This window comes from Diadema antillarum, unplaced genomic scaffold (genome assembly GCF_040938485.1).
Source record: "Diadema antillarum isolate AM-2024a unplaced genomic scaffold, OU_Dant_1.0 seq00000819_RagTag, whole genome shotgun sequence".
Lineage (NCBI taxonomy): Eukaryota > Metazoa > Echinodermata > Echinoidea > Diadematoida > Diadematidae > Diadema > Diadema antillarum.
The window spans coordinates 1,949,968-2,002,684 of NW_027271696.1; the positions used below are offsets into that span (position 1 = coordinate 1,949,968).

Below are 52,717 nucleotides of genomic sequence, written 5' to 3' on the forward strand. Positions count from 1 at the left end.
GAAAAACCTGACTGAATAGACTGGTCTATTTCTGTGACGGGTTAATTCATCTTCTCTTATCCAATATGTTCATCATTATCATCATTACTAATACTGTTATCATCTTTATCATAATGATGATGATGATGATGATGATGATGATGATATTAGTAATGATAATGGCAATTATTATCACCATTTTGATTACCTTTATAATCCTTATTATTTTCACCATTATTTTTAAACTTTTTATTATTGTCATTATTCTATTTCGTTTTTTCTTTATTTGACACTTAAAGCAACCGCCGGAATACAAATTTCTGGATAGCCAGAGGATATTACACGGTTTATATTTTGTCAATGAAATAAGCAACCCGATGATAAGCAAAATTTTATCCTAAGGTTTGCAATGGACAATAATGGCAAGAAAGTATCACTTCACTTGGCGGGATCTGCTAAATATGTCGTAATGGCCTGAAATGACTCTGACTATGGCAGCAAATCCGTTTGACAGACTTTTAAAGTTACCCTATTTATTATATTACAAGAAATGCTCACCTGAGCATACTCTTCCTTTAAAGATTTCGGAGACAGCAGTATTGTAGCATGTAACACTTCCAGGCGATCATTATCAGTTATCCATGATATCCCGCCGATCATCGCAGTGCGGGCTGAAGCAGACTGGCACAAGACAGATCTTAGTTCTTCCTACTTAACATGTCAATGCAAGTTTGAAGCGTATAAACACTTTAATGTTTGAGTCATTGTGGTATAGTTATACAGATCTGATGTTAGCTACAAGATGCAATTACAGGCTCAGATGCTGATTAGTTGAGGCAATTGTGATGAAGAGAAGTGGCCCACGTTGATTGCAATAAGAACTAACATTTTATTAACAGATCAAAAATGCATCGCATTGAGACTGATGAAAATCATGCAGCCGGTAAAACACTAACTAGGCGCGACAGTTACGAAAGTATACGTGTTACTCTGTGTGTCCTTTGTGCTTCTGATGTGTATCTGTATTCTGTTATATACTGCTCAGCAATACCCACCTAAAGATTTTTAAAAAAGGTACGAGGGGAGAGTATTTGGAACTTAGAATGACACATATATTATCAATAATCGTCGAAACAAATTTCGGATATATAATGCGTTTGCGAGAAAGAGAGGAAGGATTATTCATGGTTGTCATCGTTAGCAATAAGAGTGGAGATGACAATTTGATAGGATGCATTCGATGTTTCATATTGCAATCAATAAAACTGCCAATGCATTATGCATCTTAAGTTACGATCGAGACCCCCTATAATACATTTGAATCTGCATCCTTGTCAGCTGATCTAACTACAGGTCCATCAAGAAGAAAACAACCATCAAAATCATCAAGAATAGTGTTCGTTACAAATCCTCAACAAGGCGGACTCTGCCACACTTGCGGCACAACAGCATCTCGCTTAATAATTGTGCCCATGCACACGTAGTCGTTTTCTTCAGCAAATTGTGTTTTTTTTTTCGGCGCCAACTTTATTGTCATGTCCTGGGATGCTACACCAACATGAGGTTGACTTTCTTTGTTCACATCTTTACTCGCAGCTGTAAATAATTGTTTGTGAATTTCGTCAATAAATTACCACATCGTATATCTGTTGTATACAAGCCGAAACACGGCCTCGCCTAGTCGCATCATTGAGTCGTACGCAATTTTCAACAATGTTAAATTCTCATTAACTATCTGCTCCTATTGTTATCAAACTATCTAGCCTCGTAACCTCTATCGATTGAGTCAAAAGTAATGTGAACACACACACATAAACAGACGTATTATGTAGATATATGTATATATATTGAGTACGTTGTCCACGTGTTGGTGTGATAATATCATCAAAAATAACACTGAAACCAAGTTTATGCTGTATTCTATTCACCAACATTTTTTTTTTTCGGCACACAAATTTTCGAGCGATTCTCTCTTTCTCAAGTGTTCTTGATATTGAAAGAGTAATAACAATTATATATATATATATATATATATATATATATATATATATATACATATATATATATATATATATATATATATATATATATATATATATGAGATTCAAACCTAAAATGGCATTAAAACGCTTTATCCTGGCAAGGAAAGTGTCTTGTTTCAAAAACATGCGCTTTCCTTGCCAGGATAAAGCGTTTTAATACCATTTTAGGTTTGAATCTCATGTATATATATATATATATATATATATATATATATATATATACACATTTATATATATATATATATATATGAGTATGTTATATCATATATCAGTTTCAGGAAGAAACAAGGATTAAGGTAAAGCACAATATTAGAGGAATCTTGTTTCTTCGATGAGCTCATTACATTTGAGAGAGAGAGGGTAAATGGTATATTGAATAGACGTATCGTGTACGGCATTTAAAACACGCGACATGACAGTGAATATCCCATGATGGAAGACGTATTCAGTTTCGGACAGAGTAACAAAAGATAATATTCACTTTTTGTTATTTCTCAGCAGCTTTCTCTTCTACGCCGGAATACATTCTCATCCCTGTATTCGAATTTTTAGAAAGCTTGTAAGCTTGTGGTCATTGTGAGAGGTGATTTTCATCTGAATTATTTTGTGCATTTCAGGTTTATATCTTTGTTTGTATTGATACATTTCCCTCTCTAATCCCAAGCCGTTACCTATAAACCTGACATTTATTTGCACAGATGAGGTAATCATAGTCAACCACTACGGCATCTAATAATAATAATAATAATAATGATAATAATGATAATAATAATAATGATAATAATAATAACAATAATAATAATAATAATAATAATAATAATAATAAAAATAATAATAATAATGATAATAATGATAACAATAATAATAACAATAAGGTCTTATTTACCCAGGGTAGCCTCTTCAGTGTTGCCACTGCTCTACCCGAGGGCCCTGCCATTATCATTACCCTAGCGTTGCCAGGTACCCATTTATACACCTGGGTCGAGAGGGACATGGTGGGTAAAAGCATCTTGTCCAAGGACGTAAGCACTGGGCGGGATTCGAACTCGGGTCCTCCAATTGGGAGTGGGGAGTCTTATCCACTGTGCCACACCGCCCCCATCTATATTGCGCATGGCAATAAATGAACATTGTGTCTAGAGTTTCAAAGTGTCTCCCTCAAACTGAAAAAGAAAGCAACAAAAGCAACAGGTCGCTTCTAAATAGATTATATAGTCCATTTCAATTCATTTACTCCTTAGAAAATCATGAAGTTTACAAAATTTGTATTAAAAAACATACATGATATCAAGTATTATAGTGGCGGAATCATGAGAAGTACAAAAATAGGCTTACTGAAAGGGATCCTTTTAGGCAAAAAAAAATCATAATGAAAATACATGAATTCATAATTTTGCAATTACGTTGAAACAAACATAAGTTAGACACAGTACAATACAAAAAAATACAATACAATACAAAAACAGTGAATTTATATCAAAAGACAAATTTAGCAATAATCAACATGCGGTAAGATTGAAGTACAATATATAGTACATTTCATGATCAATTTTGTGGAAGGTATCATAATTTATGCAAATCAGCCATATTTTTTGATGGGTAATGGCTGTTTGATCAATAATATGGTGATTCCAAGATAGTCTGTCATCTATAGTAACTCTGATTTCTTTTTTACTTAAAACTCTATCAGTTTTGTTATCCTCAAAATGTAATCGAGTATCAACGCCGTTCTGAAAACTTGAAGGATATAAGCATGACAAATGTAAAGAAACGGTGAATTTGAAAGTGTCGGGCATTAGAGCATGGCTATAGTTCTTGATGTGACCTATCGTCGTAAAAGCTTGCGGATGATTATGGTATATTATAGTTAGAAATTATTTATTAACAAATTTACAGGTAAGCTGCGTGCTAGAGTTCAGGGTTTGAACACGTCAGGCATATTTTTACGAGTCAGTTGCTCACGTCAGGTATATTTTTATTTTTAGGAGTCAGTCCATCTTGTCTTTATAGTGTTAAGAATATCATGTTATGCGGTGTGTGTGTGTGTGTGTGTGTGTGTGTGTCTGTGTTTTTTGCAAGTAGGGAGCCTTTGGAAATTGAACAAGAGTTCAGGAAATGCTCCGGTTTATATGAACTTTTTGCTTTTTTGTCATAATTCATCGTCGAAATATCCCTGACAGCAGGTCATGCTTAAGTTTTGGCCCAGCTCAGGTCAGCTAACTCTGCGAAATTAGTGATAGACCAAGACCAATATCATACTGACGTCCGTCTTGCGGAATCGCAGGTTGTCATCGAGAAATGATAAGTATGCAGTCTTGTTCTGCTTAAGCCAGGGCTATACCGATCAAGAGTTAAGACTTAAAGAAAAAACCGCCACGAATACTGCATGTTATCATTATGATGAAGCCGAAAAGGACAAACTCAAGTGCTATATACAGTAAGATAGCGTATCAGCTACACGTCCTGTGGAATCGTATACTATAGCTATATCAGTCACGTAACGAATCTTACTCCTGAAAGAGTTTGATCGAAAGACCTAAATTTTGCGGAGTCGTGAAGAATATTAAGGTGACTATACAGGAGAAGGAGGAGGAGGAGGGGTCATGTTGTGGAGGCTGAACACCTCAGCTCAGCTGAGGGTATAGGAGTCTTATCATCGTCAACGACATCATAGTGGTTCAGGAGGTGGAGATGACGTTCTACGTCCACGACTATTCTGTCATTCTGTGAACACGTCGATGTGCGCCACCAGTAATGGTGGGATGAAAAGAGAAAATCTTTGCAGTCTTGGCGGGGTGGATTCGCCTGCAGATCTGTTGAACAAACCGAAAATTAGCTTCGCTGTGCTCAAGAGTTTACTCATTGGCATCCATACACTGGTTCATCTATGCCATATCTCTCTGTGGGTGGAAGAATCGAAAGTTAACCCACAGTAGACTGTGAAAGGGATCAGAAGGAATATTATGTTGATCGTTTTTTAAACCTAAAATCGCTAATCACCTTATCTTTATTTTCTGTGTACTTAACTTATGTAATGAAAAATGTGACGAAGTAACGAAGTTTCTGTTTTGTTTATTTCTTTTTCTTTGAGATATTTGACTACATGGAAGCACCGTAGCCCAAAACAATTATATAATGATGTACGTTTGATATATATATATATATATATATATATATATATATATATATATATATATACGTACATTTACGTTTCATGTGAGTTGTATTCATAGAATTGGATGCATCACATGCTTTCCTGTTCTATTTCCTATCATTTCCAACTTTGTGATTTCGTCATTTCTCGTAGGTATAACAGGGCAAATCATAACCATTTTCTTAAAACGTAACTGCTGTGATTATTTTTTTTCTGAAATATCATTAACTTTGTGACTTCCGTTCTGTGTTTGTTCTAAATATTCATTAAATCCAGCACACCTCGATACAGACATTAGAGATGGGAGTCTATAGCACTTACCAACCATTCAAGTTAGACGGGTTGGAGAGCTTCGCATTTGCTCACTGTCTGAATCCAGTATATCTTAATCAAAGCGCGTCGTTTTCCCATGTCATGCAAGAGAAAGGCTGCCAATGAGGAAGAGATAGATGGATAGATAGATAGATAGATAGATAGATAGATAGATAGATAGACAAAGAGCGGAAGAGAAAGAGAGAAAGAGAGAGAGAAAGGGAGGGAGAGAGAGCTGAACAGACATCAACCGTCAAACTTGCAGGCCGCTTCCCGTCTTTTGAATTCCAAACGCGCGCGACCCATCAAGAGTTAAGAGTTTCTTCGAGACCTGAATAAATTAGTCTGAAGAGCCAGTGCTGGCGGTGATACACCAGCTTCTCCGTCCCATTCAGTTCTTAAAGACGTCTTAATAGCCGCCAGGTACTGCTTAAAGAATCCACTAAAATACAAGTCCCCCAGCTCGAACGGATAGTTGCCCGTATAACAGGCGTTTAATGAGGCCAAGAGTCCCGTTTTTATTTCCCCCACTGTTTTCTTGCCTCGCTCTTTTTGGAAAGGGAGACAAAATAAATCGGAAATAAACAACGAGGCACTAAAACCGCTTGTGGGCTGCCACTGCATCACGCTGTTTGAAAAGAGTCGACTCTAATTCATCTGTCAAAACTGAAAGTAAGCCATCAAGCAGAAACGCTGGAATTGATATATTTAGATGATGGCATGATCGCTAGCCTGAGCTGCCCCTGAGGGAGACCGGCGGCCATCTTGAGCGATAACAAGACTTCTTCGCGCGCTCCGATCGACTGAGAGCAGGAGCGGCTCTTGTCTCCCTCTTTCGGCTCCCCATTTCCCCTTTCTCCGTGATGCTGCTTAAGTTTTCGCTGCTCCAGATAAAGACAAGGGGAGGCCTTGAAACTTCTTCGTTCTGGAAATACCTTAAGATGCATGGGGGTGGGGGAGGAGGGGTCGATCAAGTAAAAAAAAAAAAGCAGGGGAGAGCTATCGAGGCTGTTCAGCTCCATTAAGTGAATGTCAGACAAAACGGTTTTACTAATCTATTGACATGAGCAAAGCATTTATTCAAGCCCCCGAGTAAATGGGTTCCACCGGGCTGGAATTCGATCCGTAGCGGAACAGCGGCGAACTCCAGGTTGCCACTCTCCATCTCTCTCCCCACCCCGCTTGCTCTCTCTGCAGTCGGTTTCTGAGAACATCTATACAAGGATGAGCGAGGGAGTCGGCATGGTGAACTGGAGGAGAGGCTAAAAGGGTTATAGGGAGTCAGTTTGGTGTGATGAGGATGGACGGTAGTCGCAAGGATGAGGGGATGGAGGAGAGAGGTGGGGGTAGACGTGTTTTTAGGAGGAGGGACAGCGCTTGGGGGACATTGTCATGAGAATGGGTATACAATGTATGTGATAGCAGAGGATCGTTGTGAATGCAGAAGGTCGTAAATGTATGCTTTTGTGTGAGTGTCTGTAGAAGGGGTCATCTTGATGGGACCCCCTCAAGGTGTCAAGGGAGGGGATACAACTGTCACGATGTGTGTCTTGGATGTATGATGATGATGATGTGTGTGCGTGTGTGTGTGTGTGTGTGTGTGTGTGTGCGCGTATGTGTGCGTGTGTGTGAGTGCGTGCGTATTATTGTATATATATATATCCATATATATATATATATATATATATATATATATATATATATATATATAGTGTGTGTGTGTGCGTGAGTGTGTTTGCGTATAATCCGTTTTAGGTGGATATGGGTTTAATATAAGTGTGAAAGAAGGAGATGATTGTATACTATTGTAGACGATGTTTTGTGTGCTTGTGAGTGCTAAGTGTGAATGTGAGTGTACATTGGCATCATAATTATACAGGGTCCGCATGCATGCAGCCTTGGGCGTGACTTACAGGAATTGAGATGGAGGGGACTCAGTAAATGTGACCATGTAATTAACACTGCAGGATAAGTTTATAATCCTATGTTCCAACTGCATCCACAAAGTTGCATCACGGCATTCTCTTTTATCAGTCCTGCCCAGTTTGCTCGGCACTTCATTTTGTGTATTGAACCCCTCATCGGTATCATGTCACGTTTTACCTGAAATGTGGGGAAAAAAGTAAAACTGAACGTGAAATGATTGGTCTCTTAATTTAGATAAAGAGAAAAAGCTGTATACGGATGCCTTCCCCCACCAATGCAGAAGGAGGGATGTGTGATGAAAGTGGATGTTGAATTGCGGTGAGGAGGAGGGTACGTGGATGGATGAGAGTGGGAAGGGGTACGACAACCACGACAGCGTTGTGTTGGACACATTGGAGGGATATGCATAATTTGCCTGCAGAAGTGGACAAACCGTGGAAAAAGTGAAATGGGTGCTTTTTGGGAGTTTTCGTAGCTGAGATAAACGAAACATAGAAAAGAAACATTAATTCTGCAGTTCCACTCTATAAGTGCAATTAAGTTTAGTCTATATTAAAAGAGTGAAAAGAAAAAAGAAAAATAATACTATCCGTTTCATCAAAATCAAATGCAAAATCAGAAAATATCGTTTTTAAGTTTTGTATGCATTTTAACGTTTATCAGCGATATTGATCGCAAAAGAAATGCAAATTAGAAGATATAACAATATTTAAACTGCAAGATTTGTAACTGATTTGTACACAACGGAACGCACAATGAAGAGCATATAATGGTCTTGGTAACAACTTGGAATTAGTGCAGCGCAGTGACCCCTAAATGTTATCTTTTCTCAGTTACTGGAACACGACAACGATGTGATACAAGTTTGTTTTTCTCCATGATTTCGCTTGAGAAAACAACAACAACAACAACAACAACAACAACAACAACAACAACAGCAACAACAAAACCAAGAAAATTCAGTGCAGATGCTGTACAGGTCAGTGGTGAAGTTGAAGTGCTTTAAGCTCTGCATGTGCGGGTGCCTTGTCAAAAACACAATGAACAATAAAGGAGGATATAAAATTGCAATGGCGCCAGTTATTTTTTATTTCGAAACGAGTAACTGCCGACAAAATTATGCTGAATTGTCCATCTTAAATGTGTTGCAAACTGTTTTGTTAAAACCCGCCTCGTACCATTAATGAATAAATGGCTGATTTCCATGTATCTAAATACATACTAGTAATTATTTTGATGTTGAGATGACAGTGATTTGAAGTTCAATCGCAATCAATCATGAAGTTTTGCATCAATTCACTCCCACACCCTCAATTGTTTCCTACTTTATCACAGGGAGTTCATCTCCAGTTTATCCCCTTGAACATCTATACGAGCACTCGGGGTTCTCTTTCTCGTGTAACGTTTTATTTTAATGCACTATCCGTTCTCTCTTGGCGAAAATATCCAAATAACGTTAAGGAGGGACAAAGCATTCAGCGTATTTTTGAATCCAGTGGTGTAACGAACTTTCACTCATCAACAAGAAATGAAATATGCGTGATTTTATGTTATGTATATCTCCACATATTTTGTATATTTCCGGACATGATGGACTCCTTTTCAGAGCGCCTGAAGCTCGTCATTGTGCGATCGGAAGAAAGAGAGAGAGAGAGAGAGAGATGGGGTATATTATGGCAAACCGCAACAACGCGTTTTAAACAGCTACAACGAGCATTAATCAACTCATCATATCTACGCTTAACTATCTGCTTTTACAGTTTTACGACATCATGATCGACTAATCAGGCCATTCAATTCATAATTTTGGCAATTGCGCTGTCTGGAGAAATCCACGAGGCATCGTCTTGGCGCTATTCAGACATAATTTGGATTTAATTGTGTTTACAATGCTATAAACCACTGCGATATCATGGATATAGGATGGGAAACATTATATCTTTCGTTCGCTCAACACAAATTCACATGGTCCTTGTCCCAATTTTGAATAATACTCACTAACCAGGACTAATCAGATTGAACTAAATATTAGTTTTGTGGAGGCAGTGCACCAGGAAATGATATTTTTGGATAAAAAAAGTGGATAACACTCCTTGTTGTGTTCTTTTCTTCATGACAATACGGTAATAGCCCACCCTGATTAAACTTGTTTTCTCGTTTTTATCTCTTATTTCACTGATGCAGCGTCTAGATCTGTACAATTAAGATGTAACATGAGATATAAGCAGTGGCATGATTATGATTTTTCTCCCTTTAAGCACTTTGAAGGCTTTACTAGTATATTGATCTAAATTATTTTTATGTTAACCAAATATAAGCCACTTTAAAATATGATAACATCAGAAGCAAAAGATAATCCACTAGAAATGAAAACATCAATGGCACGCTACTAGTAATGCGTCGTAGACAGGTGATAATAATGAGCCCTCTGAATGTAGTTAGTTAACTGTAGAGATTTTAAGCGCTGCCCATTTTGTCTCACTGTTTTAAATCAGGAAGGTGAGTCACCTCCCTGTTTAAATTTTGTTTTTTTTTTCACATTATGTTGAAAAGGAGTTAAATGTTATTTATTAAATCCGCGAAATAATAAATGTGATGACCGTATGTAAATATGATATAGACATTGCATAAACATGTTTTGGTGCTAATTGGAATAAGACACAAGAATGTATACCAAATTATTCAATTTATTTGTATGTTTGTATTTGACTTCATTGTATGCGATCATATTAGACAGTGGTTCGTCTCGTATATCAATGAGTCATTTGTTGGATGGACAGCAATTATAGGAGTGCTCAAATAGCTGGCATTGTTATAAGCATGTGGCTAATCTTATGTAGAGTAAGAATCTCAGCATCTCCAACGTCACTCTGCAGTTGATGTGAACATTATCAATAATGTACTGACTTTTTTATTTATCACCAGTTTGTTTTAACTTATAGCAAGTTTCAACCAAAACCGGATTCTATTTCTTTAAACATCCTTCAAGTGAAATTCAAATTTACAATTCCACTTTAAAGTGACTTTAATTGATGCAGTAAACGTCATTATGTCTCAATTCTCCCATTGTTTTTGCATTAAAATTTTATATTTTTCGTCAACATTTCCCCAACACACATATAACCACGTTTTGGTTGTAAAGTCGACACATTCGAAGAGAAAACAAACGTATTATACACAATGTTCCTTGGAATGCAACCTTTCGGTTCTGTAAAGGGGGATTTTGGAAAGAGGAATACGTTCTCTTGAGCTGGCTTAACATAACTTTGAATCTTCGTAAGCTTGCATCAGCTGGTTGCTCTTGATCACAACAGTGAGGAGAATACAAACTAGCATGTGTCAAGGATAGTGTGGATGTGACATTGCAGAATGAAATGGACACCTATTCCATGGGGATGGGCAAACAATGGTGTATTTGCTGAAATTTGAAGTCAAATTGCCACCATTAAAATTGCGACCGTACCCAGTTTCGATCAAGGGCAACCTCATAAACGACATATTTTTTTTTTCTATTGCGCCTCTGGGTTCTCTCTTATCTCACGGGTGAATATTGAAAAAGAATATGACTTGCATTTAAGAAATGGAAAGTGTCTTTTTCTGTCGTACCCAACAGCAAATCAAAACACTCGTTTGGTCGATCGCAATGACGCACACTGTTAGTTTACTCGCGTCAATGGACATAACATGGATACCCTAACAGTTAATTCTCTCGACTTATCTCCCTTCCGTTAACTTGGTATTACTCATTTCTGAAACAAATCAAGACTCTTTCATTACATCCTTCATGGAATATTAAACAAATAACAGAAGCACGAATAACAATATTTCATCTTGCCCTCTATCTTTCCCCTTCTCCCTTTCCATCTTTGAATATAGGCACCCTATCTACGTGTAATATGATATACATAGATGCACAAATATCAATCATGAAAATACTTATCTAATTACTTTGTATTCCCAGTGATATTTTGCTTTACAGTATAGTTTATACCCAAGAATTACTTGCTGTTTTTTTTTATTCTGAAGCAAACGTCTAATACAGATGTTCCTTAGGAAATCCTTTGCTTATTATAACACAGAGAAATAGTCACACCATCGTAATGAAACAAACTATTTTTTTTTTTTTACAAATGCGTAAAACGAAGGCGGCTTGTGAAGCATACACGCCTTCTCGCAATCATCATCGTTATGTGAGGAAGACGAACCGGGGGGGGGGGGGGGGGGGGGTCGGGGAAGAAGTTGTTTCGAATGACATTGGAGTCACGTCACCTGAATGATACTTTGGAGACTTCCCACTGAACGCTACGTCAGAAGTCATGTCGCCTTTTGGGTGAGTATTATACCTTTTATTCCAACCTCTTTTTGTTTTCCTGATTGAAAAAAGAAAACTCTTATGGATGTTCATTAGTTCTTTTATCATTGATTTTGTGGTCTTAGAGTCACATAGATATGAGATAGATGTGCACCATATTTCTAAGAGAGAGAGAGAGAGGGGAGGGGAATGGGCGGGAGAGAGAGAGAGAGAGAAACAAATGCAGACTCTAAAGTGACTTCAATGGAAACTGCATATACTGTAGGATAACATACTTGGATCCTCAGATCGACTTCCCAACGTGAATTTATGATAGATTATTCCACGTCCATTATACTTGTTCTTATCATTTTTCCATCGCACATATTATGTAGAGGTAAATCTGCTCGAAGCAGAAGTTTGAATGAAGTTTGAAATAATCTACCATCATAAATTCACGTTGGGAAGTCGATCTAAGGATTCAAGTGTATTGTTACCCCTTTATTCAGTTTCAATCATTTGAAGTCAGATGGAACTAGACTCTGAATCAATCATTTCGATGTCAATTCTTTGTGTCATCCTCCATCCATGGTGGAAGTAGCTCCATGATCTATCATCAAACTTTGCCTTCTACAAGGCAGTCATAATGATAGCCTTGGTCACGTAACCAATGACGCCCCTCGAGTGGAACCCTTCAGCCGTTTACCACCCGAGCGACGTTGGATGAGGGCTCCCAGTGGAAGCGATGCCCAAAAAATGCCTTCAACGAGGTGACATTCTCTGACTTCCAGCATGTCATCGACTTCGCTTTCTTTGGTTGGCAGCGTAAGGTTCAGACACCGTCAAAGCAAATGTGTCGGACTATATACAGACATTATATAACGATGGACGTAGTAGTAGTAGTAGTAGTAGTAGTAGTAGTAGTAGTAGTAGTAGTAGTAGTAGTAGTAGTAGTAGTAGTAGTAGTAATAGTCTTAGCCCCTTCAGTATCAACATTGTTCTCCAAGAATCTTGATATTATTATAGAGCACCATCAGAAATACCAGGTAGCTACCATACTGCCCCCTAGATTATCCTGTTTAACAAATCCAAAAATCCCATCTACCTGGATGGGGATGTCATACTATCAAATTGACTATGGACAAGAGGAAGAATCACTCTTTGTTTTGCTTTACTTTGTTTCGTTTTGTTTTTGGAGCGCCCAAATCCACATCGTCAACTTACGGCCAATATTTAACTGTGTGGTATTACCATGGCGGACATATTCTAGAAAACATTTTGCGTATACATTGATCAAGTCATGCAGCCGGTATTTGGATACGTTTCAAGTTAACGAGTGAATAAGGAAAGAAAAAGGGACAAACAAAAAAGGACGGAATAGATAGATAATATAGAGACAGACAAACAGACTGATTGACAAATAGGAAAGTAGAAGGGATAGATAGGCAGAAAGAAAGAACTTAGGTAGATATATGGTTAGATAGATAAATACTATCATAGAGATAGATAGACAGATAGATAGATGGATAGATAGATAGATAGATAGATAGATAGAAAGAAATATAGAAGATAGATAGATAGATAGATAGATAGATAGATAGATAGACAGATAGATAGATAGATATAGATAGATAGACAGATAGATAGATAGATAGATAGATAGATATATAGATAGATAGATAGATAGATAGATAGATAGATAGATAGATAGATAGATAGTTGGATGGGGAATGCGAGAGGGAATAATGCGGTGAGGCAGACTCTTCCACTCTCCGCTGGGGGACATTTAAGTGTCCACGTACGTGTGGTAAAACACCTCAACAGATCAATCCAAATATACTCTGCACCCATTTCGATGACTTTCGTGTTGACTTTGCTCCAAAGGGGGTCAAAAACATCCGCACATCAGTGCCCTGTGATTTTCCCTTAAATGGTACCGGAATGGGACACGATCGAGGGACATGCCAGCCACTTAAAAACCTTTCGTCCCCCATGGAACCAATGTGATGGAGAAGATATTGAAAAAGGGAGATGTCACGAGGAAAAAAGAATGGATAAAAGTCTCTGCAATGAATAAGAACTGAGGACTTTGAATGAAATGGACTTACAATGAATTAGTTACCGTACGTGCAGCCTTTTGTTGAAACCACTACTTGTGGAGGACTTATAATTCCATACACCATTTTGCCTGTAATGATACTAAGACTTAAATTTGATTATCTACTTTGATTGTTATGCCGTCACCATCATCAGAATAACATCTAGTTAAGTATTATCTTTTATACCTTAATCATTCATGGGAGGGATAAAAGGGCCGAATGAAACACTAAGTGCGCAGCTCAAATCATACTTTATACTATCAAATTTCTTCAAGCCTTATTGTTTTGAGAATCCCCGTTTTTTAAGTCAAAGTAGCGTTATTTCAAGTTTTTCGAAGTTACATTACCCTGCCGACTGACGTGTACCTCACTCCTCCCATCCCTGGTTTGTTGCGTAGCAACCAGTAAGAAACCACCACTTCACCTCTTCCAATTTATCCTCCCACTGTTATGTTGTATCATTCTGTCACAACGATGTGAAATAACATGAAGGGTCTGATTGCAAAACGAGCGATCCGCATTCTTTTTAAGTTGAGATACTTGAGACGAAAGCTGAAAAAAAGAAGAAAACATAATAAGAAATGTTTTTATCATAACTTTAGGAATATGCCTTGTTATGTTACAAGTGAGGTATCACTGGAAATCTTGCTCTATCTGATGATGGACTAAGGCCTACTTTGAAGCGTTTAATAAAGGCGCTTAGCCCATTTTGCGATCAAACCTTTGTTATCATGGAGACATGTACAAAGTAAGACTATCATCTGAACTTCCACCCCACCCCCACAGGTCTCACACCTGTAATCAAAACGGACCCTCAGGAGCTTTCTGAGGTCATCGTTTCAGAGATATTATATTAACTGTATAAAAAAATTAAGATCGTCACCGTAATAATACCTATAAAGTATCATAGTAATCTGTGTATAGGCCCTATTAAAGGAACTCTGCAATAAGTTTCAACTATATGTGTTCTGGTATTTTTTGCTTATTTAAATCACATGTATTTAAGATATAACCAAATTTGTCTCGGCGTCGACCGACATAATCTCTGTATTGTTTTGTTTCTTTCAAAGATGTCAAGCCATAGTCTGCCTACGAGGGAACTAACACTACACCGCCTCCCCTTGGAAATCGGAGGAAGGAATTTAAACAAATCGGTTTGCCTGTGTACTACACAGCGACAAAGTGAATTATTCGTGAATTTTTATATTTTGATACGTTTCGTAACACCATTCTATCATGAATGTAATGGGAGACTATATCATTATGATTAGTATGTACGCTTGCAAGACCGTCAGACTGATTCGCATTTTCTAATGGGACGCCCTCTTCGGCATCTGATTATATTGCTGCCTTTCCCTTTTCTCTTCGGTCATATTGTCGCGTTTTTACCCTCCCTCACCTCCCCTTCCCTTTCTTTCTGTGAGATTCAAGTCAATGTCTGTGATGTATTCAAATCACCAAAAGGTTTCTCTTCTCTTTTTTTTGGGGGGGGGGGGGGGTGGGAGCTGTTCAACTTGTGAATTCACTGCTTCCATCATTAGAAGCTGACTCGTGTTCATGACGATCAGTATCAAACAGAGGGGAATAAAAAACGGAGAACTTTGCAAGATTTCAAAATAATGACTCGGTGTCTCGTTTCACCTGACCCACCGTATGGACCCAGAGGAGGGCTATTAGGGGAGTTTTACTGCCGATGATCGGGCCTCAAAGGCGTCATTACCAAGCAATGAGGAGGGTGCCCGTCACGAATAATTGGCTCCCTCCACGCTTTGACACTAACCGTCGAACTTGAAACAAACACGTGATACGCGATATTGAAGCGAAGCTCGTCGTTAACTGCGCTTTTTGTTTGTTTTTATCGCTCTTCTGTTTGATATGCGCATATTTGTCAGGGACAGGTAATTGAGCGTTAGATGTGTTTGTAAGATGTATAAGGGCTCATCTCAAAGGAGCAAGTATGTTTAGGATCTATAACAAAAACGATTCTCAAGCGACATGTTACAAACACTTGTGGACGACACTCAATAACATAAAGATTTTATTACGACACACTCATTTACGTGCCTCTATAAGCAACCAATATCATATTATGCCTCTTCATCCAAATCCTTTACAGCTGAAACCTAATAGATGGGTCTTCCAAGTTGGTTGAGTACAATCTTGGCTCTGTTGGATATGTCTCTGGGGTGTCCCCGAGTCGTCCTATTATGACACCGGGAGAATAAAGAAAATGTTGCTGTTTTATCGTTATTGTGAGGGCGCTTATCCGTCTGTTTCGAGTCACAAGCAGAGAGGCATACATTCTCTGGATAGAGGGTGACTGACTTTCGAATCGGTTCATGTCATCATCATAAATCTGTCACGAGCTCACTATCACTCCAGATCCATCGAAAGACATTCTTCCACGTCAATCGAAGACGTGCTTACATTTTGTCTCCCTCTTTTTAATGCTCTTTATCAAGATGATTTTCAAAATGTGTTTGCTGTTTCGGGAAATAGACACAAAGCCTCCCAACTTTCATCCTTGATCCTGTTGAACCACATAAATCTGAGAATTTTTGGCCAAAACCAAACAGAAGAGTTTCGATTCGCTGTTGAGACGTACGTACTTAGCCTATAGTTAGAATATGCTCTCGGAATAGTATTCTCCTGTAGCAGTATATTCCTAAACATTATTATGATTAATACTTACGGCGTCGTTTTGTCTTGAAGAGGGGGGGGGGGGATGGGGGGATGAAGACATTGAATTACCTTGGTTGTGCAGCTGAGCATGCACTGTATCAGACAAGAGAAATGCGTCCGTGGTGACGATGATGGTGATGACCATAAAGTACAGTAACATTGTTGATGATGGGGTGAAATTGTACCAGCTTTAAAACTCCTGTTCTTCTTAGACCGCTGATATCACATTTGTCTCGCCAGTGACAGCTCAAACTTTCCAGTGGTATGGAAACTAGAATCTACATCACCTTACTCGAAATATTTCATCTAAAAGAAAGAAAAAAAAACTTTAGAGATTCCTGTGCGCGAACGTGTGGATATGTGCTTGGGTGTGGGTGTGAATATGTGTTTGATATTGTGTATGTGTGTGTGTGTTTTCTAGTAGAAACAGTTGGTCACGTTGCAATATTTTTGCTGCCTTCACAATTAGTAAAAATTGTTCACAGTTAATGAAACCTTAATGCCTATAATAGTAATACTGTCTTCTTCATCCAAGATAGCCTCGTCAGTGTTGCCATAGCCCTACCAGAGGACCCTGTCATTATAATTACCCTAGCGTTGCCAGGTACGGTTTATACACTTGGATCGTGAGAGACACTGTGGGGAAAAAAACATCGGGGTCATCACACGAGACCGAAACCCGCACGAGTCATACAGCCCAAGAGTTCGACATACACTGACATAGCAGAAAGGCCCATGAGTCATACAACCCACGAGTCGCACAGCCCATGAGTTCGACACTAAGCAAAAAAGGCCCTCGACTTCGACACTTAATAGGTAAAAACGACTCACGAGTTCGACATTACATCAAGGCGTTTAATGTGTCGGTCTCTTTGGCCTTGTTGATTAGTGTCGAACTCGTAGGCCTTGTTGGCCTGTAGTGTCGGACTCATGAGCCTTATTTGTTTAGTGTCGAACTCGTGGGCTGTTCGACTCATGGGCTGTATGATTCGGGTGCACGTCACGAATTCGACACCCACGAATCATTCTGTCCACACTAAGCAAACTGAACAAGGCCCACCAGTTCGACACTAGGCAAACAAGGCGCACAAGACCAACACGTTAAGCCCCGTGATGTAATGTCGAATTTGCTTAGTGTCGGACTCACAGGCCTTATGTACCTATACTGTCAAACTCATTGGCTGTATGACTCGTGGGCTGCGTGATTCGTGGATTTTTTTTTTCAGTGTCGAACTCGTGGGCCGCATGACTCGTGGGTGCCGGTCTCGTGGGATGACCCCTTATTATTCGTGGGTGTCGAACTCGTGACGTGCACCAAAACACCTTGTCACAGGACGTTAGCACTGGAAGGGATACGAACTCTGGTCCTCCGATTGAAAGTCAAGACTCTTATCCACTATGCCACAGTTCTCCTGTAATGATGTTGAATTTGATGACAACAATAATGATGATGGCGATGATAATGATCATGACTTTGATCATGATGATATAACGACAGTAAAGCTAATATTGCTGACAATATCAATACCGATGATCATGACAATAGTGATAATAAAAATACCGCTAATTATCTAACACTATTGACGGTAGTCCCCTCTTACTGTCTCGTCTAATGCCTGATTGACTTCTGTCGAAGTTTGACTAGGAAATCAGAGCTATCTTTCTTTATCTAACTATATCTATCTTTCATTCATTCTCTCTTTCTTTGTATCTTTCTGTCTGTCTCTATTTCAATATTGTCTATCACCTATCTATCTATCTATCTATCTATCTATCTATCTATCTATCTAAATTCATCTTTCATTTTTTCTTTCTATCTATCTATCTGTTCATCCATCTGCCTATTTGTCTCTTGGTCTGCTCTTCTTTTATGTTCTTTCTACTCCGTCCTATATCTATTTGTCATCTTTTTCTTTTCTTTCCATTTTCTTTCTGTCTTTCTCTCTATATCGTACACAGTGTTCGCGCTCACGTTATACCATTTTGCGAGGATTTTTATAATGATAATAGGGAATTATCTCTTCATTGTGTTTTCCAACTTCCTACTGTTCCTCTCTTCCTTATTTTTCTTCTTCGTTTCATCTCTCACGCCAAGACAGTCTACATCGGATTTCATTGGTTATCGCTTCGCCCCATTCGTTGGTAAACGCCTTCATAAAAAATTCTAAGCTGTGCATCTGACACGGTTGCTAGCCATGTCTTTGTAATTGTCTTCTCCTTCATGTGGCATTATTTTGGGTGAGGGAAAGGACTATGCTTTGCTCTTCTTTGGTCTGAATTCTCCGCTGGTTTTATAGATGATGAAATTGGGGGGCAAAAGAACGCCGTGAGTTCGAAGTCTTCATCCTTTGTGTGCGGCACTTTTTTACAGCCCTTTTCTGTTTGCTCTAGCCTCTCACGGAGGACTATTTACCGACACAGAGGACTATCCATTGGGCAATAGTCGTAGTTACTCTCATCGCCTGCGCGACTTGCCGCGTGAGGACAGAGCGATCGTCAAATCCATTAACCACTTGAACGACTGAAGATGGCCGCATCCGGCGACAGGAGCGCGAAGAGAGAACGTGCGCGACCGTAGACATAATCTTAGGCCTGGAGCAGCGAAAAGGGAGTCTTCGCTCGCCGCCTCCTAGCATCATTCGGATGCGCGCAAGGTTCATATCGCGTCTATAGCAGGACGGTGGTAGCCTCATATCTCGTACAATCTATTACCACTGGCGGCTGGTCAGAGAGTGTGCTTTTTTTACTCCAAACACTTGAAAGAAAAATATTTTGATAGCAAATACTATCAGTAATGGTATGGCCAGAGTGATGTTGAACTTTCACTCGTAAGTTTATCGCGAAGTCATCAACGTCTATAACTTTATCTTAGGCACGTTTTCATCCAGGGTTTCCATGCACATGATGTGGGAATTTCTAAATGCATCATTTATATTTTATAGTATAATCATTATGTACTCTTTCTTTTTTTTCTTTTTTGAAGGGGAGCACATTTAATTTCATGCATCTTACATTCATATATTTTTTTAAATCAAAATTTTTCTCGCCATGTGTGATCATTTTCGTTTTATATATTTTATCTATGTTGATGCCCTCTTTATGTTTTTTTTTTGTAGTCTATTCAACACCTCGTTATTCAATGTTGTGTGTGTGTGTGTGTGTGTGTGTGTGTGTGTGTGTGTGTGTGTGTGTGTGTGTGGTTAGGACAACATTAAACAAAATTGTCTCGTTTTTTTCTGCCTTTTTGGCGACTATGTTTGGCAGTTTCTTCAACTGAACAAGACTTTACTCGTTTGATTTCTTTCTTTCTAAAAATCTACATTCACAAGGAAGCCATTCATTTCCCGTCAGTTGTATGACCCAAAATCACCAACACCACCAACAACAACAACATCAGAAATAGTAACAGCACCAAATACAAAGAAAAATCAACCACTTCAACAAAAAAAATGCAGATGACGTGGATATGGGGATTAAATAACAAGTGTTTGAATGTCCGAGTTGGGGGATGGTGGGAATTGTTACACTTTGCACGATCCAGTGGTGACGTGTCTTGAATTAATCGATAGCTATCAACGGAGGCGTCAATCAGAAACGGAATTATAATGCGCGCTCGCTCCCCGCGTACGGACTCTGAGATCGGCGGGCCGCGGCCGGTGCAACAGTAATAGTATAGTAGTCACGTCAAGTTCGGTCACACAAAGCGTTGCGAAAATTACCCAGACTGCAGCTTGAATTGCTGATTGTGAACACGAAAGGCATGGGATGAAAATAATATCACTCTCTTCCTGGCCATCTCTATAGAAACGAGAAGAGATCATGGGTGTGTGGATGATGAAGGAGGGCAGGGAGGAGGGGAGGGGGTGCAATAAGATGAACCTTGGAGCTTTGCGTCTACAAGTGTATATAGCTCATTTGATTTTGACTATAGTATTCATCATACAATATACCAATGTAACGGAGACACGTGACTCCAAGCAGTGATCACTCTGACACGTGTGGACACTATGTTACGTTGCCGTTTAGCATTATCTGCATTGAAAGTGACACAATTTGTGAGCTGACTTAAAGGAAATAATTTCTTTATGCTGCATATCAATGATATTAATTTGTCTGTTGTCTCCAATGGTGTGCACGTCTTTATTTTGACAATAGTTGCGTCACAACGTGCCGTCGCTTTTCACTGTAATAGGAGTCAGTGTTCAAGCCAGAATCCTATTCCTCATTTTAACCATACCATAACCTTTCTATCAAGTTAGTCTTGTGTTAGTTCGGATGACAGTACTGATGGATGTAGTCATAACTAGTATTCGAGAAACTACCGCTGTCGGTGCACGATAATCGTTTTTAACACGAGAGGTTCATTGGAAATCCTCTACGAAACGACATCTCTTCTGTTACAAATAATATGCAAACCACTTTGTGGGACACAGAAAGCAATGAATATTTAGCTGCACTTTATCGAAGCGGTCGAGGACTTGAATTATGTGTGTTTTCATTTCGTATAGCAGAGCAGGCTTTTAAAAACGCAAAGGTTCTAATGATATCATAAAACATTACCAAGTTCTCTTTTAAAGTTAATTTCAAACAAAATCTTCTTTTGGTATGTGGCAACAACCTTCGCATAACCCCAAATAGACATTATTTTGTGCCTTGTATGATTTATGGCACGACTCGAGCAGAGGACGTAACTGACAAAATTAAAGAATTAAAGTCATCATAAAGTTATGAAAACATATTGATTTCATCGTCCTTCTGGGCAACATTAAAAGAAAGTATAGTAATTATCATGACAATGTGGTGCAGATGCTGCTGCTGCTGATGATAATGACAATAATGATGAAACATTAAATATGATAATAATGATGATCGCCAGTATTATCACCTTAATAGCCGTAATCATAACGCTAACAATAAATGACATGAAATTGCCTAGTTAGACCTGAATAGAAAAAGCGGGGCATTATTACGATCATATTTGCCCTGGCGAATTCACTCGTCGACAACTTCAGAACACGCGCTCGTAAAGTAAAAGTTGGTGTGAGTGGTTTCAACGATAGCTTCAAACATGACGCTGTATAGGTTTCTAAACCACTATCCCCTGCGAGGCTCACGGGATATCGTGTCTACGACTAGCTCAGCCCTCCAAAAAAGAAATACAGAAGAGGAAAAAAATCCAAACTCCGACTCGAAACCTTTTAGCGGCGTCAGGGCGCACTTGTGAACGCAAGCTTTACTCAGCTTGCCAAAACGTTTTCGTAAACACCCCGATCGAGTTCTTTCTCCGCCCAACAATCGGCCGTCCGTACTTAATCTCTGAACAAGTGCGTTCTCCGATCCGCGTCTTCCTCTCCCGCCATCGCCAGCCTTGTCTATTCATGAGCGGCTACGCGCCCGGATCATGTGATGTGATGTGGGCCCCGGATGAGCTTGCTGCCTTATAGCATAACACACACACTATATACACACACATACACACACACACACACACACCAACAAAACAAAACAAAACAAAACAAAACGAAACAAAACAACAATGTTCCACAAAACACACGCACACACACTCACACACACATACAAAAATAATAACAACAACCACAAAACGCACGCACACGCACACACACATATGGATTTAATCTGAATACGTGCATCCACTCACAGGCACACACACAAATGAAAAAAAAAATGACTCTGTGAGAATGTGAAACAGTATTTCAGAGACTGAGGTGGCGCCGCCTGAAACACTTGACAGCCATCTGCTACCACCTATAATATATCAATTATTATCTCCATGTGAAAGTGTTTGCACAGTGTTTACGATGCACATAATATGATAGTAAATAACCCGGAGGCATCATACGAAGCAGTGTATTCATAGCGAAACAGGAGATGAAAACCCTCATTTTTTATATCCACACTCTTTTTTTGTTTATCGTTGACATTAAGGAGATTGAGGCGAACGAACAAGCTCGTTTCAGAGTAAACAGTGTTATTTCGAAATGTGACTATGGTGACAGACCCCTGATTTTGACAGCCATTTTGTAATAGCTATACAACAGAAGTGCATCGCTAATTCAAGATACATACCGGTGGTGAAATAATATTCCGAAACGAAATTTTAAAAAAGGCGGGTCTTGAGCAGCATGGTAAAAAAAAAAAACCGACAACAGCAATACTCGATTGTCGTCATATCACTAGACAAAAAAGTACAACAACAATAATCAGCTTTTACCAATATAGTGTACAACTCAGACAAAGAAAAAATAAAACATCTAAACTGAAAATTAGGACATACTGCTATAGATAGTGTAATGCTTTTGGGAAATGCAGGCTATGAACAAGATCCGAACTTTTCAGATTCCTTATTCTGCAACAGCTACTGCTCAGAATAACATGGATGCAACATTCCTTCAACAGCAGGGGGGGGGGGGAAGTCTGTTTGATAGTGCTTTCTTTTCTCTGGTTTATCCGTCTATATGAGTCTGCTTAAGTTGTGTCTCCTCACTTATAATGTCGCCAAGACTTACACTCCTTATCTCTCTTTCTCTCATGTTCCTCCTCTGAAGTTCTGCACAGTTCTAGTGTCGCATCGTTTTGTAGTTGATGGAAAGAATGTTTTTGAATCCCTTACAGGTTTAATAGTTGCTTCATTCTGTGTGCGCGTGTGTATGTGTGTATGTGTGCATGTGTGTGTCTGATTTCTTTTGCTTCTTGTCGTTAAAAAGCATCGTTCGAGCCTGAGACTCATAAAGGCCAGACATTGAAATTCCCCGATGTACACATAATAGCGTGTTATGATCACCAAAAGGCGCCGCGAGCCAACGCCATGTTTCGTTAGGCGCGAGGCGCAAACTCCAGTAGTGACATTGGTGTCTCGCTTTACGAGCTCTCATTTAAAAGCACTTAGGTTATGAAATGGCCGCTAAAATGCATTTAATAGTCATTCGACGCCCCGTCCGATAGTTGCATTTCGCTGCATAGGATGACTAAGTTGGTGCATCTCATGCAAGTTTGGTTTTTGGCTATCAAACGAGCCTCATTTTTTCCTCTCCTCTGTCCCTTCTATATCGCTCTCGGTCTCTTCATTGGCTTCCTTGTTCTTATGCCGTACCTCTATTACGGAGGCGTCGTGCAGCGCTCGTGGCGCTGCTCTTGGACTTAATGCATGTGGAGTGGGGCCGGATTTCCCGTCCGCTGCGCCAGCCGCCAGTGCGCGTCAGTTCCTCGGCGGAACCAAGCGGGAACCGCGGCCACTCTAGAGCCCTCGACGGAGATCAAATTAACAGGGAGCAGGCGATGTCTTCTGACTCGAGCCTGTGGGATGCTTTACATCCACTGGGATCAAATTCCCCACAGCGGTGAGGTAGAATGCAAGCCGACTATCTGCCTTGTATGTTTGGTGGAAGAAACCGCCGAGATGTGTTGCTGAAGTGAAGAAAATGGCAGAAGGGTATATAGCTATCCGTGTAAGTTTCTTGCGAACACTTTGGGTAGAGAGTAACAACGACTAGAATAACTGCTGAACCGCATCCAATTTACCACTCTAACCGAGCATATAGCTCACTGCAAATTGCCTTCACTCTCAGACGATTACTTGTTTACGAGAAAGCTTTATAGTACGAAAGTTCTCAACGATTCGGAAGAACCAACATCAGCGATTTCTCAAAGCTATTCATCTTTAAAAATACTCATGGATGGGCAAAGTCTCCCAAATAAATTATTATATTTCCTCCAATAATTGAAAAATGTACAAAATGACGCGAAACAAAATAATGAGTGTATATAAAAACAAACATAAGTTCCATTAACATTGGAGAAACAAAATGCTGATATTTTCATTCCAACGTGATAAAGCGGCTGAAAATGATATAATCAAAGTATATATCAATATGATTGCGTATGAACCGATCAGGCTTTTTTTATATATGAGTATTGCGTTGATGACATGATAATCTCCTCCAAAGAAATGATATTCTCTTCATCCTCTTTTCTAATGCGTGATTAGGATTACCAATATCATCAATACTGTTTATTTTTATATATAAGCCAGTTCGTAGTTCCACTCTGCGCTCAAGCAGAAAAGGTCATTACTCTGGGAACAGGCATACTGACTTTTAGATTCACTGAGATTAACATCTGTGATATTCATAAAGATCATTTATATTGTCATCCTTGCATAAATGGTGCCGACTGCCAGCACATCTACCTGACAGCGAGAAAGAATATGTTATTAAAGTATAATATTTGGCAATAATGATAGAATGTTTTGTTACTAAATTCAATGCAACTATTAAAGCGTTCTGGTCATCCAGTTGGTCTGTGCAAGTTCATTTTGACGATGTTACGCCGGGCAAAGCTATGTATTATGTCGCTTTGGAAACGACTAAAAAGCCTAGCCAACTGAGAAAAAAAAAAGAAAGGTCATTCGGAAAACGTGCCTGTAAGTTTCTCACGAACTAGTATGTTCCAGTCTCTTAATCACCATCTTAAAGGGTCTGGTCACACATTACGCAAAGACAGGTTACCGACCTCCAGCAACCAAACATTACTGGCGATCATCGACAACCAATCGGCGACCAACCCCAACATTTTGATCGGTGACTGGTTGCCGACCGGATGGCCAGCGCCTTTCGAAAGTTTTCCAAATACACTGTTACAAGAAACCTGATGATGAATAGGCAACTGCTCGCAGAAAGGTTGCAAATGGTCGGCAACTGGTCGGCCACTGGTCGGCGACTTTATGAAGACCACTAGAAATCGGTCGCCGATTGGTTACTGAATCGTTCGGCAACAATTGTTAAGATCGCTCTCTCTCTCTCCCTCGGTCTCAGAAGCACAAGATGGCTTGGTCATGTGAATAAGGCTGCCGTCTGTGATCTAAGCCGTCCCTTTCCCTTTGCTAACAATCCCTTAGGCATGTTTTAGTATTGCAGGGATCGCTTTGTGTCGTCAGGAAACGGTGCATGAATGAACGTGGACTGCAGCAAACACCAGTACTTGGCACGTGGACGCGGCAAGTTTGCGCAGACACGTCATATCAATAGGAAAAGTTTTTTTGTTTCTTTTAGTAGTAATTGTTATAATCTGGTCGGCGACCACTTTTGCAAAATGATTGGCAATAATGTTTTACTAGTCGGTATATTTGGTCGGCAACTGGGTGACGACAAGGAAACCTCATGCCAAAGACCAGAAATTACTAAAAATCAGTCGTAATGAAGAGGTTGGCGACCAGTCGGCGACCCGTTGCCGACTTTTTCACGACCAGTTAGAGACCAGAAGAACCCTTTTACCAACTAGTTTGGTCGGCAAAAGTTTCCGATGCAGCAGCGAAAACCTGTAGCTAACCAATACAGTTCGCCGACTGCTGACAACCATTTGCCGCTTAAAAAAAATAAAGAAAAAAGGAAACAAAAACAAAACAAAAGCAAAAACACGCATACACACACACACACACACACACAAACTTCTTGGTACAGTGTAGCTGTGACAAGCCAACTACCGGACCCGTTACGTCAGAAAGCCGTATACTATACATAGTTAGTGACCAGTCTTATTCGCTTATGTGTGACCAGGGCGTTAAAAATTACAGGGTAAAGTTAAACACAAGTCGACAATGACGCGGTGATGACCCTCATACGTCATTTTCTTCCTTCTGACCGGCATTACATGGTAACTGAACCCGGGAAGGGGGGGGGGGGGGGTAGGGACTGGGGATGTTGGACTGCTTCCCCTCCCCCTTTGGCTTAAAAAAATAACCACAAGAAGAACCCAAGACTTTCAGTGGGTTCCTATCTCCCTGAGAGTCTTCCGATCGAACATCGACCGGGGGGGGGGGGGGGGAGGGGGGAGGGGGAGGGGGAGTGGGGGGGGGGGGGAAGGGAACGGGAAGCATTGACATTACCCCCCCCCCCCACACACACACACACACACACACACACTCGCACAAAATATTCCTACAATCCCTGCAATCTGCATTTTGATACTTACCCGCTTCTCGTCTATGGCTGTTATAGGCCGAATTTAACACTTCCCTTTTAAATCTGCCTTCTGCCAAGGAGGCATATCTCTATTCATCAATGTTTATTTGTCTGTCTATTTATCTGTGAGCAATATTACGCTATAAAGGTTATATGAACGGATTTTGATGAAAGTTTCAGAATTGCTCCGTTGTGTTTAAAAGGAACAGGTGATTAGTCTTTGGTTGTGATCTGGAGCGCGATTCGGATCTAGGTTTTGTTTTGTTTGTTTATTTGTTTGTTTTGGTATGTGTGTGTGTGTGTGTGTGTGTGTGTGTGTGTGTGTGTGTGTGTGTGTGTGTGTGTGTGTGTGTGTGTGTGTGTGTGTGTGTGTGTGTGTTTTGTTGTTGTTGTTTTGAGGGATTTATGCACAATTCGATGTCATCAGTTGTCCTCTGTGGCCCGACCCTTTTAACAATGAGTATTAATTTTGCAGGTATACAGTAAACAGCTGCCCTGCAGGCGATAGGCTCCCTTCAATAATTATGTGGTCTTCTTTGTCTAGGGTATATCATAGCCTCTTCGGTGTTGACACCGTTCTACCACCTGAGCCGGGCATTGCCATTATTATATGCCCTAGCGTTGCCAGTTAGGCCTACCCATAATACAGCTGGATCGAGAAGGACGTACATGGTGGGGTAGAAACATCTTGTCCAAGGACGGTGAGTGGATTCAAACTCGGGACCTCCGACTGAAAGAGGATACATTATCATCCTCTATGCCACAGTGCCCCAAGAAAGACCCTTATAGGCCTACAGTTATCTAGCTGTTGCTTCCAAGCAAGAATGGGATAATCATCCAATAAAGATTTGCTAAGATTTGTATCTAGTTGCTGTTCTGGAAATCTCTTAAGACGTATGTTTATATATTCTTTTCTTTTCCATTTACGTACGTAGCAATAGCAGTTATGTCAAGTAATCTTTCTTAGCACATGTGATTTTTTTTTTTAAAATCTAATCTCCATGGAACCACTGATAAATTAATAGTTTAACGTACACATGCTATCACTTTGTATATCAAACTATGGAGGTACCACACTCAAACGCTTTCAGCCTAAAATAGTAGGAACGGTGTACACGATGCGCACCTGTTCTCTGTATCGGTATGCCTACATGATTGTAATCTAACTCGTTCATTCCCATTTATATCAATTTTTATGATTGCAGCAGAGTGTCAGTAATACTTGGATATCACCTTCGAACACTCGCCCCCCCCCCCCCCATTTGACAAGTATTTTTGATGGTTTGGTCTTAGTAACACCTTTGAAATGTCTTTCGTTTGATAATGCATTTCTCGTCTGCCTATCAGATATCGCAACAATTTTTTGTATGAAGCGTATTTGAAGATATTAGCAATACAAAAAATTTCAATAATGCGAAATCATTTAAGCTTGCCTTTCACATGTTTATCGACGGATCATTTCCTGTTTGTGTGTAAATGTTGGGGTTTCCTTATGGCAAAATCGTGAAGAGGATAAAAATAGAGTGAAACCGATGCAAACAATAGAGGCAATGACTTGCGGGGCGGGGGTGGAGAGGAGACAATAAAATTGTGAAATTGTATGTATACAGATAAGATCAATAGAGGGCGGTGATGCCATTTAATAACACCCTAAAGCTACATGACTACTTTGCGGCAAATCTTCATACGAACTTTAAATGGCAAATGGATCCTAAGTGTCATGATTAGGCCATGCTACCATGCATAATAACATTACACTTGCCTTGTGATATATGAGCTCTGTTGTCATTTGTGACCGAGACAGGACACAATAACACCCCCCCACTCACACACACACACACACACACACACACACACACACACACACACACACACTCACACACACACACACACACACATACTCGCATACACACAAACATACGAAACGACACACTGAAATTATTTAACCTTAAATTTCCTAGTGCTGGGACAGAGGGTAGGCGTAAGCCGTGTTCATAGTCTATGAAGTTGAAACACACAAAATACGTGAGAATCCAGAACGAACTCATTTGTATTTTTCTACTTTAAGGACACCATAACTTCAGCGATCACGACACGCACAACGGCCGTTCGCATTGAGGTTTTGTACGTACAGTGTGTACCTAGGTACATGCAATAACACACAGACCCAGCTAGCCGGCCATGGAAACGAGTGTAAACAACATGGAAAGGTACGTTGATGCAGACTGTCTTACATTTTTGTGAGTCTAGTTTTCACAAGTACTAGCTGTAAATGCGATATTCACTGCCACTGTGGTATTGCCAACCGTATTATACAGGTATTTTGACTAAAAACCGGTTGTATCAAACAAGCTGCTTTCGAACACGGCACTCACTCCCACCCCGGTCGCAAAGCAAAGCCCTTTGATTGTGTTAGAAGAGTATTACGTAGTCCCATTCGCTTAGAAATGTGTAACTTCAAAGGTGAGTACATACACGTATATACCAAGTCTAGGCCTATCAGTAATCACTATGCATTTACTATGGGAGCCAAAAATGAAGCCCCGCCAGCCCCCTCACCCCCCCCCCCCCAATACCCCACTTGCCGCTATGCTTGCATTTGTGCATAAGCTGACAAGGTCAGTAGTGTAGAGTTACATTACAAAATTGGTGGGGACATTGCAATGTAGAAATTCTCTCTCTCTCTCTAGTCACGTAGCATACAGATATGCAGGTGTGGTTCTGATGAGAGAACGCCATTGTCTGCGGTCAGCGGCAGCTCTGGTAGCCTCTGTAATGCTTGCTCCAGTCACCTATTTGATGTCATCAAGCCAGCTTGCTGCAGGTCTTCCTTTTTTACGTTTTCCCTCAACCATTCCTTGGATGATTGTTTTCTGAAGGCAGTGATGTCTGGTAGCATGGCCAAAATATGTCAATTTTCTGGCCACAATATCAGCCTGTAGTTTCTTTTCCACTCCAAGCTCCTCTAGCACCCATGTATTTGTTCTTCTTTCTTTCCATGGTATCCTCAGTATCCTACGATAGCACCACATCTCAAACGAATCCAGTCTCTTCTTGTCTGCTGACTTCATTGTCCAGGATTCTGAGCCATATGATGCCACGGCAAAGGCTGTAGATCTTAGTAGCCGGACCTTGAGGGAGGAAGGGAGTTTACTTTTCCAAAGCTTTGTCATACTTTGTACCACATTCCGGGCCATTGCTAGTCTTCGTTTAATCTCCTGTGAGCAGTCCCCTTTGGTGTTTATGATGGAACCCAGGAACTCGAAGCTTTCCACCTCTTCAATGACATCACCATCTAGAGAAAAGACACCATCTGCAAAACTCTGTTCTCCATCTACAACCATGATCTTAGTCTTTCTGGTATTCAGCATTAGCCCCCTCTCTTCACTTGCTATTTTTACTGCTCTGAGTAGATCCATCAATTCTCTTCTGTTGTTGCAAACCAGGGTGGTGTCATCCGCATACCTGAGATTTGTTACCCGTTGGCCACCTATTGTCACTCCACCAAGGAAATCTCCCAGGGCATCTCTCATAATCCGTTCAGCATAGATGTTGAAAAGCTGGGGCGATAGTATGCATCCCTGTCTGACACCTCTACCAATCTTGAACCATTCTGTGTCACCTCTGCTTGTTCGTACTGTAGACTCTTGATCTTCATACAGCTTGCTGATGAGCTTCACTATATGGCTAGGAAAACCCATTTCTCTCATAGTGTTCCATAATTTTGTATGACAGACACAATCAAAGGCTTTGCTGTAATCTATAAAGCACAGGTAGAGTGGTACAGAGTGTCCTCGGCAATTCTCAATGATGTTTCTGATGTTGATGATATGGTCTCTCGTGCCTCTTCCTGCTCTAAAACCAGCCTGCTCTTCAGCTATCTCATTTTCCATCTGCCGTTTCATTCTGTTGTTGATGATCTTGAGTAGTATTTTGCTGGCATGGCTTATCAAGCTAATGGTGCGATGGTTTGAGCACTCCTTTACATTTCCTTTTTTAGGTATCGGGATAAAGACCGCTCTTCCCCAGTCCTCGGGCCATTCTACATTCCTCCAGATTTTGTCACAGAGTTTCCACATGATGTTTATGCCTTCCTCACCAGAGGCTTTCCATAACTCGCCTGGGATATCATCCCAGCCTGGTGATTTCCCGTTCCTAATTTCTCTCATTGCTTGGCGCACTTCCTCCAATAACGGGGGTGGTTCTAACTCTTGCTCCCCTAGGTTGCTGTTGGTGGATTCCACCTGGGTCTTCTGCTCGTAGAGCTCATTGCAGTACTCGGCCCATCTGTTCTTTATGTTTGTGCTCTCTGTTAGGGTGGTACCATTTCTATCATTGATGACATCTGACCTTGCTGATGGTTTTTTAGTAACTTCTTTGACCAGAGCATACACCCTCTTAGAATCACTTCCTGCTCTCTCCATCTCCTCACATTTTCTCTCAACGAAAGCACGTTGATCAGCTCTAACTGCTTTTGACACTTCTTTGTGTTGTCTTCGCCACTCAGCCATATCCCCTCTCTTCCTAGCATCCTGTCTCTTGTCAACAAGTTCTAATGTTGTTCTAGATAACCATGGTTGCTTCTTCTTCTTCTTCTTTGGGATGATCTCCTTAGCTGTGCTTAACACTGCTTCTTTCATTCCTTCCCATAGTTCATTGGGAGACAGCTCTTCGTCATTAATCTGAAGAAGTGCCTGAAATCTATTGCTCACACTAACAGTGTACTGTTCTGGTATGTTGTCTACATCAAACCTTAATGATGGTGTGTCTTTCTTTTTTACTTTGAGCTTTAGTTTCAGCTGTGCAACCAGAAGCTGGTGGTCACTCCCACAGTCTGCACCTGGTCTTGTCCGAACACTGAGCAGTGAAGAGCGCCATCTTCTTTTAACGAGGATATAGTCAATCTGGTTTCTTACATTGTCCCCGGGACTCTTCCATGTCCATAGTCTTCGGGGGTGCTGCTGGAAGAAAGTGTTTCCAATAATCAGGTCATTAGTTTGGCAGAAATCTTCCAAAGAAATTCTACTGCTAGACAATCTCTAGAAAATATTGGAGGCTTTCCCCAGTATTTTACAAGGAAAAGAATTGAGCAATATTTATGTAATGCAATGCAAATGTATTAAGGTGATTTCCCACTCCATTGTTCAGCAGGACCATGGATGAAACATAAACACGCTGGTTTTCAAGTTGGGACCAATCATGGAGACTGAGAGGCTCTCCCGCCCCCTCTTGTTTCCCTGTGCCGACCGCGTCAAGGTACCCCAAGTTGGCTCCGATGAAACACGGGTCAGGAGCCAGTTCTCTTTCCTGTCACAGAGCTTGCCTCCGACGCGCACCCAGGATGTCCAGGGCAAACTCCAAGAGGACTACATCAAGAAGATCAGTACGGACATGCTCTTCAGTGAGGCAGTGATCCGCAAGCATGCAGCTCACACATTGCCGTACAACAAAGCCGACTTGAAAGAAGCCTTTGATGCCAGTGGTGTTGTGAAGAAAAAGCCCATCAGAAAGATTGGCATCATCGGGCGTCACAACCAGAGGGGATCGGAGAAGAAGCACGCACCGTGTCACATCACCACTGTGTCCGAGCACAGACTCAAGCCGCTGCAACGTAAAAAGAAGAAGATAATACCGGACAGGGATGATGAGATTGTCTCTGAGGTTGGAACCGTGCTGAAGGGAAAAGAGACCTTCCTGACACAGGCTCCCCAGGCCGATGAAGATGAGAACAATGAGGAGATTGAGGCAGTCTGGCACCAGGGGCCCAAGATGAGACCCAAGGAATCGGAGAACTGGGACTCCCATGTCCTGATGAATCTGAGCAAGGCCACAGCGAGGTGGATTGTCAACGAACGCACACCGCAGGGCCCTCAGAAGGACCGTCTGGCGAAGCTCCTGAATGAAACATACGGCGAGTCCTCGCAAGATGACACCTTGATACGGGATGATGTTAGCTTGAGTGAGCCAGGAACTACCGATCCCGAGCATAGGGCTGCCTCAAGGACCTCCAAGCAGCGCTCCTCGGCTGAGGTGGCCAGGGGTCGTGCGTCCAAGGAGCAGGAAGGAGAGAAGGATGAGCAAGAAGAGGAAGAAGTCGATATGAATTCAAAACCCTTGGCGTCATTCTACCGTCTGCCAGGGGGTGGGGGTAAAGCTCAACGACATCTTGCTATTGATGCCCTAGGTGAGTAATCTGATGGATCTTAGCTAGAAGAAGAACAAAGTACACATCACATCAATTACATTGCAATGTTGCTGATATTGACTGCATATTTTACCATTTTGTATTCTTAAGTTCAGGACATCATAATATGTTTGCCAATATAATGCCAAATTTCATTTTCTAAGAGAACATTTCTTTTTAAACCCTAACATAGCACAAACATCAAAATTTGAATGAGTCTTGTTCAGAGGAGGATACCCTCTAAAGATTTTGATCAAACTGAAGCAAGTTCGTTTTTGCTTAAATACAATGTATGTGTTCTTTTAGAGAAAGCATCAGAGGAGTTAATCTTTGCAGAGAAATATCTAGTATTGTTTAAGCTACAAAATACAAGCTAAAGGGAGAATGAGTCGAGACTCTTCTTGCACTGTGAGCAATATTATGTCATAAACAATGTATGTGAATGGAAGCTAACATATCTTGTTTCTAGCATTCATAGAGCAAGGGTGAGATTTACCTAATTGGATTTCTCATTTCTTCACATGTGCAGGTGCAATCAACTCAACGGCCAAGGACATACAGGTATTTCGTCGAAAACCGAAGCCACCTCCGACCCTCAAAGACGTGATGAACCCGGCCATAGGAGACAAGATGCTAGATACGCAAAACCAATATCAGCAGGAGTGGCTGTTGGGTATGTTTCTCCATATAATGCTGGTTACGTTGAGTTGAGGGTATTTTCATATATGTACAGTACTAGTGAATAGCAATTTTTTAACTGTGTCACACTTCAGACATAGCTTCTTCAAATTTTGACTTTAAACATAATACATTTGGAATGTTCTCACATCTCTAAGTTTCATGGAACAGTGAGGCATGCTTGGTGTACAACAGGGAAATTTTGTGTAACTGCAAGCCCATAATTGTATGAAAGTATTCCCTGGCTTTCTTTCCAAACTGTGTTGAAAATGTAATCTTTTTCTTTTTCCTTGCTCCTTCCTTCCTACCCAAACCCAAACTGATAATGAAAGGTGCCAAGGTGATCCACCAACCTGGCACGAATAAGCTCAGTCTGGATTCGGGGAATGTTTACCAGCTCTCCACCCAGGCAAGCTTCCCACAGGACCCCCAGCTGTGGCACACGGAGGGTAGAAAGAAGAAGAAGAAGAAGAAAAAGAGTGGGAAAGAGGGACAGAAGAAGACGGAACTGCCACGCCATGGCTACAAAAAGTGGAACAAGCTTCCAGAACCACTGCAGGTGAGATTCCATTTTCTGCTTCTTCTTCTTCTTCTTCTTCCATTTGTAGTGTATCCTTCAGGTCTGAAAATTAATCACACTGCAGTGTGGTGAGCACACATTAATTGAACTATGAGCACTGACTTTGGATCTCGATGCATATATTTACAGTGACGTGCAGTTAAAAATACATTGTAGGACTGCTTGCTAAAGTGTGACTTCCCGTAATTACCAACTGGAAATCATCAAGTGGTGGGAAGTCGGCTTGATCCTCCTTGAGTGCAATCCATTCCCTGCTTCTGCGTGGGAAGAAGAAGGAAGCCAGAGCCTGGGAAGTGTGCAGACTGGGGTCCTGAAACGGCATGTGTGGCCCTCGGTGATCGAAGACAAAGGTTTAAGATGGTCGTCCCATTTAATGTCAACCAGGTCAAAGTGGATTCTGTACAGCGTTGCCAGATGAATCTGCTGGTGTCTTCTTTGAATCGTGGGCCACTTGAGCTTTCTCAGCATTGTTCAAACACTTGCTCTTGGGTTGTAATTGCCCGTCACATATCTGGCACTGTTTCATTGCACCATTTTGCTCAATTAGGTCTCAGAAATACATGCATGTAAATATTGTCATGCTCTCTGTTCCTGATTTTCATTTTTTTTTTCAGTCTCCCTGTCATGTTGATCAAGTGGAGGAAAAGAAAATATCAATATATACATCTGGGCATTTTTCTTCTTTGTTTTTTTGGTTGCTTACATTTGTGTGTGTGTGTGTGTTTAGACGGGGAGGTAATAATTGCATTAGAAATGGAGCATTAGAGCACTGAAATTACCAGGTAATTGATGGCACTGACATCAGAGCTATTATATTAAATACATTCCAAGTTGGCATACAAAAAAAGCTGATGAGCCTTTATCTTGTAAGGGAATGAAATCAACACCAGGGCATTTTGCTGTATATTAGTTTAGTTTTCACCCTTTACTATGTTTGTATTTTCTGGTGTAATAGACAAGTAAATATCACATATCTGTCACCCTCACTCAACAACATCAACTTTTAATGTCTAACCAAAGTATGAGTGACATGTTCATTCATGGATGCCATTTTGTTGTGTGTTTGGTTTGTAGGAGGAGCTGATGGACATCCATGAGGCTGGGTATGACCCTGAGGCGCACAGAGAGCCAGATCCCAGCACTTTGAAGAGGCACAGGGAAAACCCCTCCTTGGTTCAACTAGGTGTGTCTTTTTGTTCTTTTCCATGTCTGCAACTTTTTCACACTTTTATCGTTCTAAATCTAGGATGTGTATTAGCAGCATGGTTCATGCCAGTGCTGGCCTTGTAGAGTTGTTCCAGAATGACCCTTATGTATGTCATTGTAAGAAAGATTTAATGGGTTGCAATCTAAGATATTAATTTGTCATGAGGAAAGTTATGAAATTTCAGTTGCCCTGAGTCATCAGGATGATCATACAATGTAGATTTTTTAATCATATTTCTCGTTTTTTGTGACCTGCACTACAATTATTGTATATAGGTGGTTCAAACAACATTGCCTAGTCAAATAGTATGCCTACACATACAAGCATGGCAAAAATCACTAATTCATAATGAAATATCATTTGAATGAAGAGTTTAGATGACTGTAATTGCTGTTTGCACAAGTTATATCCTGAAGTCTGGTTTACCAACTAATTAATTGCATTTTGACTTTTAATTTTGAGTTTGTCACATTAATGAATATCTTTGAACATTGATGAATTATGTGAAATGTTTTTACAATCGTGAGGGTGGAATTAGGGCTTCTTATTGCTGCATCTCTACAATCGTGAATTTTGGTTTGTGATTACAATTTCAGAGTAATTCCAGCCCTCCCTTAGGTTTATGATCATGTCTGGTATTATGCAATGATATTTCAGAGAGGATTTCAAAACGAGGCTTGAATTCTTTTGTCTGACATATTTCCCTGGTTTAAATATATCAAAGTGGTGAATAATTGTTCAAACCATCGCTGTGCATCATTTAATCATATTTGAAGCAGAACTCGTGTCACAGGCTTGTGTGGACATTTATGTTTGTAAATTGTAAAGTCAACCGCGTGTTAATTCTGTTGTGCTGCCCTCAGTTGACGAGTGGAGAACCAAGTGGCACATGGGCAGTAAGTGGTATGACAGCTCCATCAACGACCTCAGCAAGGACATGGAGGACATCAACGAGCACGTGCGCCTGCAGGCCATAGCAACCATCGCTAGGGCGGCGACCTTCAGGCCGCCCGACGATCCAGGCAGTGTGCCTATCACAGGTGAGCATGTGGTATCGAGTGTCCTGGCTTCTGACCCCTTTCGAGACCATGGGTGGTATTCTGAAATCCTTCCTAGGAAGAAATTTCTTCCTAAGTGAGGATTTCTTCCTAAGTTTCTTCCTAAGTACACTTAAGAAGAAACTTGGGAAGGGGGTGGGAATATGCAAATTTTTGACTTAGGAAGAGGTTGGTATTCTAGAATGCACTTAGGAAAGAATTTTAGGAAAATATTTAGGAAAGCTCCACCCCTGTCCTAAGTACGTTGTTAAGAATAGCAAACTGCAAGCATCGTGATAGGCGCGCTTGTCAGTCATTGCGCGCACATGTACTTTGATGCACGAAATGAGCGTGAGAAAGGGGACATGCCGCGCTCTCGTGCATTTGACCCTACGTCATAGTAATATGCGATTGTCATTGGTTAGTTCCTTAAGATACGGCATTTCGTATTGGCTTAGGAAAGGACGTGGGTGGGGATAAGGATGGCTTAGGAAAGGACGTGGGTGGGGATAAGGATGGCCTAATTTGCATTAAGAAGTGCCTAGGAAGAAATTTCAGAATACCAATTTTGTCTTTCCTAGGCACTTCCTAAGTTTCTGACTTAGGAAGAAACTTAGGAAGAAACTTAGGAAGATTTTCAGAATACCACCCCATGAGTGTAGCCGACACCAATTGCTTTCAATGTTGTTGGACTCTCCTTGTGCTGGTAATGTGTTTTATATCACTGCTTCTATCATTGCACCACTTCAATTTTCCATGTAAGCTTCTTTTAAGTCTCATTATCAATGTAAATTACAAAGATCAATATCACAGCTTTTTCACAGCTTGGTGCAAAATCTGTGGCCCTTTCAGTATGGATTTTAAAGCTTTTGTTTTGATTAGTGTATAAGCCATGGCTGGCGGAACCGGGGGGGGGGGGGGGGGGGGGGGGGGGGGGGGGGGGGGGGCTTGGACCCTCACTTTTTTTGCACCATACAAAGGAATATATAAGGTGTCACCACTTTGGACCCCCCACTTAAAGAAATGGAATAGATAGAGACCTTGAAGTGTGAGCGCGGTAAGGTAATTTTTTTAGGCTGAAGACCTTTTTTTTTGCTTGTCAGCTGAAGAAACCCGGAAGTGCCCCCCCCTCCCGGCCCTGTAAGCTGTTATTTTTGCGTGCAGATATTTCTGCAAATGAGGAATGATGTTTTCGCATGATGTCGTTTTTGTGATTTTGACACTGACACCATTATAAGTGCACCAATGCCTGTCAGTTTGAGATATTATCGTGTGTTGTTAAATTCACAGTCCAACATTGATTCGGGAAATTTGCCGAAAATTAAACCCTCGCAGACGCAACAGCTTACACAGTATTTTAGCTGTGAAATCTGTTCATTAAAATGCTAGCTGTCATTGGTCTTGTGGAGGTATCATTTTTGTGTGTGTTTAGAGAATTATAACTTTTAGACGTCCTTGAGTGTGGTGTCAAAGTTACATGATACAGCTGTATATGGGCCCTCACCAAATTTTCTTCCATCGTGCTGATAGGCAAAAGCAAGGGCAAAGGCAAACTGACGGGCATCTTCAGCAAGGTGGAGAAAGACATGAATTCACACGGCGTCCTGCCCCAAAAGCTCCTACAGTGTGTGGAGAAGGCCCTCTTCGACCCTAGTCCCAGGGTGTGTGTTACGGCGGCTATCGCACTCTACACGCTCAACAGACCCAATGAAGAGGTGAGTTAGTCGTGTTAGTCTCCCCACCAGCCACCTGGTCCATTTTGTGTGTGTGTGTGTGTGTAAATCTTCGTAAAAACTATCGCACACTGGTGTCAAATTTTACAGATGTCGCTGGTACACTAAGATCAATCGTCACCATGCATCAATGGTCCATTGAATAGCCACTGTGTTTTTGTGTCCATGTCCTTTGTTACAATACACTAGTAGTAAATATCTACGGATGCTCGGGCTCCACTTTTATAGATGTTAATGGTTCTGTATCATTTACAAACAACCATAGCAGTAGTTGCTTGATGTCCATTTGAGAACATTTGATGAACATGTTTCTTCCTTTTCTTTACACGTATTGCCATCTGCATATCTTTTAATATGTTTTACTGTTTCCTATTTTTCTGTGTATGTTGCATGCCCACATTTTTATTTCCTAAAAAAACAGAAACAAGTAAAATATCTCTTTATATTTTAGAAAGTGCTTTTATATTGTACAAGAAAACATGTCAAAAAATGTAGAGGATCCATGGGACCTTACTAACACTTCAACATATTCGAGACTGTATCTTAATTTTAGCTGAACTCTTTGTAGTATGTAGTTTTGCTATACTGATGTAGATGATTTAATTTGCTTCTCGCTGTTTTCTTGTGCATGCAGTCTATTTACTTTACCAACTCTTTCACAATATTGCTTTCATGATTTGTGGACGTGTAGCCACCTTACGAACAGGTAAGATGTGAAAATGTGCTCTTTGCTGTGGGGAACTAATGGTTCTCACCATATCTTGTGCTGTGCTAATCGACCCAAACCTATGGTGTCTCATTTTCATAACTCTCTAACACATGTAACTTCCAGCTCAAAATTACTTGTATTAGTCATTTCTCTCCAATAACTAATATTGAATGGTCACCTCTACTTGTCCGAACTGACTCCAAGTTAACCTGCATATGCGATCTGTGTATGACTCAGATAACCATACTAAGGTATGTTGCACTTTTTCATGCATTGAGGGTAACATGAAAACAACGACAACAAATGAATTATTATCTTTTTGAATAAACATATTTTGTAATTCATTGATGTTAGAGAAAATCAGTCAATGAATTCAAATATGCTTTTTTAGTTTGCAAACCAAAACACTCCTGGTTGATGAAGTTTCAACATGTAACATTGATACGACTTTACTAAAGGTATGTTGCACTTTTTCATGCAAAGAGGGTAACATGAAAAAAACAACAACAAATGAATTATTATCTTTTTAAATAAACATATTTTGTAATTCATTGATGTTAGAGAAAATCAGTCAATGAATTCAAATATGCTTTTTTAGTTTGCAAAGCAAAACACTCGTGGTTGATGAAGTTTCTACATGTAACATTGATACGACTTTGCAACCATTATAAATGCAAACACACAACAAGTACTTACATGTCTCAAGAGACGTCTTTGAATTAAAGATTTGCGCAAACAGATGACCAATAATTCAAGTGCAGGTCTCCTGTAACCATAATCTCAGTAGGATTCAAACTTTAATCATGCTGCTGCCTATATGAACATATTTCTCTCTATTTATACATGTACTCTCTGAAATAGAAACCATGCAAATATAAAATTCGAACATATATGAAAATCATTCAGAGCATATTATTCTCTATAACAACAAACTTTTTTTTTCTGTCTTTACAATGAACAGCATTTCAAAATTCCTCTTGCAACCATATTTCTTGATATGTACATTTAAAGACTACAATTCTCAAGGTGTGTTTCCTCGTTTGGTTTTCATTCCTTTTCTGCAGAAGTATTTTATAGAATTAAGCATTTCATTCCTCTACAGATATATATATATATATATATATATATATATATATATATATATATATATATATATATATATATATATATATATATCATATAAAGTAAATTTGATGAGAAACCAACACAAATGAAGCAGACACTTTTAACCCATTCATTATGTCTGCTTGTGACAAGTTAAACAGTCATCTCTTTCAGGAGCCAATGCTATGCATACTTTGAAACTTCAAAAATTATTTACAAATCCATGTCTGTAAGTATGTAATGCTTTCTTCTCAATAATACCTCATGTCCATATTTCATAGATTTTGGAGATGAGCTTTACAAATCTGTCATGAGCCCCTTATCTATTTTAGTGAACATAATTTATCACACATCATCATTGAAAAAAAAATGGATTGTCCTTGCACAGCTGCATCATAAATGCAAACAGCTTTGCGTGATTTTGAACAATTATATACATTTTAGGAAACAACCTGCAACACATACATGCATGTCATTTTGCGTAAAAAAAGAAGTATTAGAATTTGATTTTGATAAGAATAATTACCTATACTGCTGGTGGAAATGCACCATTAACAGAAATGTCATAACCATGTGACTATGTCAGTTTGAATGTTCCTTGTGTTTTTGTTTTAAATATCAAAGAAAGATATCAGTCAAATATTACTAACATGTCTAAACCATACATTTTTGCACAGTATAATGTCAACAAAGTATATTTACACCAGTTTACAAACTAAATGATTAATGTTGATTGCCACTGGTTTGTGTGACATTTTTACTTGGCTCGAACGAGATCACAACGCTTCGTTAGAAGCAGGTATTGGCAGACTAATCTACAGATCAGATGAGAGTGAGAGAAACAAGAGACATGTGAGAAGTCAAGATCATGATGCCATCTTCTATGTATCTCTCGAGCCACCTTGGGTATAGTTTTTGTTGAGATGGGGATTCAGGTTTTAAGGTTTTATGAGATAATTAGAAACTATTTAGCAGTACTCATATGAAATATTAAAGAGCATACAATCGGTCTAAGACAAGTTCAAAGTTTAATCGATGAAAGGTGGTATTGAAATGGCTGAGATATCAAGAAACAAAGAGGTTCTGATATCAGTAAAAGGTTGGTCCCACCTTTTATGAGGAACACTTTGTTTTACTTCGTTTTGTTTTTTTGATACCTCTAGCCATTTCAAAACTTATTTTCATCAAATAAACTTTGAATTCCTCTTCAAATTGTATGTATTTGATATCTCATTTAAGTGGTTTCTACAGTGTAATTATCTCGCAAAAAGTAAAACATGAATCCCCCTTCTCAACCGAAACCATACCATCCCTTTAATCATAAGGTGGGAGGTGCAATGGAAGTAATAAGCTGTGATGCAAACTGGGGTCTTTGAGCTAACTCATCTACCTTCTGTCACAGGGCGCAAGTTGGCCGGCGTTCCGTTACCTGAGCCCTGTTGCATAAGTTGAGACCAAACATAAGTTAGAAATTTGGTAAATGTAAGTCTCTCAATACTCAATTCTAATTGGCTGTTATCTGACTTATGTTTGATTTTCTTACTTACGTTTGATTGCATCCTTTTATGCAACAGGGTCCTGTTTCATGAGGCATGGGGTTTTGTGGTGGTTTTTGATCTTGGTATGCTATGATGCCAAGGTTCAATTGTGTGATCAGGTGCAGAGTGATGTTTTTTTTGAGCTAGTTGGTGAAGCGTAAGTCCTTCGGGTGTCAGAAGGTATTAATTCCATAAGCGCTTGAGCCACTTTTAGTGCAGTGTGCACAGCTGTTGGTCTCGAGCCAGTCGGTCCACTCTGACTCGAAGGCCTGAATTCACAAAGGTAATTTTGGAAATCTGCTGTTAGGTATGAAACAGATGTGCCTTGCATATGCGCGTGCTGGCAAACGTTCATTGATGAAACATGATTCTCAGGTTGAAGACTGGTGCTCTGGATCCATTTCAACCAACCTTCAGTCACAAGGTACAGAGTTGGTCCCCCGTGAGTCGTTAGGGTGCAGAATGGTGTTTTGAGCTCAACTCAACTTATACTCGAGTCTACCAAGAATCAGAGAACCTTGAGTTCTTCAGCTGCTTGGTGATGTTCAGGAGGCATAGAGTTTCATGGGACATTGACTGCACTTCAAGACAAATAGCAGCTCTGTGTGGTCTTTTTGTGACATCCCTGTCTCTGTTTCTCAACCACTTCAAGCAACAACCATACTGTCTACTAATCCTCTTTTGTAAAGCTGTACTTTTACTCCTAATATCTGTATTTGTGAAATTCAATGTGTATAATGCAGTATCTCTACCCATTTGACCTGCATTTATTGAATATTCCCCATGAATTTGTGCCTGTGCCTGTGTGCATGTGTGTACCACGTATATCACTTATATTTGTCAAAAGTGCCTACTTTAACTAGCATTTTTTAAACCCTACATAAAAAGCAACAAGCGTCATTGAAAAACATGTCAAAATCAAAACAAAAAGAGTATCTCCTAATGTTAACCTGTTGCTGCATGCATCAGACCATCCCCCCCCAAAAAAAAAAAATGCAGGCAGAACAGGATATTCATTGACTGGACAATCTTGTGCATGCAAATCATGTGATTCTTCATTTCATTATCTGTCAGACAGACTTAGAAAAACCCTTTGTTGCCTATGTTCAATGACCTGTGACATGTGGCACAGCAATGAATAAAGCAAACAGTATGAAATATGACAATTATACCTGAAAATGCCATGCCTGTCCCACTGTACAGTGTGAGCTGTGTATTAATCATCTGATTTCATTCCTGTTAGAGAGCATGGTTGTTGCACGACAAATGCATCATGATGATATTTTGAAAGAGAAGTTTGCCAGTATGTTAGATACCGCTTCCTATTCTTGATTCAAAATTTGAATTTTTATGCCTGCTTTGCTTCACAGGTCTCCCACAATTGCAATATTTCCTGTAATGAGCTTTCAGCATTTTTAGCTCACCTGAGCCAAAGGCTCAAGTGAGCTATTGCGATCGCCCTTCGTCCGGCGTCCGTCGTGCGTCGTGCGTCGTGCGTCGTCCGTCGTCCGTCGTCCGTCGTCCGTCGTCCGTCGTGCGTCGTGCGTAAACTTTTTACATTTTCATCTTCTTCTTGAAAACCCCAAGACCGATTTTCATCAAACTTGGCAGGTAGCATCCCTAGGGGGTTAGGAACTCAATTTGTTAAAATGGGCACCATGCCCCGCCCAGGGGGCCCCCAGGGGGGCCCAAACCCCCCAAAATTAAGGAATCTGTAAAAATCTTCTTCTCTAGAACCAGAAGTGATAGAGCTAAGTTAATACTATGAGTTAGTACATTGATGACTGTAGTTTCAAGTTTGTTCATGGCAGAATCAGGGGTGCCCCCCTTGGGACCCAGGGGAGGGGGGTGGGGAAGGGTTCTAATGGGGCCTAAATTGTACATTTTCATCTTCTTCTTGAGAACCCCATGACCCATTTTCACCAAACTTGGCAGGTAGCATCCCTAGGGGGTTAGGAACTCAATTTGTTAAAATGGGCACCATGCCCCACCCAGGGGGCCCTCAGGGGGCCCAAGCCCCCCAAAATTAAGGATTCTGCAAAAATCTTCTTCTCTAGAGCCAGAAGTGATAGTGCTTAGTTAATACTATGAGTTAGTACATTGATGACTGTAGTTTCAAGTTTGTTCATGGCAGAATCAGGGGTGCCCCCCTTGGGACCCAGGGGAGGGGGTGAGGAGGGGTCCTAATGGGGCCTAAATTGTACATTTTTATCGTCGTCTTGAGAACCCCATGACCCATTTTCACCAAACTTGGCAGGTAGCATCCCTAGGGGGTTAGGATCTCAATTTGTCAAAATGGGCACCATGCCCCACCCAGGGGGCCCCCAGGGGTCCCAAACCCCCCAAATGAAGGAATCTTTATAAATCTTCTCTAGAATCAGAAGTTATAGAGCTGAGATAATACTATGAGTGAGTACATTAATGACTGTAGTTTCAAGTTTGTTCATAGGAGATCCAGGGGTGCCCCTCTTGGGTGGGGGGGGGGGGGGGGGTGGTTGGAAGGGTCCAAATGGGGGCCTGAATTGTACATTTTCATCTTCTTCCTGAAAACCTCATGATGGATTTTTGTCAAACTTGGCACGTAGCATCCCTAGGGGGTCAGGATCTCAATTTATCAAAATGGGCACCATGCCCCACCCAGAGGGCCCCAGGGGGCCCCAATCCCCCCAAATTAAGGAATCTTAAAAAAATTGGGCCTTTATTGTACATTTTCATCTTCTACTTGAGAATGCCTGGTCAAATTTTGGTGGAGCTGTAAATAATTTAGATTAGTGACTGCGTGAAAGGTGAACTTGCGATACTCAGGTGAGCGCTAGACCCGCGGGTCTCTTGTTTAATTGCATTTTTTTCTTTCTCTCCTCTTTAGGCTCGAAAGCTCCTGAAAGGGGTGATCAAAGACGGGAGCGCACCCGAGCGCTGGGCCGCGGCGCAGTGCCTGGCGCACGCTGGTGTCTGCGACTCCTTTGTTGTGGGCGAGCTGGTCAAGCAGCTATTCGACAGCGAGAACATGGTCAGACACGAACAGTGCGTGAGATTGCTGACCAACCTGAGCCGTGGGTCGTCCATCGTCCACTCGATGATCGCCGAGCAACTGAACAGCACCAGCTGGAGGCACCGCATCATCGCCTGCCGGGTGCTGCCACGCCTCTATGGCACCATCAATAAGGTATTTCCCTCTATTGTAATCACCACCATTTTGCCAGCCATTCTTGAGGTCAACACAGGCCCCTTTTTTTTTTTTTTTTTTGCTGGCAGTGCATACTGGGGGAGCACTGTACTTGATTTTATTTGTATTGTCATTTTGATGGATACATGTTCTTTGACACATCATTTCGTACTCCCTCATAAGCATGTTAAGCCAATATCCTCAAATATTTATAATATAGTCTATATCTCAGTGGGTTGCCATATTTTTAACAAGAATTTCAAAGCACCTGTATAAGACAATGATGGAGATCTATGGAAAAGAAGTTAAAGTTGGCCCATTTCACTTTGTATGAATCATTCATACAAAGTTTGTACCCAATGAAAGAGAGATATGTGTTATGTAGGAGTAAAGGCATTTCTCAGAACAGCTATGAAATGTCATTGGGTCACACATTTTTCAGCCGAGCTGTTACGGTTTATCTTTCTCTCCCAAGCTCCCATCACATGCAGGCTTTTCACAACTTGCAATTTTTGATAATTATTTTTTGTCCACAGTCAGTCCTGTTTCTTGTCACTCTTTCCTCATTCTTCATCATTTTGGCAAGTGAGAAGATATTCGTAGTCCTTGTCCATTTTTCCATATTTTCTTTCTTTTTGATGATAATTTTCACTTTACTCCACCTGCCAGGATATCACCCACAAGCTTAGTGACCTGATGTGGAATGACTGGCACCGTGAGGTGAGGAAGACTGCGGCACAGACCCTGGGGCGCACCGGTCACGGGAAGGACGTACACGATGAACTGCGAGACCGTCTGCTTAACGGCAGCGAGAGGGACCGCATTGATGCCCTCCACAAAATTGGACATTTGGGTAAGTATTTTTTTTTTTTAGTGTGTTTGATTAGTTCTGTGAAAAAACAAAAAAACACTGTCTTCCTGTTCTTGGCGTTATACATTGCAGTGGTGCCTTGAAGTGAGTTGAAGTCATCAAGCTGATGGGGGGGGGGGGGGGGGGGCTGCTGCTGCCATCCCAGTAGCTTCTGTGGATCAAACATGGCATCATGAACTATCCGACATGCAGCTTCTTGTCCAAACATTTTTCAAAGACTTTCCCCAGCTATAGCCAGTGATTTGAAAGCATTTTGTATCTGGTACAAGTTGTCAACTCTTGACTGACTCATGAAGAGACTATTATCATGGATATTTCAGAACGAAAGGTCATTAACTCTTTGAGTTTCATGCTCACTGGCCCGAATCAGTTGAGGGCTTTTCAACATCACATGATTTACTCATCAAATGCACAATCGCACTCAACTGATTGATAAATCGTAGTATGCCACAGTACATTGACAGTATCATGAGCGATTCCATTCCTTACACATGTAGCTTGCAGGCCATGGTAACTCTGAGTAACAGTGTTCCATAGGGAGTTTTCGAATAGATACTAGTTTCTGTCAAGGTTGTGTATTCAGAAAGTCATACCTCCCAGACCTAGTCATGAAAGAATGTGTAATCACGTCCTAGTATAGGCCCTACATTATTATTTTGCAGTCTGTTTTGGGATTATGTTTTTGATACTGGCCATTTGCAAGGAAAATGGGCTCAGCTTTGTCATGATATTTACATCAAAGTAAAATTTGCAAATTTGGTTTTTACAACATTGCTGTTCTGCAATTCTATCATAAATGCTTCTATAAAAAGATATATGGCTCATTGAAAAACAGAATGTTTTCCAATAGCGCTCATGCAATGCGGTCGCACAATAATGCGACCCATGGAGGGGTTGACACCGTGGCAATCAAAGAGTTAAAGTGTCAATACGTTTCCTCTACACCATCAGGCATCATGACAGCTAGACTCCTCCCATCCTACCTGAAGTGCTTCGATGATGCGTACATCGCAGTCCGGATAGCCACCACGGAGACGGCGAGTAAGCTCAGCATCAAAGACCCCGACGTCCTGAACAAACTCCTCTTTCTCACCGAGTTTGACAGCAACTGGAAAGTCAAGGCTCATGCACTTAAAGGTACTTCTTACATCTGACCTTGATGATTAGGGAAAAGGGCTCATGTGTGGTATTGTAGGGTGTACTGTAAAACACAATATTTTCACGGCATGAAATTTTCGCAAATTGGAGCCGACGGCCTTTTTCGCAGCATGAAATATATGCGAGTTGCCTCTAACATTCAATGCGAATAGTGTAGACAAGAACTTTCACGTGCATTTTGATTTCGCAAATCTTGGCTCGTGCGAAATTTGCGAAATTAAAATTCACTTGAACAGTCGACGCTTTACAGTATGTTGATTTCTTGTTCTATCTATCACCACTTTGTCATTTGCTTGGGCAGAACTGGATAATGTCAGAAATTTTGACAGCATGTTTTCTGTAGTACACTGGAGTGGGTGAAGGTAATGATTTTCTCCTCAAAGGGATATGCCCTTGTTCTCAAAATCAGGTATCTAAGAAACAATTGTAAGATCCACTTACAGTGATACTGTTATGATTTATGGATGTTTTTCCCCTATCAAACATATCTTCTTTTTTTTTTGAGGTAAAAGAAACTAAGCACCAAGTCTAGACAACTGCAACAAAATGTCCCCATTTTTTTTCAATGAGATGTTAGTTTGAGGAATGGTAGTTTGTTTTTGTTTTTTTAAGCGGGGCACTTTGTGATGTATTTGGAGGAAGCAGATGGACTTGTATGAGACATTTCTGTTCCTTGATTCTGATGCACTATCTTAGAAGACTAAAGCATGAAGGAAGATTAAAGCTTATAGGCTGTGACGACACACCAAGTTTTGTATGTGTACACACTGAAAATGAGGAGGGCAAAATGCACATGACTTAACTTTACTTAAGTGAATGGGACGGGGTGTTCCTTTGCTCTCCTATGAGTTTATACCCTCCTCTATTCATTCCTCCCATGGGCCTGGCATTCAGCTTTCTGTTATGGTAAAAAATGTGCATGTCTCTTTAAATAATGCCCTTGTTTTTTTATTTTCCGTCTTTCCTTGATCTTGGTAGCCCTCGGAGACATAGGCGAATGCAACCAGCACATCAAGAGCGCGGTTCTCTGGGCCCTGCGGTTCGAGTCCGAGGCCGGGGTCCGGGCGGAGGCCTGCCGCACCATGGTCAAGCTGAAGATGAAGGACGATGAAATACCGCCCATGCTGCAGGAGAAACTCCTGGTGGAACCCGACGAGACCGTCAGAGAGTATGTAATGTGTGCAGTGCTCAGCTATTATGTAGTAACCCTTGACCCTTGACCTTTTCCAAGCATTGTTTTTCTACCATCCAAATATCAAAGTCTCATCACTTGGCCACTAATAAACTTTAGATTTAATATATAAATCATGTTTTGAAGTACATGGCTGCCATGGAAAAAGTGATTGCTCTTAAGCAAGCAACCATGTGACCAACTGCTTTCCCCTACAAAGGATTATGCAATCATGATTAAGTGACTTGCCTCAGGGTTTAGTCACTGCTGCCAAGGAACTTGAACTGTGGACCTCAGGGTTGATAATATTTTCATGTTCTTTTCTCGACCAGTTATTTCTAATTTGCCCCACAATGTGATTACTGATTGGCACAATGATGCTTCATATCTCAGTCTTTTGATTATAAATGTAGTGTGAGGCATTTAGGCTCCCCAATGCTGATGCACAACCTGACAAGATTTTGCAACTTATTATTGTGATGCAACTGGATTCTGTGTTGGTCCTGGCATTCTCAAATTAACTCTTCCTCTTCAGTTTCATGTTAGTCTCTGGAATCTTTAATGGATGATCTTTGTTGGCATTCGCAATGTCAATCATTACTCACAAAAGGAAGCAACTTTCCACTTGAAGAAATCACATGTGGCACAAAGTGTTATTAATATGTGGCATAAATGTAATTTAATAGTTTTGTACTTGCATGCCTTGAAACATTGGTGCAAACTACACAAATGCACAAACTCAGGTGTGTGCACCAATAGGATTCTCTGTAATGGACCACAATATGTCATTTGGGTTGATTGACTCAAATCTTTAAAGTTTGTCATCATACCTGGCAGAGTAATCTTTTCTCTGCCTACTGTGAAAATTTGTTCCTTGAAACAAAACCAAAATGTATATATTAGCATTATTTCTGTACCATATTTTGTTGGACAGGCAGCTTTCAGTGAAAAATAGAACATGTTTTCAGTGATACTTCTGCACAGCACGCCTGAGTGACCCTAATCTTCAATTCTTTTTCTCCTTTTTCTATGAAACTTTACCTCTAAACTCTCTTATTTCAATCACTTTTTTAGCATGGGTTAGGATGGTAAAGTTTACAGCATGCTCTTTTAAATCATATAGAAAAGTGGAAATTCATTTTGGCCTGCCTTTTGGGGGGTTTTGAGCTGGGCGGTCACACATACTTTTTTCTCTCTTTTTCACCACGCAGACAACTGGCGATAGCGCTGGAGTCCTTCGGTGTCAGTCCCACCGGGGACATGGAGATGGTGCAGCAGATCAAGGATGAAGTTCGCCGCCTCTGTACTCGATACAACATCGCCGCCAAGATCGCCCTCAACGAGGAGAGAGAAGAACTGGCCGTGCAGCACAGACGCTACTTTGACACCTCACCAGCACCCAGTGAACTGGTGGTAAATATATGGTTCCCTGACATTTTCCTCCCGTGACAATTGCTTCCGTGAAATATCTACTCGCTAGTGCCAAACAAATTCTACCCACAAACAAAACCCTAACCCAGATCCTGATCCTCACATCAACCAACATCAAACTAAACCTAGGCTGAAACCCTATCACAACCCTAACATTAACCCTAAATCCTTTGAGGAAATAAGATTGAAGCAAATTGTCACAGGAGCAAATGTCGAGTCAGTGGTAAATGTGTAGCTTTATTTTCTCAATCAAAATTCCCAGATATGAATCTCTTTCATATCAATATATTGATATTGATATATCAATCATGTATTCTGTTCTTGTTTTTTTTTCACCCAAACAAAACTCAGCATTAAAATTCTCCACAATTTTCTGATGATGCACACTTACAAAAGAGAGGAAAAACAGATGCACTGCAGATAAAGTATGAGCTCGAGACACTTGCAGCCCATTCTTATTAAGGAGGACAACCAACTTGCAAAACTAGCATTATCATTGTTTCATGCACTCCTAAACCACAATTTGTTACAATGTTCTTGTGGGGGGGGGGGGGCACTGTGTTATAGTGGATAAGGCTCTTGACTTTTAAAATAATCAGAGGTCCCGAGTTCCAATCAAGTCACGTGCCTATGTCCTTTTACACGATATTTTTACCCACCATGTTCCTCTATACCCAGGTGTGTAAGTGGGTACCTGGCAATGCTGGGGAAATGATAATGGCAGGGCCCTCTGGTAGAGCAGTCTTTGTAACAGTGAAGAGGCCTACCATTAATAAAGAAGACCATATTGTTATTTTCATTGTTGTTTATTGTTATTGTAACTATTATTGTTATTGTTACTGTTCACTTGCTGTGGTAAATTGAAGTAAATGAGTTGTCATCATCTTGTTTCATTCAATTATGCTCAGAACTCAGAGGTTTGCCACCGCAGTGAGTCTGTCACCCGTCCCTCCACCAAACACAGTACCCGCACTGTCACTCCGTCCATCCAAATCAGCATCGATGACGACCCGTACAGCACGGACACGCCAGAGATGGACCTGCCCAGTACGAGGGGGAGCGCCGTGGCCACCGACCTCATGGGCAACCGCCTCAGTCCCGGACCCCAGTCCAGACCCCAGTCCCAGCCAGGCAGCCAGTCTGCCCCGGGGGTTATTGGAACAACGGGCACCCCAGTCGGGGTAGGGAAGATCACCCCAGTGGGGAGGAACTCCTCTGCAGGCAGAAACTCGTCGGCTGGAAGGCGGACTCCAGAGGAGAAGTTGAACAAGCTGATAGAGGTGTACGAGGGCACCGCCTCCATGAGGGAGTACCAAGAGTATGTCAGACCGGAGAACGACAGTGGGGACTCTCGCAGGAAGCTCACCCAGATACCAGAAGCCCCAACGGAGGAGATTGAAGTGGATGGACGAGATGATGATGCTACCAGTGGGGGTAGCAGGGAGAGTGAGACGCAGAGCTCCGCCGTGCCGCAGTCTCGCTTGGACAACGCCACGATGGAGACTGTGGACGTCCCAGCATCAGGGGAAGTCATCATACCGTATCCTCCCATCCAGCGACACAGAAGCATCACCAAGAAGGCACCAGAGACCACCGCTGACCACGCCCAGGATGACCAGGACGATGAGTACGAGGCCTACAATGATGATCTGGAGGATGATGAGGAAGAAGAGTTGCAGAAGTCAATTTTGCGTCCAACCCCGGACCCCGAATCAAGAGCACCCTCTAATTAAGAGAGAGTACTGCCTGCACTATGAATTTGTATCCTACTCTATATGCATACAAGCATTCCATGTTCTAAAGAAGTTTGTCATTGTATTCACACAAGTTTATGACAGCTTTTTTGGGGGAAGGGGGTAAGATATTCTTTTCCTGTCAGAACAAACCTATGACACTAAATAAATGATTTGTGCCTTCACAACCTGAAAAAGATTCAGATTTCAATTCATTTATTCCACTGAAAAAAAAAAAAATATGTATGCAATAGAAATGACACTTATCACAAATGATTCTAAGATCGCTAACCCTCATGCTAAGTGAATCCTACATGTGTACCTACTTGATGTGGGTTATTAAGCTTTCATCGGTCTTCAGGGTTGCACATGTCTCTATCAGAGTGTTTGACCAATTTGGGGGATGAATGTTTAAAATCTGAAGTGAATGGGCAATACTCTCAAACATGAAGAAAAATAGGTTTGTAATTTGAACATGGCTGCCACGTGTGTCTAGATGAATTATTTGACTTCAGGATGGAGGTATTCTATGTAACTTGTCATCCGTGGGAAGCTACAAATTGTGTGGTTGAGCAAATTAGAAAAATAATTGATTCTTAAACATCACGTTGTAAGGTTTTATCTACAATGTATTTCAATCAGTGATTCTTGCAGTGTTTTTTTTTTTTTTTTTCATTGCAACTCCGCTGCTATAAAGGGATAAGAGCCATCACTGGCTGACAGGTGGAAGCTTTGTAGTCTAGTGGATATGATACAGTTTGGAGCTCTTTGGTTCGAGTCCAACCCGAGTATGTATGCCCGTGGTACAAACTTAACATGGCTTCTACTAAAGCACTGAATAATCAATGTTTATGTACGTCGATGATGGGCAGTGTTGACCTTACGAGAAAACTCCAGAATCTGAAGGGTTAACGTCTCAAAATGCCCATCGAAATCACCGTCAATAGATTGACTTCGACAGATGTAAGCGCCAGTCTTGGCAAATGGTATGCATTAATGATGCATGTTGTAATGATGCCACATGTACTGAGTGTAGTACAGAGTGGCACTTCGTTATAAAGAGGTCAGATGTGACAAAACCCTCATCCATCAAGTCAATATTGCACATCACAGTTTTTTTATGCCTCCGCCAACGAAGTGGCCGGAGGCATTATGTTTTCGGGTTGTCCGTCCGTCCGTCCGTCCGTACGTACGTCCGTCCCGTTTTGTTTTTGTCGATATCTCAAGAACCGTGTGGTGGTTTTACATCAAACTTGGTATGAGGGTATATCCTTGGGGGATAATACTTTGTTTGGATTTTAGGGTCACGGGGTCAAAGGTCAAAGGTCACAGGTTATTTTGTGAAAAAAAAGGTTGAAAATTCATGTTTTTCTCCATATCTCGCAAATGGTTCAAGGTATCTTCATGGAACTTAGTATATATGCTTGTTCCAATGGGCAGTGATTATCTAGGGAAGTTGGGGGTCATGGTTCAAAGGTCAGGGGGTCAAAGGTCAAGGTCAACTCCTCAAAATATCACTACTTTCCTTATATTTATGCAGTGCCTGAAGGTTTTTTTTTTTTAAACTTTTTAACTTGATGTATGCATGTATTACCCGATATATATTCTGTTGGAAGTTTCTTGCCAAAAGGTCAAAGGTCAAAAGGTCAAAGGTCAAGTGAAAGTGTTGAATTGCACTTTTTCCTCCATATCTCAAAAGTAACTCAAGGTATCATGAAACTTACATATTTATGCATGTTCAACCTAACAGTGATTCTCTTTGGAACTGTGAGGTCAAAGGTCAAAGGCCAGGTTTAGATAATGCTATTATCCCATTTGATACTGAAATTATACTTTTTCTCAATACCTTGAAAATTACTCAATGCATAAACTTATAAAAGGGTCAAAAGTCAAGTAAAAATCATCAGTTCCCCAAATACCTGCACTCTGACATTTTAATCATTCATCCAATTGAA

The 52,717-nt window shown here is 40.7% G+C and overlaps 1 protein-coding gene across 1 annotated transcript; it reads left to right on the plus strand.

Annotated features, from left to right (window-relative positions):
- The first annotated feature begins 31,661 nt into the window (after positions 1 to 31,661).
- On the plus strand, positions 31,662 to 50,762 carry LOC139739828 (HEAT repeat-containing protein 4-like). The gene is made up of 13 exons (XM_071650423.1): positions 31,662 to 32,646; positions 33,176 to 33,319; positions 33,657 to 33,883; positions 34,979 to 35,087; positions 35,975 to 36,151; positions 37,679 to 37,863; positions 38,573 to 38,587; positions 44,099 to 44,398; positions 45,068 to 45,251; positions 46,221 to 46,406; positions 47,406 to 47,595; positions 48,810 to 49,011; positions 49,938 to 50,762. Exons 1-13 carry the CDS (start codon positions 31,662 to 31,664, stop codon positions 50,760 to 50,762), a joined length of 3,729 nt encoding a protein of 1,242 aa, XP_071506524.1.
- Positions 50,763 to 52,717: the final 1,955 nt, after the last annotated feature.

What these genes read in the sequence shown, in the direction of transcription:
- LOC139739828 (XM_071650423.1), top strand. Translation starts at nt 31,662, where the DNA reads ATGGAGACTGAGAGGCTCTCCCGCCCCCTCTTGTTTCCCTGTGCCGAC. An exon ending in CCCCTCCTTGGTTCAACTAG is followed by an intron (nt 35,088 to 35,974) that starts GTGTGTCTTTTT and finishes TGCTGCCCTCAG; the next exon opens with TTGACGAGTGGAGAACCAAG. An exon ending in CAGCACCCAGTGAACTGGTG is followed by an intron (nt 49,012 to 49,937) that starts GTAAATATATGG and finishes AATTATGCTCAG; the next exon opens with AACTCAGAGGTTTGCCACCG.